This window comes from Strigops habroptila, chromosome 1 (assembly GCF_004027225.2).
Source record: "Strigops habroptila isolate Jane chromosome 1, bStrHab1.2.pri, whole genome shotgun sequence".
In the NCBI taxonomy this organism is placed as follows: domain Eukaryota; kingdom Metazoa; phylum Chordata; class Aves; order Psittaciformes; family Psittacidae; genus Strigops; species Strigops habroptila.
This window is the reverse complement of record NC_044277.2, coordinates 14,385,987-14,458,075: the sequence shown is the minus strand read 5'-3', so window position 1 is coordinate 14,458,075 and position 72,089 is coordinate 14,385,987. Positions and strand designations below refer to the sequence as shown.

General features: G+C 40.2%; 1 protein-coding gene across 3 annotated transcripts; it reads left to right on the top strand.

Moving 5' to 3' along the window:
- Positions 1 to 21,385: 21,385 nt before the first annotated feature.
- SLC30A8 (solute carrier family 30 member 8) lies at positions 21,386 to 54,262 on the top strand. Of its 3 annotated transcripts, none has more exons than XM_030505693.1 (9): positions 21,386 to 21,551; positions 29,800 to 29,996; positions 33,929 to 34,075; positions 37,868 to 38,021; positions 38,542 to 38,731; positions 39,133 to 39,238; positions 41,467 to 41,601; positions 42,613 to 42,766; positions 53,538 to 54,262. In XM_030505693.1, exons 1-8 carry the CDS (start codon positions 21,472 to 21,474, stop codon positions 42,756 to 42,758), a joined length of 1,155 nt encoding a protein of 384 aa, XP_030361553.1. In that variant the 5' UTR covers positions 21,386 to 21,471; the 3' UTR covers positions 42,759 to 42,766; positions 53,538 to 54,262. The 3 variants fall into 3 exon arrangements, with proteins under 3 accessions (XP_030361553.1, XP_030361544.1, XP_030361538.1); XM_030505684.1 differs by lacking the exon at positions 53,538 to 54,262 and adding an exon at positions 46,302 to 47,763 and having other exon boundaries at positions 42,613 to 42,790; XM_030505678.1 differs by lacking the exon at positions 53,538 to 54,262 and having other exon boundaries at positions 42,613 to 47,763.
- The last annotated feature ends 17,827 nt before the right edge of the window (positions 54,263 to 72,089 follow it).

Genomic DNA, 72,089 nt, shown 5'->3' with positions numbered 1-72,089 from the left:
CTCACAAAGCTCGAATAGCTTCACAGGCATTTTAGCTATCATTTAAGGACATGGTCCTATTTCATGGTGAATTAAATTTTAGGCTTTTCTAGCAGAAGGAAAGCAGCAATCATACATGATCTTCCCGCAGCTATTCCAGGCAAGTAATAGCTGAAAGGTGCTTCAAAGCAGAGGTTTTGGTCAAGGCGAGGAGTTTTAAGACACATTACCTAAGTTGCAAGGTTAGTCTACAGACTCCCCAGGTAATCAAGAGAAACAGCATCCTGAGAGCAATTCAGAGCAGGAACCTAAATTGGACTGAATTTAGGATGTCCATCCTTCTTACTCTTCCCTCCTACCGGCAGCCCGATTTTCCAGCCTAACTCCAACTTGACAATCTTGCTGTCAACATTTACTTCTTGAGTGTAACTCACTGCAGTTTTTTCTCATCACTATCCACAACATTGGGTAGATAACAGGGCTTGTGATGCAAATAAATCCTGGGGTTTATTTTGGGTTTCTTTTGTTTGGGTTTTTTGGTTTTGTTGTTTTGGGGTTTTTTTTTCCTTTGTTTGTTTGGGTTTTTGGAGGTTTTTTTCTTCATTTTTGGGTGGTTTTTTTTTGGAGGGATCTGCACTACCCACATCCTGAAGGGAGTCCTGTTGTTTCATTTGTATTGCAGAAATAAAAATCAACACCAAGCATAAAGCTTTTATGTTGGATTTTACCTGTGGCACATCGAACCTGGCCAAGCCAAGTAAAATAAAACAGAACTGCAGGGAAGCATCTGCCATTTCCCCCTTATTCCGATGTGTCCCATAAGCAAATCTGATAAATAGCTTCTGCAAAAGGTTCTTTGAAATAAGACATTTTAATGAAATGCCACAGAAAGTGGTTGAAGTAATTCTTAATGCACAGATCTCTTTTGTTCTATTATGCATTGATGAGGGAATTTGCATGATCATTAGGGGATGACTGAAGTTTGGAATCTTTTTAATGAATATTACATTCCCATCTATTAATGGGAGGAATGACAGTAAATTCTTCTTGTAGCAAATTTCTGCCATCTGTGTAACTTTTCCCCAGAGCATTACTAGGAACTAAGTCAAAGAAGGTACCTAAATAGTGCAAAGGAAGGAATTTCAGCTGAGTATAAAGTAAAACCTAACCAGGTTTCCCTGTAACTGGTACCTTCTCTTGTTGGAAGTTTTGTTTTTATTTTCTTTCTCTTTTTTCTTCTTCATTCTGCGAATTGACCTATACTCCATAAAGTTCAACTGACTTGTCTTCACACTTTTTTTTGAGTGAAGTTTCTGAAATATCATCAAATATATAAACTTCTTTTATTATATTCACTGGAACATATTTGACAGAAAAGTTGATATGGATAAGTAGACTAAAAAATCCAATCATTTCTGCAACAGTTTTCTACTTCTTAGGCTCTAGCATTTCCCAATATTTCTACAGTTTAATTCAGAGAAAGCCAGATGGACTACTTGCCTAGTTTTCAAGAGCATGGTTATAGTTTCGAGCAGAATTTCATGGATATGAAAGAAACAGAAGTATGTTTCTTAACTGAAGTATGTATTTTAAAAAGATAAAAGGTCTTGGTTAGGAAGGGTCTGAGCAACAGGTGCTTAATCATAGCATGTACTTACTAAAACTGTTTAGAGAATGTTTCCCTCCTCTTTAATTGTTTTAAGTCCTGAAATCAGTCTAATTTATTCTCAGAATTCTTCTGAGAGCAACTCCAAACACAGGAGGTGTGATTTGCCTAAACTCACCATAATCAAATCTGCTTAATTTACATTTCTTGTTAGACTTGTCTCTCCCTTTTTGTTGAGAAACTATATACTTCATTAAAGCTTTTTTCAAAGGAGGTTAATGAGAGGTGTAATCTTTGTAACAACAGGGCAACATGCTAATAAGTTGAACCACAAAGGCATTGACAAGTATATTTGTATTGAAAATTAATCTTTGGCTGAAAATGGGGTATTTGGAGTATCAGGTGATTTTTTATAGAAAACGTTAATATTTCCACATGGAAAACCTTTTGTTTGCAAAGTAATTTATTTAGAAAACAAATAGAATTGCTCTATTTTCATGTATTTTAACTGGCAGTTTAATTAATTCTTCATTTTATTTTCAAACTTGAGCCTCCAGCCATTCGATATTGTTATTAAGGAATGACCTGATGTTTCTTTAGAAATTTTGCTATTATCTGATATCTTTCTCTTATAGATACTTTTAACCATTCTGCAATATTCTTTGACTTTCAAAGGCTAAGTAAGTTCACCTCCTTTGGTTTTCTCTCTTCAGGTCACAAATCTTTCCTACAGTTTCCATCTGAATTCTTTTTAACTTCCAGAATTCCTTATGGACTGTTTTCTATGAGAGTTCTTCAAAACTTGTCTTTGCCTTTCAAGCATACTTCTAACACACTCTTTCTTCTGATGTTATTGTGCAGGTTCAAGAAGACAGGAATACATCTGACTGCTTACTTTAAATGGCTCACTACTCCCTCACATGCCAAAACCAAGTCTCCTCTTAAGGTCTGATGTCAAAACTGCACTGAGGCTGTCTGTCCCTTGGGCCTCTGAAAATGACTGACGTTTCAAATCCTTGCTATTGAAAGGATCAGAGCTAAGCACAACTATGATACAGGTTCACCAGGTCCCGTTCAATATGTATGGTGGAGGGCAGATAGTGGTCCTCAGACAACAAAAGAGCTCTACAATGTGGGTGCATGCCGCTCACATCAGTCATGCCATGGCCAACAGGCCTGTGAACATTGCCTGAAAATGTGCTGCAGACTCCTTCACAATATGTTTTTCATCTCTTTGGCTACTCTTCATATTCTGGAGATGGAAGAGAAGGCAGTGAGCTTTGCATGACCTTGCATTTCCTGATTCATGGAGCAACCATGGCATGGAGATTTGCTACTTACCAAACCCAGAGTGCTTGAAGCAAACATTGCCTAAATGCACATATTGGCTCACCACTATATTAAGGAGAAAGATGCTTGCACAGAAGGCTCAGAGGAGAGAGACCTTCTTCTGGGAATTCATACAGACACACTGAGACAGATAACTGCTGAGATACTGGTTTTGATGCTCCTACTACAAAAGCCTCTTGGGAAGAAAGGGTAAAGAGACTTTTCCTTCAGCTGTTCTTCCCGCATTAAGTGTGGGAGAATTGGTCACCATGACCTCTTCAACAGGCTGTGTCTGTTCTTTTGCTGATAGAGAAAGCTGAACCCACTAGTACGATTTTTGACTTGGGGCAAGACAACGTCAATAACCCATGCTGATGGAGAGCTGGTTGACTGCAATTTCTCAGCTCTGGTGCAGAAAACAGCCTGGGTGAAGTCTGTAACCACTACCAGGATGAAACTGGAGACTCCACTTTCTCTGGGAACTTACCAAGATTTACAACAGAGCTCAGAAGAATGGTATAACCATTCAACAAATCCAGTGCATTTCCTCGTCTATCTGAGCCATGACCCAGCAGAGGTTAAATACTGAATTGTACTGCCAAAATATTTATCAATCAAAGTAATTATCTATCTTGCCTCTTCCAGGAATCCCAGACATGTCTTTCTTCTATTTCCATTGCAGTCTTTTATGGAAACCACTAAAGATAACAAAATATTCAATTTTGCTGAAGTGAAGTACCTGAATTATATGTAGCCATCAAAATCAATGCACTAATTTTCAGAGATGCTAATTATCTCTCAGTTCCTAGGCAAAACGGAACCCATGGTTGTTTGGAATTTGAATAGACATTTCCTATTTTTATCCATCTTGCTCCAATAAACCTTTATTCACTAACAATATGTGGGTTGTTAATTGTTAATTATTATGCTAACAGTATTCTGCTAAAGGTGGTCTGGAAACCTGTTTTCCCACTTATTGACTGATTTAATTTTAAAATAAAATATATTAAGGCTGTTTAAAATAGTTGTGACATTGATATTTTATCTAATTCATTGTTTAACAGAAACTGTCTATATCGTCTCTTTGCATGAGCAGATGAAACTGTATGTTGCCACTCTAATTCTCCACTTCTGCGATTAGATTTCTTTAACCACTTAAGCTTAACATAAGGCTTTCCACATGGAAGGATTTAGTATCTGTAAAGATCCCTGCCATAATCTGGTGCTACAGGGGGAGTCCCTACCACCCTCCAAGGAACATGAGATTCTTGCAGACTTCTTCAGTGATTAAAGGTAACTCAGATTCAAAAATCCGTTGTATGCAGTACAGGCATTCAGCTCAAGGCTGAGACACTTAAATTAAGGTGTCTAAGTGTAAGGGCTTGATTCAGGTGCCTAAACATAGGTGCCTAGCACTTTTCAAGATGCCCTTGTGAATTGAGATGCTCATTTGACCTTCAAGCTGCAAGTCCAGAAGAGTACAGATCTGTACATCCTGTGCTGTATCTGCGAGCTCTGTACAGATATCTTAGGACATCTCAAATGGCACTGGACACCTATGTTTACTAATTGAATAGAACTCGAATTACTATTAGATCGAGGGACAGAGAGAGATCCAGTAGGGACATTCATCACTCAGCAAGTTGGCACTGGATCGCCCCAGCCTCCACTGAGGGTACTGGCTGTAGCAGTGCCTTAGGCAACAAGCTCACATATGGACATTTACTTGCAAACACCTGATTTTAGATGTCTTCTTTATCCCAAACTGAGATTGACCCAGGAAGTCTTTCTATAACAAAGGTTGAATTCAGAAATGGATGGCAGAACATATGAAAAGGGAGCAACCTCTATGTGTATATCTTCATCAGGAACTCAGTAATGAGTGCAAATACTAGCCAGTAATAGTTCCCCTCTGAATGTTTCAGTGGATGCTATGCCTCTAACAAAGGTGACTATGAATGGGCAACTTTCTCTTTTTACCTTCCACTGTTTGAGATTAAACAGTGCCTCTCCTATGGAAGACTTAAGGCAGTGAGCAGCTGTAGCCCAGAAGTGAGTACAGCTTTTTTCAGAGATGTCCTGTTCTTTTATTAACACAATTGGCTTAAGCACCCATCACTTCATTAAAAATGATCTGAACTTGATTGTGCCCTTCTGTTTCAGTCAGGAATATCTACCATATGCTTGATAGAAAGGGACAATATTGAATAGTAAAATATTTGAAATGCTTCCAAAATTCACCTTCCAGTTTCTTACCCTATTAAAAACAATTGTCTCCTGCTGCTCAATGCAATTTACACGAGGTGCTTAGAAGAAAACAACCTTGAATTTTCTTATGACACTAAAGTCCATTGTGATAAATCTCAAGGTGAGAGCAAACAGGAAGATATGAGCCTCCCTTACAGCCTTGTTTCTGAATGACATTATGGTAAGAGATGTTCTTTATAGTCTTTGCTGCACAAAAGACACAGAATTTTATTGACGGCATCTCTCTGACAGATGCCATTACTGTCCTTGTTTAAACCAGCATTAAGACATGAAACATAATTTGAAAAAACAACTGTTGTCAGAATTTGTATTCAGTGGAACACAAAAGAAAAAAAAAGAAATTGGAGTTTGCTAGAAGAAAAATTCTGCATTAAAGGTGTGTTCTATGGGATGCTGAATTGCAGAGACTAATCCAAATAGGTGTAAAATTGAATAGTTTACAAAATTGACAAAAAAAGTACTAACTCTGCACACCAAAACCGCACTTTCTTTCTTAACCACTCACTGAGTTTAACTTGTTTAATGTGTACTTTTACCAGTGTTCTTTATAAGCACAAATAACTGTTTAGAAACAGTTTTCCGAGCCAGTGCCATACCAGTAACATGAAGTATCATCTCCTAAAATAGCTCCTTTTCAAGGATTACAGTGCTGAAACAGAAACATACTCTTCCTTTTAAGAGCAGAAAATTGTGCCCTATCTGACCTGTCATCTTTGCATTTATTAAGATAATTATCACAGATTATTCTGCAGTCTAGAAGAAGAACACAAAATGTTCTTTGGTACATGTAGCCAGCCAGGTATTAGTCCTATTGCCTCAGTTTCTTGCATTATTTTCTGCATTCACTCCTCCTATGATAGCCTAAGCGGAAATTTCTGTAGAGCTACAGACCTGAGGAACTCACTTCTGTGAAAGATAACGGTCTTCTAGAAATCACCAGGTCAGTGACCCGAATAGGAATGGCTTTGGATATCACAGACACAGTTCTTGCCTTGTCTGATCTGGTGGAGGATTCTGTAAAATCAGTGGAGCTTTGAGCCATGTATGGTCATGAAATTGGGTCCCATTTTATGCTTGTCTCATTCGTAATGCTGTTATCAGCATTGAATCCCAACAGTGAACAGTATAACCATAGAGTGGTATATTTACTTGTGTAACGTGTTCTTAGCACATTCAGTACTGACATGCTTGCTCATTATGAGCACAAACACACTAAGGGAATGGACCTGCCTGGTCATTCAGGAAAAAGTGTTTCAGAGTCTTTCTATTGTTACTTTACAGAATATGAAAACTATCTGAAATATCAGCTTTTGCAGGATGGTAAAACTGCTGCACAAATCCAATGACTATGATTCTGAAACATCTTTTTTAAAAAATTGTCCTTATTTTGCTATATTTTGGGACAGTAATTCCTATTTTATGTTATTCATACATTTAAGCATTAGAATGAAAATCCTACAATGAACATGTATCTTATTTGTGCACTGACACTTTTTATTTTCATTTGCTATCTATTTCACAGATCACCGTCACTGATTTCAGCTTAGCTTAGACGCCTGGGCATTTTTTACTCTCATTAGTCAGCTATGTACATTTTCAGGTGCTTCCAAATCTTTACAATCTTGTCCTTAGTAATTCTAAGTATTCTGAACTCCACCATCTTCTGAGGTATTCAATAGATCTGTACTGAAGAAGACTAAAGAATGTTATACTAGAGCCTAGCTCTTACCAAGAAATATTTCTCCTGATACTGCATTAAAGATGCATAAACACCTCTAAGGCAGTAAGAGACGGAAAGCAGCTGTTTCCATCAATAAGGCTTTAGCAGCCATTAGGACAAAATAAAATTGTAATCTGGCTATTTCAGATTATGATAGAAGAGAAGCATAATTGTAAAAACTACAAGAATGTAAAAGAGATATTGGAAATCCATACTCAGTGAACTAATGCAAGCAGCATGAGCACCAGCTATAAAAGTCACTAAAACTTGACAAGCCTTTTTGAGCAACGCAGTCCTGAAAGTAGAGTAAATGAATATGAGGTGTGAAATAGTGTATAAGTTAATAGCTGATAGACTGCCCAGTCTTTTCCCAAGTTCCTTTATAAGCTCTAGTCAGCAGTGAAGTGCGTATAAACACATCTGGTTTCCTCTTGCACGAGTGTAACTGCACTGATGTCAAGTGAGTAGCATTGTGTTAGTAAGAGTGAAATTTGGTCTACAAGAAGAAAGCAAGGCACAGAGGAAACACCATTTAACAAAATACAGGAAAACAAGTGACAGAGAGTGGTGTTGATACAGCTCACAAATGAAAGCAGGTGGGAACTGCTGGAGATGGGATAGACTACCTACACTAGCATAATGTAGTTGAAATAAACTCTGCACTCAATTTGGGTCCCTTCCTACCAGGAATCATTTGCAATAATTCAGACTGATTTAGACAGCCCGCTGTGAGTGCATGGATCTCCAACATGTATTCCTCATGCATGAAGTGGCCAAAATCCTCCTTAAAACTGGAAATTGGTTGCTATCCATGGGGGTTCACTTCCTGTCTGATAGCTGGAGAAAATAAGTTTTTTTCCTGCTGTGTAAATATCAACACTGGTATTTTACACTTATAAAAATCTAGCATTTTTAGATGTGCAGAAAAGATGCTTGGTTTTTAAACCTGGCATCCAAAATACTCTGAAAATCCATAAAACTGACTGCTAATGAGTATAGTTTAAAAAGTCTAACATTTCAGTTTCTGAGTCTATTTAGCACCAAGTCCTTCTGCTGTGACCACCCCGATGGGTTGAAAAGCAGATGCCCATATGGGTGGAGGAACATTATTACCTTCAAGTGCTTTCTTGCAGGTCATTAAGCCGTTCTCTGGCCATCCTTACTGGAACTATAAGCATCTATCAGCCACACATTGTGACCATAGTGCTACACAAGTCCTACACAGGGAATTTTTTTAGAGCATCATGTGAGGCCTGGAGCACTGTAGACTCAACGTGAGGGTCAAACAGTCATGTAGCAAAAGAGGGATCTGCTTCAGCTTAAACAGCCTGTGCCCCTCTCGTCTGATTTGGAGACCACTGAAGTAGCTGGAATGAGTATAGTCATTTCCAGTGGGCTTTGAAGCTCTCTTTGGGTTGTGCCTGTGAAGTCCTGAGTATGCAGTAGAGTAGTGTTTGTGTGGCTTTTTGTGTTTCTGACTATAAACATAATCCTTCATTCAGATGCTGTGATGCTGAAAGCTGTAGAAATCCCCTAGGCTCATATAAAGAGTAAAGCTGTTCGGTAAAAAGGAGATTTTTTTTTCTTAAAATTCTTCAAAAACACAGTATTTCCATTTATTTAAAAACAGCTTCTCAGCAGTCAGTGGATATTTATGTTGACAGATTAGCCACTTGAGTATGGCAACTTCATGATTCCCAATTGTTTTTTTCTCCTACAATGCTATTATGTTCCTTTTATCTCAAAACGTTTTCCAGAGAAGACCAGTGCCATTATTCTGCTTTTTAGCTAAAGAAACTGAAATTCTCAGAACTTCATCCCCATGGGCTATCCCTGGCCCTGCTATATTTCAGTTTGAAAAGGTCTTAGCAGTACACCCTTTTCTCACCGCACTTCCCAGTGGATGCATGTGAAATGAATTCCTTCAGGTATTTTATCTCTTCAGAATAGCTGTCATTGATATCCTAGGTGATGTGATAACTGGCCTCAAACTCTTAATAGGTTCACACTGTTGTGGAGAGGAGTTGTATCATTATTTATAAGTGAAAAATTAATTCCAGAAAAGTTATTGTCGCTATTTAGCTTGCTGTCTAAAAGAAAAAGGAATTTTTCTCTAGGAATAAACAATGAAGAAATTAGCTATGGCTTATTTTAAGTCCAAAGCAGAGCATTACCTGATCTTCAATTCTTTGAATTTTCGTCAGTGTGGATCTCTTTTCTTCATTCGGAGCTTCCACTGTATGACTAGACTAGAACTGGAAGAAGAGGGTGATCACAGACCCAAAAATCTATCATTAGCTCCTTGGGGTAGACATTTCTATATTTACTTATATAATAAGCACATTTCTTTTCTTCCCCACCTTGATATATCTTTTTGATTTTTCTTTTTGGTTTCCCATCAAAACCTCCAAAATACAATGTGGCCATTTATTTTGAAACTACCAGTCACAAAGTGTAACCATTTAATGTGCAGGCAAATGAATTCATTTAACTTCATTTTACAGGTAATGCTTCTAGCTGGTGGAGTTGCAAAGCGGGAGCTGCAATGTTCTGAAGTGAATTTTGTATCATTATTGTGTTCTCTACTCTAAATAGGTAGGAAAAGTCATCGGGAAAGAACCTTCAAGGCTGTAGTAAAATGTACAGTTCCTCAGTCTGGGAAATGCAAATCAGGATGAAATACAAGCAGGGATTATTGCAGGCAGCCATTATTGTTGGGTCAGGAAGTGTTTGCATACAGGAGATGAAAAATCTTATCTGCTGACCCTGAAACAGTCATTTAAACTACAACATCTCTGTTACTGCCTGATGCAGGCAGGCCATTATTAATTTGTTATCTTATCAGGCTTATGTGCTTCTAAATTTGTCCAGCAAGCAAAATTTTAACAAAATGCTTCAGTTCTTGTCTATGATGACAAGTAGTGAACACATAGAGGATGCATTCTTTTGGGAAATAGTGAAAGCACTGCCATGGAAACTGATAAGGTGATAACTGGCGCAGAGGATTCTCAGCTGACACAGGGCTCTGCTCTGGAGTTCAGCATGTACCCTTTGCTCTGTAAATGTGTGTGGGGCAAAAGCCATGGAATTCCTGCCAAAAGTGAGATCTAAGGTTGAAATTGAAGTTGTCCTACAGCTGCTACTTATGTGTTAGATGCGTTGATTAACATGGCTCAGAACCTGGCCAAAAACCTGGCCATCCAAGGGACTTACCGGGGCAGTTCCTGCTACAGAACTGAGCAGGCTGCACATAGGTGAGATACTTGCATACGGTGGAAACTGTTCCAGCATCATGCATGTCCTGGAATGTTCGTGCAGGACCATGGCCCAGCTGGATCATAACAAGTGAGCAGAAGTGTGCAGAGTCTCACCAGGTCCAGCTGAAGATGCTGCTGCAAGGATCCGCACAACAAAGCCTCCCATCACCATCTGGACAATAACCAACCATGCTGTCTGAGGGATTAGAACATTACCCTGTGTTAAAGAAAACTTAAATCTATTTATTTTTAACAAATGCCTTGTTTGTGAATGTCTGTGCAACAGTGTACTAGTGGTGCAATGCTCCTGGAAAGAACTTGTACAGCATCATTCCCGGCACACTCAACACCGAGAAAAAAGAAACATGATTTCACCTCTGTGGGAGCAGCCCTCCTTTGGTGTAGAAAGCAAATAGAGCCTGTATCTTACCTTTGAAATGCCTGTTTTGAACTTCAGCCTTTGTGCTAATGCATGTTTTATTATTTTAATGAAATTTGGATGTCTTTAACCGAGATCTGCTGCCATCTTACTGGTATCATGTGATGATTAGACAGTCTCCTGTCCAGGAGAATCGAATCAAATCATTTCATGGATACCTAAACATGGGTCTTTCATACCCCAGGAGTTAATTGTAACTGTGAAGAAGACTTCCTGCAATCTCCTCTGCCATCTTGCTTGGGACTCCCCTTACTACGGGGAGTCTACTTAAGAGCTACAAACTCATGGCTTTCTTTATAAGGCACATTTTGAAGGAGCAATTCATATCTGTTTTAAGCATTTCTCAAAATCTTTAGTGGTAGAGGTTTTATTCTCTTGGTTACTTGTTCCACTGATTGTTCTTCTAACCAGACAATTTTCTTGCCCAGCTTTCTCTTCAGTTGCAAATTATCCTAATCCGCTGCTTGCCCTTCTTGTCCTCCATCCCTCTGCGCAACCTCTGCAGTATCACCTTTCTGCCGCCTTCCCATGAGTCTGCTGAGCTAAGACAAACCCATTTTATTTAAGTCATCCCCTAAAAAAAGTGTTTTCGAAGTATCACTTTTCTTAATATCATGCAGAGTGTCTTCATCTCTGTGGGTATGTAACATCTAAACCAGGACATGACACTCCTTGTCAAGCTTCAGAAGTGCTGATGAGCAGAGAACTACTGTCCATTTTCCAAGATAGAAGCTGTCTTCCTGTCAAGAGCATGACATCAGTCATGTTTAGACGATGATTTCCTACAATCATCTTCTCTGCGGTGCTGCTGCCCAGTTCTTTTTCCTTTTTAGATTTGTTCCCCTTCCCAAGTGTAGCACTTTTTGCACTTTTCTGTGCTGTGTTTCGTCTTCCCAACTTCAGATCATTTCTCCAATATATTGTTTTAAATTCTAGTCCTCTCAAGTGCTTTCAGTCCCCTTTACTCATTATTTTCACATTTGAGGACGCCCGTGTTTTTCTGTTACCCAGGTCTTTAATGGGGATATCAGACAGTATATCTAATTTTGCAGGACACAGGCTGTTCTGAGTTATTGAAAACTGAGTGCAATCTTACAGCAATTTGTGCATTCACCTTTATAGCATTTTAATCCATGCAATTCATGCTTATTTCATAAACTTCATTAAAAGGACCAGAGCTATGCAGGCTAGGCAGTTAAAACCAAACTGTGGTTGTGAGGACCTGGATGCCCAAAGTACCCATTTAGTCATGTTTTCAACAATAAAAAGTTAATCAAGCTTTTTCTAGAAATCTCCCCAAGTCTTTTGCAAAACCTCAAGTTTCAGTGGTGGAAAATCTATAGGATTATAGGACTGACCTCTTTATATTTTCCTTACAGCACTTATGCCCAAAAAGCCATTACTCAGTATCACTGCTAAGGCTATGTTTTGAGCTCTCCTGAATGTCTTTTGCTTTTTATTTATTTTCATAAGATATACTACAAATGAACATCTTTCTGGACATCCGTGTGATAGAAAAAGCTGTTATCCACATACTTGCATGAAGAGTTCAAGAAAGTTTGGCTCAGTAAAATGTGGGACCCTGGCTACTGTTAAAGTTATTGCTGGCTCAGGTTACTACATTTTTTAACTCCTTGATAAGTCATTCGAAACATAAGCTTTCCAGACTGTTTCAGTTTATTACTCTTTTTAAGTGAACTGATCTAAATTAGAATCTCCTGAGATCAATAGCTCATTTTTATCACAGAACACTTGAATTGTACCATATAGACCAGATAAATCACCTTTCACTGCATTCGAAAGTTTTAAACTGCAAATCTGTGGTGTAAAACTACCATAGACTTGGTGCTAGGAGAATGATGCATTATGACTGTTTCTACCCACCTATGTCGCTTTCTGAACAAATGTCATGTTCCAGCACAGTAATTATTTTAATTGCAGATGTTTCCTCAGTCTGCATGCCATATTTCTCTCTCTTGAAGCATTCTTCTACATTACAACCAGTGTGTCCTCACTGGGTGACATACGTGCTGTTCAGCTACTTACACTGTGAGAAACACTAAATAATGTATGTGACTACATGCGTGATCCAGAGCTAAAGGCATAAGTAGATTCAAAGTGGAAGTTAAAATCTGCTATAGCCTGCCCTGATCAGTGTACAAATCACGGGATCATGGAAAATTCATGCTGGAAGGGACCTCAGCAGGTCTCTAGCCCAGCCTCCTGCTCAAAGCAGGGTTGACTCTGAGGTCAGATTGGTTTGTTCAGGGCTGTATGCAGTTAGGGCTTGAAACGCTTCCAGGATGGAAATGGTCTGACCTTGCAGGGCAACCTGCTCCAGTGCCTGCCTGTCCTCGTGGGGAAAAAGGTTGTCCTTATATCCAGCCTGAATATCTGTTTTTCAGTTTATGCTCATTGTCTCTCATCTTCCCACCAGGCACAGCTGTGAAGAGCCTGACTCCATCCCCTCAATGACCTCCTTGTGGGCACTGGGGACTGCTGTTAGGCCCATCCCAAAGCCATCCCTTCTCCAGGCTGAACCAGCCCAGATCCCTCAGCCCCTCCTCACAGGGCAAGTGCTCCCACCTGGAGCATCTCAGTGGCCCTGAGGTGAACTCATTCCCATTGATTGATGCCTTCCTTAGGACATTTTGCCTTCCAAAGATGATTGCTTTTTGATTTTGATACTGCTTCAGTTCATGTATTAAGCCATTATATGCTGTCGGCTGATCAAGAACTGCCACAGCAAAGGTCATTACAGGGATTTCAGAGACAGATGACATGACATTACACAGAACTACTTGAAATCTTTTTCTGAAACATTTTTTTTTCCCAAGGAAAAAACCTCACAAGCAAAAGAGTGGTTTTATAACAAATTCTCATGTGTTTCTTTTTTCTTTTCTCTTTCACTTCTTTCAACAGTAAAAGTTCTTAAATGTGTAGGAGGGATTTTTTTCCCCTTCATTTTTCTTAATTCATTATGTGTAAAAATAAAGAATGGATTTTTAATGTCAGTTCAAAGTATAATTCTTTTATTCTTTTGAAACAAATAAAACTCACTGCAGGCCTGTAGAAAAGGTGAAGGATCCTGTGAGCTTCAGGGCAGAAGGAAACTGTTGTAAACGGGGACCCTGTAGAGCCACATGAGCAGGACCATGCATCACTACTGGGCTGGTTACTGGTGCAGAGCTGCAGCCACTGAATGCCCACAGTTAATCCACCATCAAGGCCTTGACCTTAGCCTTTCCATGTGGCAAATGTGAAGGGGAGGTTTCACAAATATATCAGGTACAGACCAACATTTCCCTATGTTCTTGGGCTGTTAAAGAAAATCCTGAGGACTTTTACTAGGACACCATCTATTATCCTGGTCAGAGCATGGTTCCAGAAAGTATGCATACTCCCAGTAGAAAATAAGGATAACTTCCAAAGTTTTTCACTGTGCTATCATTGTTTCTGCCAGACTTGCAGCTGCGTATTACCATATTGTGGCATCGCCACAGCGATCACAGGAAAAGCAGGCAGGTATCCATGACTGTGAGTTCAATGCTGAATCAATTGCAATTTGTGTACTTTAATGCACTTTGATTCATCAAGACAGGGTTTCATTGTGGTCTGTCCTTCATCAACATTATTCAGTATTTTCATTATTGCTATGGACGGAGGCATAGAGATTATGTTTATTAATTTTTCAGATGACCCCAATCTGGAAAAGGTTACCTGGAGGACTGAAAAATAGGATTAGAATTCAGAATACTTTTAACAAATTGAATAAATGATTAAAACAAAAAAAAAAAAAGATGCAATTCAATCAGACCAAATGAAAGGTGCTTATGGGCAGGTACTGACAATCATCTCCTCAAATATGCAATAGTCAAAGTGGGGTAAACACCAGTACAACAGAAGATTTGCCTGGGGGGAAAGACACTTAGTAAATCACAAAGTGAACCGAAGTCAGTAACATTATACTGTTTCCGAAAAAAGTATCAATTGCCATGAGATATATAAACAGGATTTTGTCGATGTGACACATAGTGGAAATCTTTCTTCTTTCAGCCCTGTCATGGCCCCAGCTGGAGCATGTGCCCAGCCACCACGGCTCAGGAGAGATGCAGCCGCTGGTGAGCGTCCAGGGAGAATGGTCCAAAACCACAGCCCAAAGGAACTGGAGCTGTTTGCTGAAGGAAAAGAACAGAGAGGCACGACTGTGGCTTCTAAGACATAAAAGATAGCTGTAGAGAGGGAAGGAATTAATTCTCCATTATGAAATAATGGCTTAAATTACCATGAGGTTTAAGTTAGGCATTAGGAAAAGCTTTCTAATAGCAAGAGTAATTAAGCACAGAAATAGACTGCATGAGGAATATTCATCATTGGAGGCTTTTAAGAGGAAGCTAGAAGAGAGTGTGTAAGCTGAGCAGGAATCGGCAGTCCAGCCATGGGGCTGAAAATGGGGAAAAGCTATTCTGATTTTGGTGCTAGCGAGTGGAGAAGATTTACATTTTCTAAATGCAAACCTCACAGCTGTGATACTCTGCTGCAGCACTAGCACAAAGACGACCTGGAACAAGTATTTCATTTACTGATGTGTGCAAACCCCAATAGAAGGCCTGTTTTTACTAGGTTGCACCTCAAGATGCTAGGAACACATAGAACAGGGCATCAAAGCAAACACTCTGATTCACCCCCTGGTATGAGCTTAGCCCAGACGCTCTGCAGGAATTGGTGTCCAACTGATGCTGCAGTGGGCTAGTATTTATATGCAGGAAAAGCCTAGCAGGAGGGTGGGCCCAACCTTTGTGATAATCAGCATGCTTTTAGATGCTTTCCGGCCAGATTTTCTTAGATCAATTTTAAATTGGTGTTTGAAAACTCTGGACAGTGGGGAAGTGTGCAGGGAGGCTGGTGAAGAAGTTTTTTCATACTAGGAACTCTAAGTAGTATTTTACCAAATCAACTCATATGTCGGTGTCCTAAAGATATTGACAAAACCCAGATACTTTTAAGAGAGGAAACTAGATCCAAATTTATCAGCAAGCTTTTAATATTAGAAAAAGCAAGAGCCAGACTCTTTAAATGTCATATTAAATGCAAACTTATCAGTGTTTACCAGCTTCAGAGTACTCCTGGTATCATCAGGTAGCTCAGGGATTTGATTACAGTCATCACAACAATGCTATAATAAAAGATTATGAATAGCTTGTTGCTGACTTGGGAGCAATCTGGAAATCTCATATCATAAAACCAGCATTCAGTCTCTTTAACTTTATTATATTTAAAAAGTTATAAAAAAACTCACTGTGTAATTTTTACTGTGCTCTGTACACAAGAGAGCCATTATTTAACTCTTCATTTAATTTCCAGATGCTGTATATGCACCATATAAAAGGTATTCAGAGAACCCAGGCAGGAAACAGGCTTATGGTAGGCAGCTCAGAGGTATGCATGTGTGGAAAATGCCATTAAAATTATGGCTTATCTAGTGTGTTTTGCTTCCTTAAACTAGAAGCCTTTCAACTATTTCCATACACTGAGCTTCAGGCTTCATGGTTGATGTCCCTTCATCCCAGCTGGGAGCCCAGGTGAGTGCTGTGTGGGGATCACATATGTGCTGCAGTTCTGAGAGGCTGGATCCAGGATCCTGTGGCATTGTCTGCCTTGAAAGACAGCTAGTGTGACCCATTTGGATCCCTTACACTGGTACATTGCCGCATGCCATAGTACAATGCGAGAGTTGCAGTGTTTGAAGTCCCAGCCCAGGACTTATACTGGACGTTCCAGTTTATGAGAAAAGAGAGACAAAACACATGGCTCCAGAGAAAATCTTACCAAAGTAACAATTTGCAGGATTTCACCAAGAAGTTTTAGGCATGTTTCCCCTGTTCAAGTATGCTGATGTGCCTGGGGAGCCCTGGGTTCACCCATCTCTAGTGCCTGTTGTACATACTTGGAGACTAGAAAGGGAATCAACAAAAACAGCTCACTTTTTCAAAGTCTCATGTTCTTGAATTGTGAGCCCCAGTTTCCTACCTACCTCCCAGTAATATTACACATTATTGTAAAGAAAGGTTTAGAAGTCCTGCAGGAAAGGAAATGTGCTTGAGCGATAGCCAGTGCCTGCATGGCACAGGCAAGAAGGACTGTTTAAACACCAACTGCAATTTGACAGGCTTGAGAAATCCTGGTTGCTGGGAAGCCTTTACGCAGGATGTCCCTGAAAATGCTTTTACCAGGTTGTTTTGTTCTTTTCCTAACTAAAACTGCAATTACAGGGATGATAAAATGGAAAATACATATATATGCAGCAGCAGAGAAAAAACAATTAGCTTTGCACCGGTGAGAAATCATGCAGAACTCCTTGCGTCTTTAACAAACTGGCTCTCAATATATGTTGTAATGTATCTTCATGACCCAAATATACTTAGGAAGAGCATGACAATGAAATGTATGTTGGAAGTGTAATAAAGGAACTAATGCAGTAAAGTTACTATATTTTATTAGTAGAAGAAAACAATTAAAATTATATCCAGGTAGTAATTTAGGACCCAAATGTCATAGCTGTCTCTTCTGCTGCCAAAATATGTGTACTCTCTTCCTAACGGTCTCTTTCCCCAAGGAAAATTAAATGCATCTAAGAAATACTTGTTAGCAATGCAATTACAGGCTTAATTCCCCAGCCAACTTCAGACATCATAAAAACAAAAACAAGCTGAAGCCCTTTGCAACAGTAATGGAAAGAAGATAGAAAAACACAAAGTGTTCAGAAAAAGATAATAATATATTTTTATAACAAAAGCTGACACAGTCTTTGACAATAACATTTCAGAAGACATTAGCATTTGCTTTTCAACTGTATTGTCTTTTTCTTTTAAGCTACAGCCTAGAATGAAATCTTCTTCTAAGAGTACACTCTGTGCTACTCCTGAACAGGACTTTTGGGATAGTCAGACACCAAAGAGGCTTGCCAGACTCTCAGAAAAGCAAAGCAGCTCTATCCAAATAATATTTCTTGGCATTACTGGCTTCTGAAGCTCTGGTCCCTCCAAGGAACTAAATGAGAGCTGGGTCATTTGGACAATGTGAATTCAATTGTGAGAGCTGAGACGCTGGAAAGCTGATTCAGAGTACTTCCGAAACGTTGGCTCTAAGGAAATGAGGTTAAAAAAGAGTTTGAATAAATAAGATAAAAAAGGACAAAAAGTGCTAAACCTTACTTTTTCTGTGACCAAGCTGATTAGATCCCTATTATCCGCACCTTGGAGAAGCGAAACCTTCAAAAGGCCATATGAAGTTTGTAGCTGTGCGAGGCTTGTGTCCGTGTTGTTCTTCAAGACCTCCATGCTGTGTTCTAGATTCATCCCACATCTCCTCGTGTGTTTGCTGGTGTGCTCCCTGACCAGCCTGGCCACGCTGGGCTCTCCCGCTATCCATAGCAAGGTCTTGAGCTCCTCCAGAGATGTCTGTCTTGGGAAGGGCTGCCTCAGACCATTGGCTTCACTGAGAGCAACTCTGAGTGAGCTTGGACACTTCTCTGCATACAGAGCAGGTGTCTGACACTCCTGACTTAAGGATCCAGACTCTGTAGAAGAATTCTCACTTGATTCAGTAGCAGCATAGACTTACTGTTGGAGGCAGTGCTGTGCACCACAAAATGGTACCATGCTATGTTCCTGCTAAATCCCTATGCCCAGTGCAAACTCTAAATTCTTTGACAAGGGCCTGAAAAGTAAAGTCTTTTTCTCCTCAGCTACTTTGTGTAGTTTGAACTTCTACTGCTCAGTAGAGACATAATCAGTGGCTATCGAAAGTCTCAATTTTTCTGAAATACTGGCGTCAAAACCAAGACAAAAATATTGATGTTTAAAAATTCAGTATTTTAAAATATTCAACGTTAACATCCTTGTAATGATTTTTAAATTGGCTCTAAATCAGGGTAGATATTTTCCTTTGACAGTCACTTGTAAAAGGTTACTGCATTACTAGTTTCACAAGAAGAAGGAAGTGCTTTTTCTCTCAATTTGTCTTGCCTCCAGCCTTGGATCCCAAGATGACAGATGGCTGGAGAGGTTCCAGTTGCAGATACTGGAGCTTCATTGGGTGAAAAAGCATATCCTCAGTAAAATGCAAAAACTGTAATCTTCAAGCCCCAGGAATCACAAATGTCTGGATCCCTAGGCTAGAGGCAATGCAGTACAGAGCTGCTCAAGTCGATGCCAGAGAAAGGTGGAGAAGAACTTTGCAGATGATCTCTAAGATATGTCATACCTGGTAAAATTGACTGACTTCACTGGCATTTTCAATTAATAGATGCACCGGATTTCCCTCTGTACATTTAAGCTGTCAGTATCTACTCCGATAATGACAAGATGAGAAGGTTTTTGTGGGTTTGTTTCTTTTTTTTTCACATTGAAAGTGTGGTTGATTAAGGTTGAAATGGGATCAAGGATACACTTTTTTTACTAATGGAGATTTTGGATAATAGTGACGAGGAGCTTTTATTTGCGAAGTGTGACGCCTCACGTGTCTGTGTTGGATGCAAATCTTGAGAAATGTCCTTGACAAGGGTTATTAGAACTGGTGAGATTGGATATGTGACATGTTTAATGTAGACTCAGAAACAAGCTTCATTATTATTGAAAGCTGAAGATGAATTTATTGAGATGGTCTGCAGCAGAAATTCCACAGACAGCAGCTGTCTCTCTCTTAATGAGTTTCAGAGCATGTATAAAGAGGAAACCCAAGTTTTTGTGGAAAGCTCTGAAGAGATTTCTTTCTACCCTGCCTCACAGCCTGTCTCCTGAGAGGTACAACCATCAGCACTGACAACAATAAACACAAAACAAAGGTCTAGATTAAATGCTGGGAATGATCTATGGCTTTGTTTTGCTGGTATGCACCTGAGGCTCAAGACCCTTTTGCAAAATGAGGGAAACTCATCTATCTCTCTAAAAAAAGTTACATGCTTCCAGTGATTTGAAACAGAAGCAGGCTTTATCTGTAATCTTCTGAGCTGGATTTTAAATTTCCCTTAAATTGAGGGTGCTTAGACCTGATACTTTTGCTTAGCACCTTAAGAAGACCTAGATCCATCCTAAATCAGGTCCCAGGTCAGGTTTATTTTTCAGGCATCCCTTGTCTGTGACAGGATGTTGGTGCTTGCTAACCAACAAGATGAGTTAGGAAGCACACAGGAACACTGCAATAGCAGTGGTAATCATGGGATGGGGAGCCAGCAGAAGCCCTTGTTGGGTATGAATTATAAACCTGTGTTTGGTTCCAGGGCGCACAGCTGGAAAGGCTGTCTTCCTTGTCCTTCTTTCCTCCCTCTTGGCAGCAGATTAAAATTGCTACTTAATGGTATTTCTGGGATGATAAGTAGTGTGGTACTTCTGTCTTGGAAAATTTCTGCAAATGCCCTGGATCCTTACTATTCATCCTTGGACCTGAATCTCTTCTCAAACCAGCCTTGCCAGTCATCCACATTTTCAGGTCCAGTAAGTGGCTGCAACTTAAAAAAAACGTTAAAGAGCAAGTATGTGATATCCAGACAAAGTTAGGAAGTCTCAGGAACGAGTCAGAAAACTGATCTCTCCCACCAAAGGGTCTTATAAAGGTGCATAGTTGAGTATAAGCACCTGGGAAAAGACTCTTGAGAAAATGACATTAGAGAGGCAGAGGTGTCAGCACATTGTGGAAAAAACACGTATTTCTGCCACTTGTCAGCAGCTGTTCAGAAAGGTGTTTGAGACACCATCAGCTCCTTGGCTCACAGCTTCCAGGGAAGTGCTTGCACAGCTGACATGTGAGAGGCAACGTGTGGACCTCTAATGGCAGAAACCCATTATTTTTGCATTCATACCATGTACAAATGTGCACCCCTACTCCCATAAATCTCAGAGCATGTATAGTGCAAGCTGAGGGAAGGGAGGGGAGATCCCAGCTCATCATATATGTATTAGGCCACGCGTGGTAAAAAAAGGCTGCAGAATTTAAATGCAGCACCCAGTGTTTGCTCACTGCCTATTTCTAATCTCCCCTGCAAAGGCAGGGCACGGGTAGGGATCTGAATCACAGTCTGCTTCTGTCATGAATACAATAAAAGACAGGCAGCACCAGTGCAAAATTTCCCATTAGAGCTGAAGAACATGTCTGGGGGCAGGCTGTGGGAGAGGTGAGGCTGAAGGTCTTCTCCTCCCCTCTGGGGACCACGGCTGCCCACAGAACTAACAAAGAGAATAAAGCAAAAGTAAAAACCGCAGTCCTGCTGAAATGGAGATTTCAATAACCTGTGTCACAAATGGCAATAATAAGCAGTCTCTTCTGTTTTGAACCATTAGGAGCAAACATGCCAGGGGTAGAAATAAATCTACAGAGAGATTGCTTAGATTAAAAGGCTTGCACCAAGCCAGGCGAGAGAGGTGTACTTTCCTCTCAAGCCGAGGAAGCAGAAAGGCAAATAGTGGTTTGAATGTTCCCAGGCAAATTGGGCTGTTTTAATTACCTTACCTTCCCTCTCCCTTGACCCCAAGCCAGCTACTGGGAAAGCACGCACCCCCGCATGACCAGATTGCATATCACAGCATCAAACATGGATGGGAAAAAAAGGAAAACAGGGAGGGAGGACTGAAGCGTCCAATCTGACATGCTCAACAGGTTGCTGGTTGGCATGTTAGTGACGCCATCAGCACTAGGAAAGCAGATTTCTCTCACAGTGGGTTTATTGAGAAGATTATTAAAACCTTTTCATTTAAAAATATTTGGCAGAGACTTCTGCGTAAGTCGGGAGGACATTTTTTGCCCACATCAGCTTCCAACAGAGAAAAGAGAGTAGAAGGGGGGGAAAAAAACAAGCAAAACCCCACCGACTTTCCTCATGGCTGCCAAAAAGGGTCTTGAAAGAGCTTGCCTTGTGAGTAAGACGGACACCAAGAAGTACTCCTTGGCCCTAGACAGGTAACACAACTCTATTTCCTTCACTGCCATTGTTTTGTCTTTGAGAGGAATATGAAATCGCCAATATACCAATGGACTGCAGAAGTCAAAGTATGGGGTGTTTCACAGTGCATACTGGGAACATCTTTCAGTACTTTCAGAATGTTTTGTTTGATTTTTTCCTTCCCAGACTTTCTTACTAGATGTGTGATACATTTACTAGACAGCAGCCTGATGTGTCTGCATCTGTGATGGATTGAAGCAATCTACCATTGACAAGTGTCTCCTGCTATGTATTTTATAAGCTTAGTAGATTTATTGTAAGATGCAAAACCTCATGGATTATGCTGCAGTTTTAGACTGAATTATAATAGTACTGTTGACATCATGTTTGATTCAAGACTCCTTCATGCTCGAATGTCTAAATTATCTATTTGGTCCGAAAGAAATGTGATGTTGCTAAGGACTTGATCCTGCAAAACTTTGTTCATCTGGATAGGTCTACCAGACTTGGAGCTGGTGTACTTCTTGTTTGCTGGAGAGGTCTTGTGAGTAAATGCTCACTTGAGTGAGGAAGGACCCCCTGAAAACATATGATATGCTGTAGCTTGGGTTAAAAAGTTAGTATAAATGTCTATCACAAACTAGTTTTGCAGTTGAACTTCTTTCCATTCTTCCTCTTGACTCAGACCAATTTTTAAAAGAAAATAGATGCTCAGTTGCAGCTTAGCACCTCTTGACATTTCCATTATCTCATTGGTTTTCAGGTTATTTATTGCTTGGCTCTATTAAAATGCGTGGGACAGAAACCTGGCATAAACACTGTCAGTTCAAATGGAAATCTGTCTCTCCATTTTCTTATACTGGGGTCACTGCCATCATATTTTAGTCATTTGAGTGTCTGGGTTGCTATTTAAATATTATTACATGGCTCCATAAATATACATGGCACTGTCCAAAATGACTTCTGTGGTAATATTTATATTTTAAAAAGATGCCATATGATTCTGCAATTCATTTTGGTTAGTGAAGACTCTCAGAGCTTTTTAGATAGTTTGCAATTTTGTGGGCACAGCTTTAGTGCTTGAGGTCCTTTGGCCCCCTGCCACTCCTGGATGCAAGGACATGTCTGGACAAACCCTTTACATGGTGCGGGGAAGGGTGTCCCTTGATAGGGATAGTTGTTAGGCTGCCTCGCAGGGATGCTCTCATTTCCCTGGATCACCAAGAACAGGGAATATCCCCAGTGAGAAGAGAGGTAGGATGCACTCTGGGGACAAGAATCCCTAGCAGCTGATCCTCCCATCTGAGAGCTGACTCACTTTCTGGAGGAGTCGATTTCTTTCTGATAATTATATCTTAATTTAGGATTGAAGTTAGTTGGGGTGAATAGTTGCAGCAATTACAATTGTTGGGTTGGTTGCTGCAGATACATCCAACAGCCCCTGAGCTTGAGGGCTAGTCCTAGGAGGGCTCCATAGCAGAGGTCCTGAGATGGCTGAGTTACTGCAGTGGTAACACAGCTCTCCAGGAGGAGGAGGACTTGTTGTCCAGGCATGTGGCTTTTGTGCTGCACCTCCTCGGCTTTTCTTACCAGATGGAATTTGATTAACTGCACAGTCTCATTAGTCCATCCCAGCAATAACCAGAAACAGAGGCTGAGAACTGAGGTGTTCCTCCTGTTCAAAGAGCTGGCAGCTCAGAGGAAGCCCTCGCCCTGCTGCCCCTCACAGCCCAGTGACCCAGCATGCCAGCCTGGGGGCTGGAGTGTGGCAGGGGGGATGCAGCCTGCTGGGCTACAGCCTGCACAGACTGGCTGTGTGCACAGCTTCAGGTGTCTTAAGCCGATCAGTAGAAATAAGCTCATCTTAGCCTTTGGTATAAATTACCACATTTTTCCATTCCCTCTGTGTAGGCTTAATGAACAGCTCTAATGCTTTCAACAGAATTTATTTTGCACACAGATTGCCAATTTCTTTGCCATCCCCCAGCCTCCTTCTTTTTAATAAATGCCATTATTACAATACACAGGGAACAAAATTGTTTTTATCTTAACCATGTGAGTAGGGAGTCTGTGTCCCTGCAGACAAGGCTGTGTGGAGGACAATGTTCTGTACATGCCAGACCTGACTGTATTCACTAGTGAGCTTGAGAGCATTGAGGTTTCCCATGTCAAACTTGAAATGCTTACAAGAGTGTGGGCTATAACTGAGCTCCCTGAAGAATCAGCTCAGCTGTAGGCTTGCAGGGTCATTCACATTGTAAAGGATCTCGGGAGGTTTCTGGTCTAACTTCCTGCTCAAAGTAGGATCAGCCAAGAGATCGAACAAGGTTGCTCAGGGCTTTATGTGGTTCTAGGTCTCAGGATGGAGACTGCACAACATTTCTGGACAATCTGCTCCAATATTGAATTATCCTTGCAGTCAATTTTTTTACTTATATTCAGTCTGAACCTCTCTTGTTTCAATTTATGACCACTGTGTTCGTCCTTCCTCCATGCACAGCAATAAGGCTCCATCTTCTCAATAGCCCTCTCAAAAATACTGGCAGGCTGCTTCTAATTGCTTGTGAACCCACTTTTTTGCCAGGCTGGACAAGCCCAGTTCCCACAGAAGTGCTCCATCCCTGGTCACACTCTGAACAACCTGTGCCAGCTTATTGATCTTTCCTGTACTGGGGACTCCAAAACTGGGCACAATATTCCAGATGTGGTCTCAAAAATCTGTCTCAGGTGCAGGACTTTGCATTCTTTCCTGTCAAATCTCAGAAGGCTCCTGCTGATCCCTTTCTCCAGCTTCCTTATGGCAGCATTTCCTTCCAGTGTATCAGCTGCAGCCCTGGGTAGGCATCATCTGCCAACTTGATCAGAGTGCATTCCACCTCCTCCTCGAGGTAACAAACAAAGATATTACACAGGACTGGTCCCAGGATAGGACATCACTTCTCACCAGCCTCCAGGAAGGGTATGAGCCACAATGGCATCAGGGTCTGAAGCTGAGCGCTCAGAACCTCCTGCTTCATGTAAAACGTGTTGTCTGTAAGTCATGTCAGGAAAGATTCATACAACATCTCTTTAAATTAGGTCTGAATAAGGTGTCTAAGATAGTTTCCTATGGTCTTTTTACAGTTAATGGTGATGGTGGGAGAGCATAAATTCTTCAGATGATTTACAATTTGTTATGTTATTTTGAATTTGTTATCTATCTAGTGATCTAGATATCCACTTATCAAAGTCTAGGGAATGTTTTAACCAAATTCCTGAAGTTTCCATGAATGAAGACAGGCCAGATGATTTTATTTCTTTCTGATCAGTGTAATTTTGGCCAGAAATATTCAATATTCCACTTCATAAATCAGTGGGTTTGTATCTGATTGTACCAACTACACTGTGAACTAGATTTTTGGCTTGATCTGGCATGGGTTTCTGGATCTCTGATTATGTTCTTTATATATCACTATATTGAGATTTGAATACCATCACACAAGAGAAGCTCAAGGCTTCTGGTTTCAAGGTCTTTATTTTTATTTTGTCTCCCAAACAAGAGACAAGAAAACAAAAAAAAAAGAGAGCAATGCTGAAAGCAGGAAATATGTGTAAAAGCCTCGGGGCTTGTCTTCATGTCAAAGTTTTTAATAGAGGACATTAATGTGACTTGTAGTTATTCCTATCTATCAGTGAAGCCTTAGGCTTGTAATTGATTCTTGTCTCCCAGGTTCATTCCAGTAGGCAAAAAGTTTAAAGTGAGTCTGAGGGATGATTTCTTCAGGTGAAAATTGATTTTCTATAACAAGCACATAGGGGATATTTTCTTCTTTTTCTGCCTTCCTGCAGGCAATATGAAAACTCTTACGAGATCAAGAGTCCTCATCAAATAAAGACTTTTCCACCACTCCTTGTGCTTTGCAGAAGTCAATGCTCAGGAAAACTTTAGGTGTTTCTTGTGACTTTTGAAGGGTTTTAGCTGCGGGCCCTGTGGTTATTTTCCTTTGTACTGGCTTGCCATGTGGTCCTAGGAGCATACAGTGTCTTAGGGGACTCAGCAAAGCCCATCCTATTGCTTTTGTCCTTAGGTGACATTAGGACCCTGTAGAAAGGACTGTGAGTGCCCAATACTGGCCATACATCATCTCCATTATGCCCACTTCAGTTACACACACTTCATCTCAGAAAAAAGAACTAAGATAGTAAGAAGTATGAAACAGAAATTAAATAACTAGGACACCAGGGGTAGAACAATGATGCACAGCATCATGAATGATGTAATGAAGGTAAACAGGGAATAGCTATTCATTATTTCTAATAGTACCAGAACTAATTAAAAGAGCAGGCAGACAGCTTACGAGTAACAAAGGATGCATTACTTTTACACAAATCATAATTAAACTGTGGAACTCAACACCTTCAAGTCAGCCAGGTTTGTGGAAGAAAGATGTGTGAAAGGCTATTAGACACAAGCTCTGGTTCAGCCACCTCCCCGCCTCCAGATTTGAGCAACCAGGGAGCAGTACTGCTCTGGACATGTTCCTTTTTGGTACTTTTTCCTTACATATTCCCTCATGATCAGGACGGAGTTCAGATACTTGGCTACACGCACTTTGGTCTAACTCCACGTAGCTATTGTTCTACTGTTATGTAAAAGGACATTTATTGACAATACATTTATGCATACGTAGCCAGGCTCTCAAAATGCAACTAAATAAAATAACTATAGGACAAATTCCCATCTACTAGTCATCTAAATGTATGAAAATACATAAATGTTTGCCTTTGTTTTGTGCCCACAATAAGAGAAAATCTGGACAGCCAGGCTACAAACAAGCTCTTTAATGACTTGGAAATATTTAAGATTGGTACATCAGTTGGAATCAGAGTGGTGCCAGCATAAGGGAGGTGACTATGGCTTTGATAAATTTTCCTCTGAAGGCAGTTTCATTATCCTTTCAGGCATCAAAAAAATTACTATTTCCCCTTGTGAAGGAGATGGTCTCCTGTGGGAAGTGCAGTGATTTCACATTTTGCTCTTTTGACTAGGGATCTCATAATGGTCTAGGAGGACAGCAATTATTCCCATCAGCCTGCAGATCAAGGCACCCAACTGATCAAGTGAAAACAAACAAAAGGAAGTTGTAATCAAAAGCTCTTGCTAATGATTTGTGTGGAATCTGCAATAGGTATTAATATTTCCTACTTCCCCCCTTCCAGGCATGACTCAGTGGGAGCCCTTCTGTGACATTCCCCTGACTATCTTTGTTACAAAGGAAAGAGAATTTGAGATGGAGGAAAATTATTTTTTAATCTGGGACTCTGCTTGCAGTGTGCTTGTGCAGAGATCTGACACTCAAAGGCTACATGTTGCTCTAACACACTCAGAAGGGGTTTATGGTTTGGCAGAGCTGATCTCTGCACCTTGAGCTTTTGATTCACACATTTATAAAACTGCCTCTTCGATTCTTTTAATTAGTGGCAGGCTGCTCTTGGAAGAGAAAAATAATGGTTACGCATGGGAGCTGGCAGGAGTCTTCCCAGCTTATCGGGCCAGATGCTGCTCTGTGAGTTCAAAGGGAGCAGCAAATGCTCACCACCTCTGACAACGCAGCCACTTCTGTTTAGGTACCCTTTAGACAGAAAAACATGACATTTGTGGGTTTATGCTGTCTCTGTTTGCTTTTGCGCCTGCTCAACACGATCTGTGGACAGCGCTTTCCTACCCCTTACTGGTACTCTGAGGTTTTGTTAGTTGATGGAGGGACTTGAAGATTAAAACAGGGAGGGGATCACAAAGCGACCTATTTTGTTAACAGCAAGGAAAGGATTTGGTGGCTCAGATATACGCAGGGGTAATTTTGGCATCTCTGCCCTGACAGGCTGTTGAGCTGATCATGACTCACGTTGTTAAGACAATTTTAACGTTCAATGCCAGCTGATGAAAATCGAGCTAAAGGGAAATTAATCTTACATTCAAACTAAAGAAAAGTTAACTCCAGAGAGGGATCACAAGAAAGAAAAACTTGCATGCCCTGATCTCCAGGGGAGAGAGTGAGAGAACTACAGTATTTTATTCACCCATCTCAAAGGAATCAATTTGTGGTACCTTCTGAGTCTTATTCCTCAGAATAATATTGTGACACAGTGCACATGAGGAGCCTGAGGAATGAAAAACTAAAGGACTGGAGAAGGACTGGCTAGTGGGGACCGCAGCTGCCAGATGGGCAGCCTGTTCCCCAGATGGCCCAGCTCTGTTTATTTGTTGTTATGGGGAAAATAAAGGAAAACACAGACAAAAGAGCTAAGAAAACTCACTGTCTCCAGGCATCGGGCATTAAATCTGACCAGTTGTTCTTCCATGCAAGCTCCTCCTGTATGTACAGAGGGAACTAGTCACCTCTGCTGAGCAAACAGAGACCACATGCTACCCTGGCTGGGAAATGGACTGACTCAGGGGAACATGCTGCATCCTTGGAACATCTCAATAATATTTACGAAGCTAAATCCATGCTGATTATCCACACTTGCAGGGCTTGGCTGCCAAGGTGGGTCAGCTCTTCTCCTTTTGCCAGTACCTCTGTGGTGCTGATGAGCACAAGGGGATGAGGCATCTGCAGCTCTGCAGCTGCCTTTGCCTGTTGCCTGTCACTGGGGTGTGGGCTGCAGATCCCTGGTGGGACTTTGGACCTGCTGAGCAGCTGCAGCCCACTCAAGCTGCCCCAAAAGGCAGCTGGAAAAAGCCTGTGATTTCAGTGCAATTTTTGTCTTGACATGAAGTACTGCAGATTGGCAGCCACTGGCATGATTTCTTTCCAGTGAGATTTTAGGCATCTTGACACTTCCATAAACAGTGCAGAAATGCTACAGAAAGTTGCCAATATCCATGCACTTCCCGGAGCACAGGTCTCCTTTACATGCCTGAGGAAACAATTCTTACTGGTCTCAAAGGAAAGTCCTTAGTCAAAATGGGGAAAAGAGGCTGTCATTACTAGGGCAGCTAAGCCCAGCCCCATATCATGTCCCCAGGCTAATTGCAGACTTGGAAACAGCAGTGGAGTTCGCTGCATTCCTGGGTAAGCTTGTGGACTATGTCCCTGCACACGCAGACCTCAAATAGCTGTAAGAGGTGGATATATGGATGTTATGTATGTGCATCTGGGCAGAATTCACCTTTTGATGCCACAGTGCATCCCACAAGCCTCGGTACACGGCAGTACATATTTTACCAGTGGAGCTATCACATTAGAAGCAGGTGTGGCAACAAATGTTCTATCTGGAGAGACATAATGGTTTTCAGTTGAGCATCGTGGGACGGGGTTTAGGGTTTCATTTTGTTTCTTCGTTTGTTTTTTCCATTTGAGGTCTTCTCAGTTGAGAGATGAGGAGGAGGGAATGTCCTGGCTTACCAAACCACCTTGGGGGGGCCTCTGGGCTGCTCTAGTGAAAGCATCACATCATGGTCATTCAAGAGCTCCTGCAGTTTCAATGCAATGTGCTCTGTCCTGGACTTCTCTATATCAATCCTGCATGTCCTACATGGGAGCCCTGATAAGGACAGCGCTGAGGTTTTGTGGCAGAGCACATCTGGGTGGGAAATCACCTTGTGATAGAGCAATGCTCCAAGAGCCACTCCTGTTGAACTTCTTGCCTTTTTATGGTGTCAGTGGCACAAAGAGGTCAGCATACTATGAAGAATTTATTTCTTTGATTTTTTTAAGTGTATTTGAAACTTTTTGGCTAATATTTTCTATGCTCAGGCTCTGCTGGGAGATTGATAGTTTTTATACATATGTGTAAATTTGAGATAAACTAGTTCTGCATGCAAATAAAGGAAAGAAGTATCTTTAGTCAGTTATATTTGGGAAAAATAAAATATTTCTTTTTTTTTAATTATCTTCCTGACAAAGCTCTTGGGAATAAAAAAATTATTTTTTTCTGTAGAATTGTCTTCATGCTATGCTGAATCTTATTACTATTTGCATGAGGTATGACTTATCGAAAATCATAGAGTGTGCATAAAATACGCAGCCTAAGAAAGTAACCCTGTGCTTCATAAACTGCTAAAGGATGTAGGAAAGCCTGAAGAGCTGGGAAGTATAGCCAGAGCAGTCATTTCATGAGCATCTCCCTCCTGCAGAGCCCTGCCTGTGCAAGCAAGCCTCTTCCCAATGCGGCTTTTATCTCTTGAAAGCATTAATTACATAGTTTCTGGGGCTGCAGGTCTAGATGCCCAAATCACCAGGGTTTTTCCGTTTTAACCTTCTCTTTCTTTCAATCCCAAAGGATGAGCTGGCATCAGAAGAATTTAAATGAAGAGAGGCAGCAGCAGGAAGCAGAAGTTACTGAAGCTAATCCAGCATATCACTGTCACGGCTACCCACAGGCCTATGAGAACAGAAAAAGGGAGCAGCATCAAGCCAGGAGGAAGCTCTGTGTAGCATCAGTAATTTGCATCTTCTTCATGATTGCTGAGATTACAGGGGAGTATGTTTGCCCAAAGAGAGCTCAGTTTGGTGCCCAGCACAGCTATATTCATGCCCTTTTGTATGCACTCTGACTGCAGGGACCCATGGTGCACAGAGGTCAACCCATCTGGGATAAAATAACTCCTTTCTCCCCAGTTTAAAAAAAACGAACCTTTTTTTTTTTTAATGTGAAATTATCAAAACATTTTCATATATTCATTTAATGATCGCATCTGGGTAGGAATACAAAGATCACTAATAGTCTGAACTGTTCTCCCAGGTCTTTAAGCTGGGTTGAAAGTGGCTCACATGTCTTAGCATCATGTCAGAAAAGGTTTCTCATAAATTGGGTTACATTTTTTTGGAAGAGATTAAAAGATTTTACGTATTTATCCAGGCCAATGAGACCTCAGCAGTGATGAAGGCTGCTAGCAGCAGGGTCTGATATTAAATGCAACAGTCTTTACAAAATCCATGGAAATTCGGGGCCAGATTCACCATCTGTTTTTCTTCACTTAAGTCAATGTGTTTATACCAGGGCACGTTTATCTTTTAAATTGGCCTGCTGGTGTGTCTCTGGATCAATGGAAGATTATTCCCCTGTCTAATTAGTTTTCACTTCTGGACCCATCCTACAATATCCAATATAAGTATTTGGCTTATTCATAGAGCATTAGCTTTCATTTTGTCCCACCAATCTGCTCTCTGCATGGCTTCTGAGATACTTATACCCACCCGATAGTTCCTGGCTCTTTAATTTGCCCTTCTCTGCAGTGAGGCAAGACAGGGAAAGGCATGAGGAATCCCACAGACTTTTTGCCATGTGTGCCCCAGGGGATGTAACAAAAATCAGGCAGGAAGGCCTCTGAAACCCATGTTTTCCCAGCTTCAACAGCTCTGGAGCCCCATGAAAATGAAATAGAAAGGCTTTCTCTTCCCCACAGGTGAGAAGTGGAGACTGAAAGCGCAACTGCATTTCTGCCTCCTCTTCTGGCTGCCAAACCCAGCAGGGGCTTCTCCAACTCCTCCCTCCCAGGCGCTTTCTCTGCATGAAGCGCTGCTGTTTGTAGGTCATCTGCATTTCCCCCATGAAAACTGGTGCATACCATTAATATCCATGCAGTCATTTCCAGTGCCAGAAGTGATGCATTATTAACAAAACCATATAATCAGTAGGCTTAAGTTTGGTGAATGCGGCAATGCTAGAGGATAATTGGAAGGACAGATGATACGTTAACTAAATGTTTCATTTTGCTTAATGAATCATACAGCTTTTTTGCAGTGACAGCTTAAGTAACAGGCTTGAAGACCATTTTGCTTCAGACCATTAAACTTTGACAAACCAGTTATTAACTGCAGTTACAGACAGTAGTCTATGGAGATTTTTGTAATTATGAACCATACATTTAATTTTTTTAATTGTTAGGCTAGACTGGCTGTGCCTGATGATTGACCATTGAGTGACTGACAATTTTTGCTGCTTTGTGGTACACAAAGCTATAAACATCCACTGTAGGCAATAGTATGTCAGAAAAGGCACTTGTTGGGATCATTGATACACAGCAATAAAAGCCTGTAACTGTTAGACAGCCTTAACTCTTGAAAATGAAGAATATGTTCCCCTTTCTTCTCCTCTTCAGGGCAAACAGCTTCTGTGGGCTTTATTATGCTAAACAGAAGAAACAAAGCTACATCATTCGCAAAGAGGTTGAACAGTTGTACTTCCTTGAATCCCTAGATATTTCCATGATGTTTTTTCCTCAAACCATCTGTGCTGGTCTTGCTGCTCTCCCAAAAGGTGCACTGTTGGCTGAGCCTGATACACCAACTGTTGCTGAAAGACTATTATCTTCTGTTCTTCTAATGCAGATCCATCACAATCTCCATAGATTTGGAGATATTAGTCAAATCGATTACACCCTATGTACAACCCTGACTTGAAAGTGCTTTCCAAGGATTTTTAGTGGCTAAGGACCAAATATGGATTTCAAAGTACTTTATTTCCATTTGGGCACTAGAAAGAGAGATAAACCCTACATGTGCCCTCATGTCTAAAAGGAATATAAAGACTTGCCCATATTGCTAAGATAAGCAGACTGAGATCCCAGAAACTCAACCAAGGCATTCATTATGCCAGCAACACATAAAACAATAGTTCTGTAACATTTTTCAAAGATGGCAGGCTGGAAGCAAGCTTTTGTAATGCTGTCCCACAGAACATGGAAACAGTGTCTAAAATGCAATAGGGTTTTGCAGGCAACTTGTGCTCTACATATTTGTTTGCTCAAAGATAGCTGATGCCTTGGTTGTTAACATCTGTGCACTGTCAGATAAGCCTGCTTCCTTCTGCTATGCAAAATTGCTTCCCACTTGAGAAACAGCTACCCTGCAAACAGTGAAAGTCAAAGAGCTGTGTTATGACCAAAAAATACATGTGCATTCACACCCGCATGCTCTGGGAAATCTCTATTCTGTTGAATTTTTAATTTCACTGCAAGAAATGAGATGCCCCCAAATTCTGCAGTTGTGCTTACTCCCTTTTGGAAAGTAACTTTCAGGCAGCTGTAAATGGGATGAATAGGAAGGCAACAGAGAAAAATAATATATGCCCTGTATGTGCAATATACATTCTCCTGTGGTGACAAATCATAAAGTGTTAGGTATTCTAATCTCAAATCTGTATATGGGAGGAAATTAAACAGATAGTCCATCCTGCTGGCATGAGGACTTTCAATCTATAAGGAAATGAGAGATGTGTAATGTCCCTTTGGCAGTGGTATCTTGTTAATGGTTCGAATGAGGCATTTTATGATGTTTTTCAGGATTCATTGATTCTCATATGGGTTGTAGTCAGGAGAAACAGGTGAGCTGAAATTAATTATATGACTGAAGGATGGAACTGTATTGCCAAAGCAGAAATTAGATATTTTGGCTCTAATATTTCACATTTCCCTTTTTCTACATTGCTACTCTGATGAAAAGATTCCCTTGCTATAACAAGTTCACAGGACAACTTCCTGCCTGTGATCCTTGTCATGTCCTGCAGCCATCAGCAGCTGGAGTACTTTAGAGCAATCTTTTAGTTCCTTTGGATTTGCCTTTAGCCCTGAGACATGGTTAGAAAAATTTGGTAGAATAATGATATTTGGCTTACTGGGTAAAATAAATGTGGTTTCAGATAGCCTAAAATATTGATGGGTTTTTGTATTTTTTTTTTCCCCAGAATTCACACGAAACCAGAACGCCCCAAAGTAAAATGACATTCAGCCACATTTTTTTGAGCTCTAGCAGGAAAATTCAATCATGCATTACAGATGCAAAATGATAGATTAGTCCTATGAACAGAACATTTTTCTCTATTCCTTCACCAAAATGGCTGGTTGTTTATCACAGCTTTTCTCTTTTTTTCCCCTGTTTATCACAGGGACCTTTCCTTTTATTCCAGTTTTAGTGTTGCCTGTGACAAATAAACAGTTGGGCATCCATCCATCCAAAACTCAGGAAGAACATGCATATTTTCCTATGACAAATAGGAAATTAATCCCATTAGCTAAGTCTCTTGAGGTTTTGTACATAAATAAAAATATCAGTGATCTGTGAAAAGATAGTGGGAGGATACTGGAAATGTGATCCCTAATACTTTAATGAAGAAACCTGATATTAAACCAGACACATTAAAACAATCCAATAGTAATATTACTGCAGCATTAACATATCACAACTCTTATTGTCCTTCTTGGACAAAGGAGTTTAGCTTATTTCTTTCTACGAATTCATACCTATCACTGCATGAGCAAGGTACAAAATGAAACTATCATTGAAGAGTTTTGAGTTGTGCATTGAAAATGGAAAGTTCCCTTTGATTCACAGGAAAGCAGGTCTTGAGTTTGATTTGGTCAACTCAAACTTCTGACCAGAGCCATGATACGGATGTGTGTTTCACACAGGTGGGCAGATTGCGGGGAGCCTGGCAGTGATCACTGATGCGGCACACATCCTGGTGGACCTGACAAGCTTCCTCATCAGCCTCTTCTCACTGTGGCTTGCCTCCAGACCTCCAACCAAACAGCTGACTTTCGGGTGGCACAGAGCAGGTAGAAAATGTGTCACAGTATGAACATATGGAATGGGAAAGGGAAGTCATCATAGTCAGGGACTGGAAAACGTGCCGATGTCCCACAGGTCTGCAGATAGAGATAGTGCACTACTGCGCTCAAAGCCTTCAGGACACATGGAAAAGAGACCAAGCCAGTAAGCTTCAAAGAAGTGAAGAGCACAGTCTTGTCTTACCTACAGAAGTGTCTTTCAGTTCATTAATATAGTTTTGGACTGGTGCTAGCTTTGGCAGAGACAATAGCAACTTCCCTCAGTGACTTCAATGTGAGGAGGACCAAGTCCTCAACCTACTATGAAACACAAGTTTCTATAGAAGTAGCAATACCCATTAACATGAGGGTCTACTCTATTTACAGAATGATAATTAAATAATATTATTATTACAGTATTTTTAAAAGACAACAATGTTATACTTGTAGAAAAGTGAGATCCTTTAACGTTTGCCATTTCTAAATCCTCTCCCTGTATCACTGCTCTTTTTTAGTAGATGGAAGCACTGGTAGGTTTTTAAAGTTCTCTGTCCTCAATGAAAATCAATATATTTACAGGTGACACCTAATAACAAAAGCCTTACAACCAAACACAAGTTCTTTTACAAGAGATAAGACACCAGCAGAATATTAAATATGAAAAAAACTTTCTGGGTGCACAATTCTGTTCAAGATTTAGAAACCTAAATATCAATGTCTACAGATACATGAGAACATATAAGCACAGGTTTCTGAGAAGTTCAGCAGAAATCTAGACTATGTTCGGCTGCATAAACATAGAAGTCTAGTGCTACAGCCCTAAGGTGCCTGAGACACATCGGAATGGTAGCTGTCACACAAGATCCACAGGACACTGCACAGGATGCCAAGCACAAGAACAGGGCATCTCAAATGCCACTAGACACTCACAGTTAAGAAACTAGGATGTGTTCCTGGTCTGTCAATGGAGCAGGGAGCTATCTGAATCACCATGAATTTGATGCCCATTGTCCACAAAGTGAGCTTAGGCACTTAGCTCACACATACATATAGACATACTAATTTAGTTGTCTGTATCTGGAAATTAATCCTATGTTGGGTGTCTTAGGACTCAATTTAGTTGCTCATATGTAAGTGATTAGTGCTGTTAGAAAAGCCTTAATGTTTTCCACAAAGTCTCCAGCTGCCATTCTGGAAGTCTATGTATCATCTATACATTTGAGTCAAGCCACACATGAAGGTGTTAGTGTATCTCAAGTGGCTCTAGACACCTATGCACCTGAACTGAGGACTCAGATGATAAACGCTTCAAGGCTGTTCAATATGAAGGTCCAGAAGCAGCTTCTGATGCAGGATGTCTGTAGGCTAAGGTTGCTTGTAGCTGCAGAATGTACCAGGGACGACATACACCATACGCATCCTGTCTTTATATTTCTACCTAAGTATATTCTATCAACTTTGCTGGAAACAAGCTGCTGGGTGAGGCAGAGGCTTAGTATGACTGAAGCATGGCTAGCATTATATAAACAACACAGAGCTGAATTTTGCAGCCTTAGCAAACTACTATTTACCATCAGTTGACCCAGAATTACTTTTTGTGTTTATGTTCTCTTAGCCTGCGAAGAAAGAAAAGTGAAAGACAAACTTCTCTCTTGCTGACCTTCATGAGGTTCATGATGTTCCTGAAGTTACCTGAGGTTCAGTCACCTCATGTAGCTTCACCCTCAGTCTATGTTAGATTTTTTAGGTTTTTGCCATTGCAATGCAGAACTTCAAAACCAAACTTTTATTGTCTTTTTATCCTGGCAGCAAAGAAAGCCTTGCATCAAATGTTAGTGGCTATTTAATTGCATTCCATGATAGTTATCCTGTTTCTTGCTTATTTTCCCAGCTGTATTTCCAGTTTAATATGCAGGTGCATACCTTAATAGAGTAGCAGAGGGCAGCCAGGGGGCTGGCTGTGCAATGACTACCAAGGCCTTGCAGCTGCAGTCCTCCGTGACACTGGGAGCTGTTTTTTCACTTCTTTTCTCAGACTGATAGATAGGGTTTGTCAAGCGGAGACTGTGTATGACAGGGCTCAGGTTTAGCAGAAACCACCTGAATGCCTGCTATCCTCTAAGCCAGAGCCAGGCAGCAGAACCAGTCAAGACAGCAATTCAGTGAAATCCTTCGGGTGTGTACATACTTTCAGAAACATGGCTAGAAGCACAATATTGAATGAGACTGATAGTGTGAGCCAGACCTACCTCCAGGTAGGAAAGCTCTCTTCAAGCTCAATTTCTTTATTTCTGGTATGATTCAGAGATTCCCAAATAATCCCACACTATTGTTTGCTGTGCTCTGCTAGTGCCAGTAGTTCTGAATAAATGCAACTGAGAACACGTTGAGTAAAGCAATTAGTATTACTGAACTGGTCTGTAAGCTTAGCTAAACATTTGCTAAGATACTACATTGAAAAGTAGTACATATTTTCACCTATATAATGCAGATGACCTCTAGCACATTCTGTTGTGGAGTATATGCACACATGCACACAGATTCACTTGGGTGTTCCCAAAAGCTGTTGATGCCTTTCATGCCAATGATAGCATAACCATCAACACCTTCAGCTGGGCCAAGTTTGCAGGGTTTCAACCTGTAACTTGCAGAAAATATAAATACCAGCTATGCTTTATGTTAGCCTTCCTCTATTTACCTTTAAGCAAAACTAGATTTCCCTGCCAGTGCACTTTCATTTGTTATTTGTCAATTTTAGACAAAATAGTTATTTTGATAAACATCTGAAGCATAGACTGCAAGTTTGTGCAAGTGCTTTGCTCTTCGTGGCTATCTACTGCCTTTCACTTTACTGTGAGCTTTCATTTACCTCAGTATTGTCTCAGTTGTGCTCATAAAGTGACACATTTACCCATTCAAGTCACATGGCAATTACTAGTCCCACATTCTATTAAAAACATGCTGCACATTCATATGAACATCCTTGGACCTCTCTGGCAGTTCAATAAAAGGTGGCTTTGGGGACCGGATTTATTTGAGCCCAACTCAGAGCCAATAGAGGAAAAATTAAATTTCATTGCCCCAGGGAAAAAAAATAAATTCTTTAGTCCTTTCATGCTGGTGGCACAAAAGTGGTTTTGTGGCATCTGCAGGATGAGTCCCAGGAGAGAGGAAGGAGAGGTTTTGCTGGCAGGACCTCGCTGGGGGCTGTCACTGACTTTCTGAGGTGTTAAGTGACAAGAGGCGTGCAGAAACAATGGAGGCAATTGGAGAGGGCTCATGTCTGACAGTGAGTTTGGGTGAGCCAAGCCTCTCTTTCCCTCCAACCTCTTCCCCCATGACCAAGATAATCTTGTTTGAGAAGGAAGGCTGGTTTCTGGGGTCTTCACACCATACTAGCAGGGCCAGGCAACTACATCAGATGTAAAAGAATTGCTCTTTTATCCTTCCTTCCTATTACAGCTCCTTTTGCTCATCCCAAAACTCTACAAATGAAATTTTTCATCTCTCCTATTTCTCCAAACGCCACAGGAAATCAACACTGGAAAGAGGACAAAAGTAGGAGCAGATAGAACAGGGTTAGGCCACCACATGCATAGGGCTGCCCTTGGCAGCCACTGGATTTCCTATGACCAGAAAGGGTTTTGGCCCATTCCTTCTGAGCATCAAGGCTGCAAACACACAAGAAGTAACTCTCCTGGCTATAAAGCTCACAAACTTGGAACCATTACCATCAGGCTCTTATACTTTCTTGCATTTCTGTTATGATTCCTGTTAATATCAGATTGTTTCAATTCCTAGAAATTCTGGGAGCTTTGCTGTCTATGATAATCATTTGGATGGTGACTGGTGTGTTGATATATTTGGCTAGCTTGAGGCTGCTACACCCTGATTACGATATTGATGCTACTGTGATGCTCATTACCTCTGCTTGTGCCGTGATCGCCAACATCCTGTAAGTTACTGTTTTCCTCTCCACTATAACTTTTGAACCTTGAAACTGTTGCTGTATTTCAATAAAAAATGACAGAGAGATATTAATCTCAAAAATATTAAATGTTTATGAGCTTCATGAAGACATGTAAGGGGGTAGAGAAGAGAGATCCTGCTCCTCATTGAAGGTTGAAGTTGCTCTCCTCCTTTCTGTTAGCTGCGACACTGGGAAGGGAAATTATGAATGCACAAGCTCCAGGAAAAGACTAATCTCCATCTCAGTTTTTATTAGATGTCAGAACATTCAAGAACTTTATAGAAAATGAGGCCTCATTAATTACTCCATTCACAGACTTTCTTGTTTGCATGCAAAACACTGAAACACCTAGGAGTTATCTGCTTAGCCACTCTGCATTTTTACTTAATGTGTCAGATTTTACTGTTCAGTATTCAGAAGTGAGAGGGGTGATGATGCGTGTGACATCACTGCTTTCAGAGATGCAGTAACCCCACTGATATTTGCAGCTTTACATCTCTTGCAGACTAAGCCTGATTCTGCACCAGGCTGGCCACAGACACAGCCATGGGGCACAAGCCAGGGGACATGTGTCAGCCCCTCTGGAAAAGCCAGCTCTGAGCAATGCCAGCCTGCGGGCAGCCTTTGTGCATGCCATCGGAGATCTATTCCAGAGTCTTAGTGTGCTAATTAGTGCACTTATTGTCTTCTTTAAGGTTAGTTTTATTAGTTCACTTGCCTTCTTTGCTATTACTGATAACAGTTATTTTCATAGAATTGTGACACTGGGTACTATATAAATATTTTCTTCTGTTTAAAGATATGCATTGTAATTTAGTCAAAGACAATCATTCTTGGTAATTGAAATAGCTGTTGATAGTATAACACTTGCTTCTTGGTGTTTCAACTGCAAGGAGGATACTTTGATGTCTCCCTCTTTCTTCATCTGTAGTGCCTTCATTCTCTGTAGTGCTGAGGCTCCCTAATTGGCAAAGAATGTCAACACTCATTCTGTACTAGATGAATGGAATATATTATTCTTTGAGATTAACTAATTTAAAATGGCAACAACCAACAGTAATGAAATTAACAAAATGATGTGTTTGTATTTTTTTAGCCAGAATTCAAAATAGCTGATCCAATCTGCACATTTGTGTTTTCCATCTTTGTTTTGGCAACGACCATCACCATTTTAAGGGATATTTTGATTGTGTTAATGGAAGGTAGGACCTCGTTCCAGGGTCAATACAGTTATATTTTGGGATCTTTTTTCTCTCTCTTTCTGCATAATGCTTATACTCACTGACAAAAGTATAATAGCACACTTCTGTATTGGTTTCCAATATTCTTGTAATTCTGATAATACTTTGAACCTAATTACAATTTTAATCATCAAAGCTGTTTTCTACAGTTACACCAGAAGATTTATGCATCTGGCAATTTCCATAAAAATCTGTGTACTGGTGTTTTGTTAACGAACTCCCAGTGTGTTCCTAAAGCTGAGTTGGTTTTGTTTGTAATATGTGTAACATCATCATTGTTTTTTACCACCTCTCATATTTTCGGAATATGAGAGGTCTAGTCTCTTTGTTCATTGTGTAATAATTCCTTTACCCAGGCTGTGCTTTGAACTGTGTCTGTGAAATAGGCTGAGTGCAAGAGACTGAAGTTTAACAGATGTTTAGTTATGCTAGTCCAGAAAAGCAAGCCAGTGGAGCTTTCCAGTTGTGTACAGGTACAAGGGAATAGACAATTCTCAGCACATCACAGCAAGAAGAACTGTGCTTAGCAATATTTAATTCTACCAGATATGGGCCTGAACATTTGTTTTGCAAGGCTAGATGACTTGAGCACTCATGGATGCATATTTTTGCTTTCCTTACAGTGAATAACATAATGCAACTTCTTTCTCAGCCAGGAAGACATAAGGATTAAAGGGAAAAGTAGTTGCAATAGAGTAGGCTTAGAATGCACATGAGTTACTCAGAGTGACTATCTGCCTGGTTTTTTACTCCTTTCTTTCACTTTGTATCTACTTTTGTTTCAAGACAGAAAATTTCCACTATTGTTTTTTTATTCTAGGCTTGGCTTGCTTTCGGTGATTGTGAGGTAGAGGTACATTTGTGTAGCAGTGTACCCAGACAGAGTGCAGCAAACACCTGTATCTTGGCTGCCAAAACAATCAGAGGATCCCTTGATTACTGTAAAAATAAAAAATCAAAGTTCCATTGACCCTCAGGGGTCTCTTTCTCAAAGCAGTGATTCCCAGCAGTGCTGATGTGCCAAGACTGGCAATGGTCAGTTCCCCTCTGCAGCAAGCTCTTACATGCTGTGCTTCTGTGGAGGACCCTGAAGCCAGTCTCCTACCTCCTAAGTAGCATGTTCTGCCCAGAATTTTCTAAAGATGAACTGGATGTTGGAGCTGGTATTGGAGGTGGCTCTTGCCCCAGGCATCCAGTCTGTCCTGGGGTTTCAGCCACATAGCCCCTGCCACTGACTGTGTCACGCAGGCACTGACTGCCTGTGGTTTTCTCCAAAAAGCATGTAGCATGTGCATGTCAGCATCGAATTCGTCTAAGTCAGTACTCCACATAGCATATAATTTTTGTAATAAATTGATAGGATAAAGCATAAAATACTGAAGTCATTAACAATTATGGCATGAAAGAAGAAGTTAAGCAATACTGTGCTTATCATTAGTACATTTCATAACTGGTGGCATTAAAAATGTTTTTCAGTTTGCTGAGCCAAGTGAAACATGATGAGCATAACTGTTCATGGGGGCATAGAGGTGCATTTCCCAACTGCCAGCTTGCACTCCAGGCAAGATCTGTAGTTAAATTCCTTGGTCAAATTTGGATTTAGATTAAATTTGGAATTTCATGTTGCAATTCACTCTCTCACAATTGTCCTTACTCTGAATGAGGGTCATCACCATCATCACCTTTTGTAAGAAGGCTCATCTAGGAAAACAATCACTGAGCTACTGAATAACTAGATCTGGTATCTAATCTCATCTAAAATTCCCCAGTCAAACCATTTTAATCTTTATGTTTGTCTTTCCCTCTCTGCTGAGCAGATGCTTCTCTATTGTGTAAATGTATTGAGGGTAGAATCCCCCAGACGTGCTCAGGTGATGCCATAAAATCTGTATTCACAAAAGATGTTGGTGCAAAACTAAGACAGTATTGGGCTAAAGAGCTCACTTCCCTATGTAAACCGAACTCTCAGAGTATCATCTCCTAAGACATGCATGAGTCTCATTCTTCCATGGGGAAGTATAAAACAAGAGCTATGATCAAATTTCACAGTGAACTCTGAAATGAAAAAGCATTGAATATTTTTATTAAAATTATGCATCTAAGTGAATAAAGGTTCATGCTGCATTTTAGTCTAATGATCATTATTATTATGTCATTTATTTTTTTTCACCACCGATTTCTCCTTTAAGGAACATCAAAAGGATTTGCTTATGATGCAGTGAAGGCAAGAATTTTGGCAGTTGAGAAAGTGGAGTCTATTCACAACCTTCATCTTTGGTCTTTGACAATGAACCAAACTATTCTATCTGCTCATGTTGCCACAGGTCAGTAAATTTCTGTGAACAGGGAGTAAGTATTCAGCTGCTGCCTAGTAAAGGTCAGTCTCTCCTGCTTCAGATACAACTGACTGTATATCTGTTGCTTTTTAAAACAAATGTCATCATTTTGTTGGCAAAATAACAACAAGAAGAAAAGCTCTCAAATCCTTCTCCCAGAAATCTTGCCAAAACAACAGGGATAGCTACTTAGCCCAGAACTTGAAAACTGCAGAGATTGTGGAGCAAGGAAGAAAGCTACAAGATATTTTAAATAAATAAGAAGAATTAGACCTAGGCTGGACTTTTCTCACAACATCAAATAGGGTTGGTAGTAGATTTGTCAAACTTGAAAACTGTTGATCCCTGTAAGCAGAACTTACAGGGCAAATCTGCATTCCTGATTCACCTCTAACTGTAAAAAGATCTTTAAAAGTAGCTTGGAGTGTAGCTGTAACTCCAGGGGAACAGTTCATCTTTAAATGTATTTTTTTTAAATGTAGTCCTTATCCCTGTTGATGAATTCTCCACTATCTGGATCAATTTTCTTGTTTATTTGTTTGCTTGTTAAGGTTTATTTAAGAAAAATATTCCATCTGTGTTTGGCCAAGAACGGGTTCAGAAACGAAATCCTTAACGGAGTCCCCACTTCCCCAGAAGACTGGGTCTATCAGCCACTTGTATCTGTGTGTATCACTTGGCAGTGTTGCTACTCTCTGACTAGATGAACTAATTTTTATGAAGTATTCCTGCTTTCCTCCAATCTTCTGCCAAAGTGATTGTTTTTGGTGATTACTCTTAGCTCAGCTCTTGCCAAAATTGCGTATTCTGACCACATTTGGATGAACAAACTTCTGCTGACATGCAGGTTCCTGAAAGGAGGATAAAAAGGGCAAAAAAACACTTCTTAAAACAAACTTCTTGTTAGAAGTTTGCTGATAGTTTCTGTCAGTAAACACTTCGCTTCTTTAAAATATTATATTATATGCATTTTGATTATTTTCTCCTTGCTATCTGTAGCAGACACGGTGGACAGCCAGAAGATTTTGAGAGCTATTACCCAAGCACTGTTTGAGCACTACAGCTTCCACTCCATTACCATTCAGATTGAATCAGGAGAGGATCAGAAACATGACTGCATCTTCTGCCAAGAGCCCAGGGATTAAAGGGAGTGGTATGCTATGCATCCCTCTTACAGGTCAATGGAGACTACGTATGCTGGTTATACATAATTGATTAACAACAAATGGTAATTAACTGAACTAAAAAGCCCTGCCCCTGCAAACAGCGGATGGACCTTTATTTGTTGGCACCACCTAACAGCAGAGAACATGTATTAGATCCATCCATCAGCTAGATTACCTGTCCGTCAGCGGTTACTTTCAGTTACAAGAGAAAGTATCTAAATTATTCTTGACTAGAGCAGCAGATTGGAACTAAAGCAATATTTAAGCGTGCCTGTTTGTAATCACAGGTAACAAAAAACTAATTAACCTTCAAATTACCTGCAGACCAATTAGCACAAAACGTAATGAAACGTAAGTTTGGTGTCACCAAAGATCAACACTTAGGATAAAAGAGAAAATTTAAATTATCAGGAGGGATGAAGAGATCTGGGAAAGAAAAAGATGGTGGCATGTGCTTTCTCTGCCTTTTGGCGGACACTCCTCCTGCACACTAAGATGAGTATCAGATGTGCACCATACTCTTCAGCATAGATCACAAAAGAATTCACTCCATTCACGTTTGGCAAATATCTCTTTAGTTTTTAGCTACCCCTATCTATTTTTCAAGCATGGGCAGTATTGTCTACTATCAAGACAACCCATAACTTGTATCACACTGCATCATGATAAGTTGTGATGGAATAGAAGTGATAAATGCTCCATCCCTGGCAGTGTTCAAGGCCAGGTTGGACAGAGTCTTGGGTGACATGGTCTAATGTGCTGTGTCCCTGCCCATGGCAGGTGGGTTGGAACTAGATGATCTTAAGGCCCTTTCCAACCCTAACTATTCTATGATTCTATGATTTTGGGGTGTCTGTGTCACGAAGTACCTCTGGGTCATGACAATAAAATATACCAGAAAAAAGAAAAAATAATTAGGACAAGGAAAAACTAGGGACAATTGTGAACATCATGTCTAGTGTCCTTCATAGTATGGCCTGTGGGGTGTTACCCAGTAATGCTACACCCCTGAAGTTATATCAGATAATTAAAAAAACCTTCAGTGTATCACACAGCTATTCACTGTAGCATGCTCCTTCAGGCAGCTGATACCTACATTTCCTAACAGGATGTGTTAAGTCTTTCTCTTCAGCATACCTGATAATGGTTACTGCAGAACTGTGAGCAAAGAGTCACATCTTCCTGCAGTGCCTCTATTTGTGTCCAACTAACTGAATTAAACTCTTACCTGTTATCAAAAACAAGTGTTGCACTACAAAATGCATGCTTAAGTGCTTCTTCACAAAACAACTTCAATTCCGCCCTTGACCATAATAGTGCAGCTTCACTTTCCATGCAGAACTAGCTGTAATATTTTCCTGCTCCACAATCCTCATTCCTACAGCTGAAGGGCTCATTTTAACTAGCAGGTTTGTTTGTTAGAACAGAATAAGATATGTGGTACTGAGTGGTACTGAGTTTCTAGGCTGACAGCTGGAAAAAGCATTGTGTTATTAAGGTATAAAGAGGCCTTGCTTTTCAGGAAACTCAGTTTTATTTGCAATAGTTTCACATTGGTTTTCTACTTTATCATCCTAAGGAGATTAGAATTTATTATTAGGGCTTTTGGCTATGGATAATACGTAACTATGTGATGATAGATTGATGTATTAAGCCGGCATTTGTTACCTGGTAGGGAAACAAGAAATTATTCTGCTTTGTGGAGGCATCCCAGAAGATTGTAGTCAGATAAACCTCCCGCTGAAAACAGATAAAGGTATTAAAACACAACACCCGCTAAGAATTTCATGAGTATCTCACTATTTACTGTCTTGAAAGAACTGAGACCATAGCAATGGTATTCTGTACAGTGATAAAGACAATTCTTGCCCTTTACAGCTGAAACTCCAAATGATAAGACACAGATAAATCAAAGCACAGCAAGAAACATTAAATGAAGAAATTAACTTATATTTTGGGCAGTTTCTCTGCTGGTATATTTTAGCATAGTTGCCTCCTACCAAAGGCAACTCAGCTGTGCTTGTTAAGTAACCTGAGCATCCTTTTCTCTGGTTCAGGAGGACAAGTTAAAAGTGTGGCCTTTGTACGGAATAAAAAAGTATTTCAAAATGTTTTGAATAAGATGAGGGCACAGAATCAGATGTAATAGGGAATTCTGGGGAACAGATTTATGGTCAAGGATAATGTAAAAAATAATGAGTAGGTGACAGAACCATCCATATAGGACACAGATTCGGATCTGAGATTTAGGCTGAGGGGAAGATTAAGACCAGGAGTTTAAGAGCAAGTCTTGATTTTGGAAAAAAATTAAACAGACAAATGACATGGTCTACCAAGAAAGCTGTGCTGAGCAACAGAGCTGTGGAAAAGCTGGATGGAAGCAACACAAGAGGTGCTGGAAAAAAGATTTATGAGCCATGACAAGAACTGATGGAGCTGTTGTCCAAGTGAATTGAAAGGACGGGGAAGTCTTTCATTATGTTTTGGGAAAAGGAGCACAGAAATATAGAGGCATGAGGGAAGAAGGAGTTAATCCAAAATAATGGTCCTTAATTACAGGGGGTGTGGGAACGTTGTAAAATAGAAAGTTTAAGGAGGAAGTGGGGTAGCAACTGCCATCCACAGTTGCTATGTGGACCAGTGATCCACCAGACTCTCAGAATGGTAGCCTGAGTATACGAGTAGTAAAGGGCAAGGCGGGAATGGGGAGGAAGAGGAGAAGTCTGTGTTCGTTAGCAGCAGTAGACCCTGTATTTCAGGAAAAAGAATTCAACCGTTCAACCATGTATTTTTAGCAAAAGCTAGAGACAGTGCAATTGCCTTTACTTTCTGATGTGGAATTTGCTCTAGCAGACCACTGTAGCAAAAGTAATGCAATGGCTTATGAAAACCTAGGGGAATTTTACCTAAATACTAGGATAGATTGAAGAAGAATTTAGAGCAAATATTTACCTGTAGTTATGAATATTGCTACAAGGAGCTGAATCTTTAATGCTCCCACTATGTATATGAGTGTAAAATGCATATTTGTTCTTCATCCCCGTTTAGTCTGATCTGCAGGGATTTTATCCTGTGGATAAGGTACAAGGTTGCAGAATACTGTCTGGCTGGCTGGGAAGGATTTCTGCAGAAATGCTACTGCCATATTCAGAGGTCAAGGCTGAGAAATTCAGAGGCAATTTCTAGACTTCTCTGCTTTTATTAACTTTACATCCTTTTGATTGTCTGCAAAATAACTGTAAGAAAATTGGCAAAATTTGCTATCTCTAAATCATTCTTGGAACTAGTGTGAAACAGAAGAGTATTTGTCATGTAAGTGGTCTGTTTTCTATGTCTGACTTTTTTCGGTGGAGTTCAGTTCATATGGGCAAGTACATGGCTTTACTGGATAGCACTGAAATTTTAGGTAGTATATATAATAATTTTGTGCTGATTTTTAAAGTAGTCATTTTGCAGCTTGTAAATTTTATAGTTCTTCTTTCCCTCTGAAATTACTTTCTCTTTCGCACTTACAACAACCAGAATCTAGCACACTGAGCAGAGCCTGAGGCTGTGGACTTTGTGGAAGCTCAAGACTTTTCAGAGCAGAAACCATGAAATGGGCAAACGCAAAGCTAAACTTTCCTCATCCAGCACTGACAAAGGGCTGAAGTGCCAATATTATCCTGAGATCACCAGGTAGCCTGGAAAAGGATGAAAGGAGTATTTGTAATTATTCATTATAATTACTCATAATTATTCAAACTGGAAACAGTTAAGGCACAAATCTGTCATCAGCATCAATGGAACAGTTCCTTACTGTAACTATAGTTGTAGACTTCATTCTGTGTTATCCTGTCTGAAATGTGATGTGAACTTATGAGAATTGGGTATGAAATTGATGATTATATTGCCCACTTAGTGTGAGACATCAGAACAGTAATACATCATGTCCAGAGGAAGGCCAAACAAGATGTCCCAGTGCTGCCCATGGCAGCAAATGGTGGCCTAAGCAATGAAGACTGTGTAGGTCTGCAATATCATTCTTGCCAATGTCAAGGGGTTATATCAAACAATTTTGGCTCTGTTGTAAAAGCTAGCATGTTCCAACATGCTTTCCTCAGTGCCTTCCCCTCAGCCATAGCAATGTTCCCCTTCCTTTTTCATCCCCTTTGACTCTTGTACCCTTCTAATCTCTGCTCTTCTACTTTTCCCCATTTGTCTTTTATCAGCAATGCCTCAACTGGCTGCCTATTCAAATTTCAATGCCAGCATGACATTTATTACATATCCTTTCTGCTTACAGCCCTTCTTATTCCCCTTCAACCTGTGTGGTTAGATAAAAGCTCCTCAGAAAGAAACCCTTTTGCTCTGTGTTTGTTGAAAACATGATATAACGGACCATCTTTTTTCATTTGAATCTATTGTAAGCACAGTAATAACAGGGACTTAAAACCAAAGAACAACATCACATATTGGCCCATGTCAAGCACCACTGTCTATTTACTTTGTATTAAAGTTATTTAGAAATTTCACAGCCAAAAAATTATCTGAGCTGCCTCCAGCTTAAGGTACTCTTTCATGTTTTCAAGCCTGCTGATAATCTCTTTCAGCTAAGAAAAGTAAAATCCTTTCCCAGCTGAGTACACACAGTTTAAGCAAGAAAGAATTAGAGACATCCAGTTGCTTAGCTGCCTCCTTTGACTTCTCTCTGCTCGGACTTTGTGCTGGTCGATGTCTTCTAGCAAGAATGCACTGCTGCAGAGGAAGTTTTGGAGAGCGGCCCAGTGAGAACAGTGGCTGGAATGGAAGCACAACAGAGTTGTTTCACATGGTTACTAGTGCACATTCAGAATTTTCCATCCCAGGTGCTATGATGATGAGAAATCTTCTGCTTTTCACTACAGTCCTGGAACTAAAACAAACAAACAAACAAACAATTAAAAGAAATGAATGAACAGAAGATAGCATGTTGCGAAACATTCCTGGTGGCATCAGAGGCATTTTACCCCATGGCTTGCACTCTTTCCTAACAGTAGGGCTCTGTAGCTTTGTCTCCCAAACTGCACTGCTGCATGCTCTGCCATCATGTGCTGTGTCTCCTTACCACACACCATAGAAACTGCCATGGGATGCAATGAAAGGTGTCCTGCTGTGACACATGCCATATGACTCCTTGCATGATATAGCTATGAGCTTCTCAGCTATCCAGGTTCCTCCTGAATTGTATGTACAGAACAATCACCCAGACTTTGGTGAAACACTGATTTCTTTTTACCTGCTGTGTAGTTATAGTCTGTACTAATTTTCCTCTTGGAGACTGAAGCTGACTGGAACAGTTCATGTAGCTTCTGTCTAAATGACAAAGAGCAGGAATTCATTAATCATCGCCCAACCTGCTAATCCACAAAGAGGCGCAAGGCACTCCAGGCTAGCTCCTAGTGTCTAGGCAGTAATTCTGAGTTCAAAACACTTGGAACAGGTGAGCTTCCCAGCAGTAGTGTGCAACCTGGATCTTGAAATTCTGGATCCTTCCCTGCTTTCTCCTTTGCTGACAGCCAAGTATTAGCAGTGCTTTGAAGGATATGTTGTGCTTTGAATGATGTGGTGCACTTTGAAGGAGCAGCAGAAACTGCTGGTGAGCTTATGAGGATGTCGTGTCCATCCCTCCTCTGCCCTAGAGTTGCTTTTTTGCAAAAGCAGATCCTTTTTAGGATACAAGAAAAAATGACAAGGGGATAAATGGGAAATCCTGTGGGCTTCAATGCTATCACAGCACCAAACGTCTGGGAAATGGCTGGGAATGACCTGCAGCACCGTACTGCAAAGGGGTGCATTCCCTCTCAATATGCATGAGCAGCAGTAACAGTTCCACAGGAGTGCCAACAACACAAGAGTGTGAATGTGAAATGAAATTTAACAACTCCCTCTGCCTTTAAACTACACTTACAGAATTAAATGCAGAATTGGGGATCATTAAAAAAATGTTCTCTTAAAAAGAATAGGGTCTCGACTTTCCCTGAGTACTTTCTTCACTGTGAGTGTTTTTAAGAATCGATCAGGCACATTCATTTCTGTAGTGTATTAGCAGAAAATAGTTGGTCATCCATTAGCCCCCTGCTGATTTTCAATGCAAATATATGTCTGAAAGCTGGTATTAACTGTGACAGAGAGGCTTAAGAACCATATAGGCTTCAGTATTGTATAAAAGACGTGAGTCAATAGGGCTTTTCAATAGTAGTTTAATGTCATTAATTTGTATTCTCCTAGCTTGTAGAGTTTGTGGCAGGCATAGCTCAGGTTCCTGTGGAAAGAGATGGTCTTGAGCCCCAGAAGGTTCTGCCCTACCAGGACTGGACGGACCAAGGACAGGGGAGAGAACACAATGGGGAAAATCAGTGTGATTTTTCTGAGGCCGTGGTAATGGCTGTTCTACAAACCAGATTTTTCTGTATGCTTTATTGCCCTGCCTGGGAACAAACACACAATCGAATATACATATACCTGTTAGCACTTAACTGTATGGATGGGGTTGCATTGAACAGCTACTTTAACGTTAATTATGGGAAAGAAGAAAGGAAAATCAGAAAGAACCCATGCTTAAAAAAAAACGCCTAACATAAGACACAAGGAGGAAAAGAGCAAACCAAAAGTTTCTTGTAGAGCTGCTACTGGTGCGTATCGGAACACATTACCTTAATTTTCTTTAAACTGTATTGTTTATATTTTAGTGATGTTGAGCAGGTTGACCTAGAGGACAACCAAAAGGTGTGCCATTTTGCCTTGGGAGAGAAGGCAGTCTTACAGGAGAAGAGATTTGCTTCCCATGAGCCTTGTGTTATGTCTCCCATACAACATGCAAGCAAAGGAGTGAGCCTGCACAGTTAGTCAAGGAGATAGACAGCAATGAACAAAATACTTGTCTTCACCCAAAAATTACAAAAACCATTTTATATATTTCACAGATATGTCCCTTCCATTATTTACCAAAAAGAAGTATTGCAGACCTACCCAGATAGGCACATTACTGAGCCTGAGCTGCAAGCAGGAGTCACTTTTTTTTAACTAGAAATAAGAAAAATGAAGTTTTCTTTTTATGATACACTAAATGGTGAGAGGAGACACCCTGTCGTGGAACAATAAATTCCAGCTTAAATCCTGGGGCTGGACAAAAATATTTTATCTTTCCTTGTGTAATTCTTCAAGCAACTTCTAAATTTCCCCAGAGTATTTTAAGCCTCAGCTAACACAGTGTTATTCCACACAGTATTTGCCTGTAGAATAGTATATTTTATTTCATCTTTTCACTCCTGTAGTTCCAATTCTTCTGTAACATAGAAATACCTTTTAATCAGGCCTGGGTTATTGTAATGGAGGTGACCCCCTACTGAACACCTTATCATAAAACCTCCTGCAAGGGAGAGCTGCATGAAAAAGAAATATTGCCACCATTTTAGGGCAAATGCAGGGAGGAAATCACTGTTGGCTTTTCCAGGCACTGTCTGAGCACACCTTACACATGGACAGGTCTCGCTTCTCCAGTGCCCCTGCGTCCCTGAAGAGCTCATCTGTATGTGGTCATCAGTGGAGGGTGCTCAGACTGTCTTAAGTATGAGCCCCAAATCTCTGGAGGTTTTGGGTTTCCCTGTTGGTAATTTATAGTCAGGAAGTCCCAAGACTGAGACAGCTTTCATAACTCGTTGTCACCTCCTCCTTTTGTGGTGACCCTGATTGGAAATAACTTGGGCATCAGTCATGGAACAAGATTTCAGCTTGTTGGAAAGCCACCACTGAGACATGGTAAGGATTTCCTCTCAAGCAGCTGTCATTTACGGTGAACCCCAGGGGTCAAATATGTTCTGCATAGCCACTGCACCACATCTCATTTACAGCTTTCCCTTTTCCAAAGCACTGACCTGGGTTGAGTGAGCAAGGAAACACTGAAGAAAACATTTTTTTTAGAAAAAATCAGTGGAATTTTTATTAACTAGTAAAAAGCAACAAAACACTAAGAAGCTGCTTTGACTATTTTTCAATTTATGCAACAAACATTATTGAGAGGAAAGAATATAATCAATACTGAGTAGCATTAAAGCTAGCTGTGCAGCAATTTAATGCTAGAAATGGATTAAGGTGACAGGAAAAGTCAATGCAGTCTTCAATTAAAGGTGAGGAAAGTCAATGAAAAGTCAAAGCTGGTTAGGAGTCCGTCAAGTAATAGAGGCTAGAGCACTGGTTAAGTACAAAGTGCCTCAGTAACCTTACCTTATCACTGTAGCTCCGTGTCTTACACGTTCGTTCAAAAGAGTGACCGGTTGTATGTTTGTTCTCAGTTTGAACCACTAAACTATTTGAATTCTTTGAGTTGTTTAAAAAAGACTTTGAAAATGGGGAGAAATCTGGGATTTTACCTTTCTTGTTTAGGGAATAAAAAGCTGGATTTTTCCCTCTGGTTTTATTTTTACTTTAGGAAAGTCTTTTTCCCTGAAAGAATCTGCAAACTAAACTCAATGGAGAATAAAAAGGATTATAACATTACTAATACCAGAAGAGGCACCTTTGGGTGGAGAGATATTTTTTACTTGCAGTTTTAACTTATATTGTGTCTTTGCTTTGTTGTATTAAAGGATAAGGGTAAAAGTCTGCTGCATTCCAGCACCACCTCTGCCTTTAATTCTCTGGGGTTTAGAAAGCCTCTGATGAGAAAGCACAACCTAACTTTGTTCTTATTTCTTAAACAAAAAATAACGTGTCTCTCTGAATTCTGTCATACTACTCAAAACTGTGGGTATTCAACAACACCGGTGTGCTCTTGAAAGGCTCTGCTGATGAATCCTTGAATTCTCTCTCATACTCATTTGGTGTTGCCAGTGTTCAATTCCAGTTTGCAACAATCTCTGCACCACAATAGCAGGAGATAGAAAGACTTATACAGCTCTAACCTTTCACTGTAATCTTGCCAACTTTTTTGACTCCTGTGATTGGTGTGGTTGGAAGTACAACTGCAAATGATGTTAGCTTTTATTCCAACAGCCAAAGAGCTCATTGCAGTAATGTGTGCCTAGTTCCACAGAAACTTAGGGGAGAAGGTCTGCAGGGAGAAGACTTCAAGTCTCAGTTTGCTTGCTAATTGTTTTTCCATCATTCTGTAGATCATTAACAAGAGTACACACAGGAAAGGCAATGGGCCACCATCAGGTCATAAGCACTTATTTACTCACTTTTCTTGTCGTGGAATATGTGAAAGACGTTTGAAGACCATTTCAGTGGTCGTGTTGCTCTCTAATAGAGAAATGCATACTCCTATCTAGAGGTAAATACCTAGAAGAACATAACTTACATATCAACAGCCAACAGACTGGATTCATTGATGCTGGCTTTGTGAAAGGGTCTTTTTAAAGTGACCTATCCATACCTACTTCTTTCTATATTGAAATCAAACCCATACTTTCCTCTAAGTATAGTCAGTTCATCAGCAGACTTGTAGGAAATTTAGGTTTAGGAGACCACCCCAGTTGACTTGTTTCTAAGTCTGAAAATGCAATGAAATACAGAGTGGCAGCCTCAGTGATTACACTCATGTCTTATAGACATAACATTTGGATGAGAAATATGTTTCACCCAGTCGTACATACACCATTCACAGCCGATCCAAGTAGTCTTTCAATGCTCAGGATGCCCTTGGTTTGGGGATGCCTGTGGGTAACAAATCTTACATCAGAAATGGGACATGAGGCCTTTCATGCCTGGCTTGTTTTCCTCACTGCTCCAAAGGCAGAAAGAGGACCCAGGGGCTCAAGGACATTTTCAGTGAGTTTCAGACTCACTGCTACTCCATAGCCTCTTCTACCAGACTATGATTTTGCCACATTCAGACTAGACAGCAGAGCATGGGGCACTCCTGGGGATGTTTCAGTGTGTCTCTGTGGCAATGATATCACCAACACCAAGTTGGCACATCAGTGAGAGTTTTGTCTTGTTCTCTCTAGTCTGCCAAGAAGTACACATGAATCTGAGAGTACTCGTAAGATCATCCAGAAGATTTGGCTTTGAGAAAAATAAACGGGGCTAGGAACACTGATTACCAAAGTGTTTAGCAATTTTAGTTGCTTATGGAAGAAATAGAAACTAGACAGGAAGGACGTGCCAATTCTAATGGGATGTTGCACAAAACACAGTTTTGTAGAGATTTTAAAGTTCATGTTTTTTGAAGCGTCAGGCCTATAATTCTGCTAATATTGCTCACATTTAACCTTGCTTTGGTAATCAAACTAAAATTGAGTGAGTTCTCAGTCCACAAATCCATCACATACACATGCTGTTCTAATCTGACTCACACACCATGGGAATTTGTTTCTCTCACTAAATCCCTAACACAACATTACACAGATAACTTGACAGCTTATGTAACAAACAGAATTTGGACTGGCAAATGTGTATGGGGAGTGTGGAGAAAAGGAATAAAATAAGAAGTAGGTTCATATAGGAGGGAAAAGAGTGCTGTGAATTATTCTGCTATATAAATATTTCCTTGAGCTGCAAGCATACTAGTGTGGAATGAAATGAAGCACTGAGATTAACTGAAAAACAGGGTAGAGCTTAGTTCTTAAAGGAAAACCCAGGTGAAATGCTCTTAGGCTTTATCTACTCCCATTTACCTCACTTAATATATTTCCCTCAGACTTCAGAAGTAGGCTTGGTCGCAGCAGACTTTTATAATTTTGCATTTTATTATGGTTGTGCCAAATGGCCTTAATCAGTTTCTCTGCTTCTCCTAAGGGACTGAACCAGCAGCTGTGGCTGAAACACACAGCATTTTACAGGACCACCAAAGACCTCATCCTTTCACTTCAAAAAAACACCTTAAGGAACACAGCACAGAAACAAAGCTTTTGTGCTCCAAATGATGAATTCAGCTATCACCAATGGTGCCGTCAGTCAGTCCATTCCTTTTGCCTTAATGTGGTCTGGGTATTGCTTAGAACTATGAAGATCCAAGTGGATGACGCTGGTACCCACTGTAGCAGAAGCTGGGAGCAAGGCTTGCTTTTCCCCCTCCGATTTCCTTTCTGCTGACACTTCAGAAAGATAGCATCTTAAATTGTGGAAACCACAAGCCATTGAATCAACCAATGAAAATATCTTGTTGACCTGACTCATAAACTTACAGAATAATTTAGGTTGGATGGAACTAGTGGATGTCACCTAGTCCAGCCTACTGCTCAATGCAGGACTAATTAGAATAGGCTGCTCAACTCGCGCTGAGTTTTAGATCTTTCTAAGGATGGATATTCCACAACCTCTCCATGCAACTTATTCCAATTTGATCACGGTTACAATAAAAGTTTTCCCTACATCAAAGAGGAGTTTCCCAAATTTCATATTGGGTATACTGCCTCTCATCCTGTTCCTGCACACCTCTGAGAAAAGCCTGTCTCTGCCTTCTCTATACCATCCCATTAGGCAGCTGCGGATAGCAGTAAGATCTCCCTGAGCTGTCTCTTCTCCAGGCTGAGTAAACCCAGCCCTTGGCCTCTTTTTCTACACCATGTGTTCAAAACCCTGACCATCAGGATGGCCTGTCCATTGACTCGCTCCAGTCCATAAATACCTTTCTTGTACTGGGGAGTCTGAAATCATAATTGCAAACAAGACCCTGACCAAAGGAATCAGCCATTAACAAATAATGAAATCTCAGCAGGAACTCTGGGACTCTGTATCAAAATTTTCTTTAGTCTTATATCTTATACCTTAGCACAAAGATCTTAACAGGTTAAAAAGAGTATTTGTCATTTTGGAGTACACACTTTCAAGAAACATGAATTCTCACTGGAAGCTGAAATTAGGGACTTAATATAAATTTAATATAAAGATGAATGTAACCCACATCAGTTCACTGAAGTTGTTTCTTTAATCCTCTTATGTTCATCAGCCCTTCTCCCTCAGGGGACACAACATGCACACAGTGCTTCATTATCTCTATTCTTCCAAGCTTAAATGAAGTAACCTATTCACAGATGAGGGCAGAGTCTTTTCCAGGCACAAATTTGCTGAAGGGCCTAGAGGGGGCCTAATTTAGCATGCATGCTGTGCCTACTTTTGTAAGGCAAAGGTTGATTTTGAAGGGTACTTGTTCAGAAGATGCTGTTTTGACTTTTCTCAGTAATATCATTAGCAATTTCATCAATGTACATCTTACATGCAAGTAGCAAGGTCACTGTTGCATGTTAAATCTTAAAAATCAAAGAATAATTTAGGATGGAAAAGACCTTTAAGATCATCGAGTCCAAACATTAACCCAGCCCTGCCAAGTCCACCACTAAACTATGTCACTAACCACCACGTCAACCTGTCTTTTAAATAGCTGCAGGGATGGTGACTCCACCACTTCCCTGGGCAGCCTGTTCCAATGCTAGACAACCCTCTCAGGGAAGAAATTTTTCCTAATACCCAATCTAGACCTCCCCTGGTGTAACTTGAGGCTGTTTCGTCCTATCACTTGTTACCTGGGAGAAGACACCAACCTCCACCTCTCTCCATCTTCCTTTCAGGTAGTTGCAGAGAGAAATAAGGTCTCTCTTGATCCTTCTTTTCTCCAGACTAAACACCCCCAGTTCTCTCAGCCATTCCTAATCACACTTGTGCTCCAGGCCCTTCACCAGCTCCGTTGCCCTTCTCTGAACCCACTCCAACACCTCAACGTCTTTCTTTCAGTGGGGGACCCAGAACTGAACACAGGATTCAAGATGTGGCCTCACCAGTGCCCAATACAGGGGGATGATCACTGCCAGCACTTCCACCAGCTCCCTCAGTAACCTTGGATGGATCCCATCCAGCTCCATAGACTTGTGTGTGTCTAAGTGGTGTAGCACTGACTCTTTCTCCTTGGCTTATGGGGGGTTCATTCTGCTCTCTTTCCCTGTCTTCCAGCTCAGGGGACTGGGTACCTGGAGAACAACTGGTTTTACTATTAAAGACTGAGGCAAAGAAGGCATTAAGTACCTCAGCCTTTTCCATATCCTTTGCCACTGTGCTTCCCCCTGCATTAAATAAAGCATGGAGATTCTCCTTAGCCCTCCTTTTGTTGCTTTTTAAACACAAAAAGATGTAGGGATTGCCTCTTTAAATCCTGACACAGATTGGAGCTGACCAAACATCTAGTTCATTCTTGGTAAACTGTGCTTCATAGGTCATATTTGGTTTTCATGACCTGTTCTTTTACACTGCATTCTGTAAATCTGAACAGTTTCAACATGCCCTTTGTCCCTTTCACTGTAAAAAACTCTCTCCACAGAAATATTTTGCTCTTTAATTATAAGGGCACTTTTAATGACTTCCCGTGAGGCACTCTAGACCACAGCAGTGCCTCAGGACAGCTCTAAGCTCTCTGTTTCCTTTTATGAATCCAACAAAATGGGGTTTTGATTTTAATTTAAAAACTTAAACTGCCAGTAACAAACAATTATCTACCATAGTTCCCATTTCAGGATGAAGTACGCTTGACACAGCTTAAAAGAACGGTGCCCATTTCTTGCCCGATATATCTTTTTTATCTTTGTTTTCATTTTAAGATTGTTTCTCCAATAGAAAAGATGGCTTCATCTGGGATAACACAGACAGAAGTGGTTCCTACTTTTCTTTTCTATAGTTTGCCAGCCATATTCAGTAATTCCAGTGCTGCTCTCTGCACTGATCCCATGTCTACTGGGCATTTTCTGTGTACTTGTATTCAAAGGCTGGCTGGCAGAGTCAGTATGACTTCTGCTTTTTTTTCCTTTCTTTTTCTTTTTCCTGACATTAAGCGAAAGACAACTTCACTTCAGATTGCAACACACTTCAGAGTGTGGTGATTTTAATTGCTAGCACCTCAGGTAGCATGAGGGCTGACCCAATGGGTAACCAGAGTGGTTTGGCATTTGTGATGGAGAGCAGAAGGCAATTACTTTGTTCACAGGATCAGAGCAGGATGTTTCCTGCTGTCCTGGATGCTTTCTGGGATTTTAAATGCAGAACACTTAATACTATTTGCTTTATCACTGTACCTAACCATCACTGATAGGCTACAGCACATGGCAAATCTGGGGTTGTGCTGTGGCTTCTCCCATGTAGCCATCATGTGGTGGGGGTTTAAGACCCTGGCACTGATTTTACCCAAATGTCTCTTGGAACATGTCCATTAGGGAGGGAAAAAAGAAGCAATCTGTATGAGCCATTTGTCAAGTACAGGGGGAAAAAAGGGGATAAGGGGACAGCTATGACCTTCCTAGGTCTCTTCCATGCCCTGTGGCGTACTGACACTAAACAAGTCCTCTGCCAGTTTCCTAAGATCATGAAGATGACCTTGTCAGATGAGCCTGCAACAGCTGTAAATGGCAAACCACACTGTAGCACTAAATGCATCCTAGCGATTATGCATGGCACATCACAATTATACAGAGGCCTTTAGACAGCCTTTTCAACAGCAAACTTGGGCATCTAGAATTTTCTGGAAGATGATTAAATCTTCATTGTTGACAACACATAACTGAGTTGTCACGTATTTGCTGGCTACCTTGGCTAACTGCTGTGTAGATAAGCAGATACTCATGCCCCCCTAGCATGCTGTAGACCAGAACTGAATTGTGTAAATCTTTATCAATATATAATTTACATCAAAATAAAATCAATAAATTCTTTATCCAGGATCTTCTTTCCCTTCCAAGTGTGCCTTGTTACATTGATGAAATGAAGTCCTGCTACTGGCTATATGGCAATGTTGGATACCCAGAAAGCCTTGAGCTTCTGAAATGAGTTAGATCAGGGCAGAATCTGGCTTAATGTTTCAGAAAGAAGGGACTCCACACCAAAGACATGGCGAACAAAAGTCTTCAAATCTACCAGGGTACAGACTGACCATCTTGGGAAGAGTCTCAGCCCAGTCACCCTCTATGACTGTGTCTAAACTTTGAAAGACTAAGAAATTCACTTTGGAACAAACTGTTGGTGAAATACAAATTTTATCAACTCCATCTTAGCTCAAGGCAGAGGTAGGATGCTGAGCTGAATAACACTATGAGTGCCACACAAACACCAACATACTCATTCTCACCTTTAAGGAGTTATTATCCCTGCTTCAGCTTGCAGAGAAGTGAAAGACAGGAAGAATAAGAAATTTGTCCAAGGTCACAGTCAAAATCTATGGCATGGATAGGATCTAAAACCTGATATATTAAAACCAAGTTCTGCATTTCAACTGCAAGATGACTCTTTCTTCTTTTTATAGACAGGTAGATAGAGGACTTACCAATGTGAAAATAGTTTAATAATCCCTGCAAAAATGCCACAAATCCATATTTGTTGTATATAAATACCTCTCAGATATCACTGCATATCCCAATTCTGTCTTCCGTTCCTTTTGCTGACTCACCAAGGTGTCACTTAAAATTAGACTGAGAAGTTAACACCTTAAGCATTTATTGATCTCAATAAGTTACAGTCAAATATGACCAGTGTCTTAATGAAGAGAAATAAAAGGTCATCTACAATGCTCACACAGTAACTGCGATGTAGTACAAAATATTAGTTATCTATTAGAATGAATAAAAAAAGTATGAAAGTCTTTAACTCTTACAATACCAAAGAACTAAGGTCAAGATCCCAGACTACCCTAACATTGTCTGATCTACTTGTAAGACATCCCAAATAACTAGTATGTGTTCTGTTATCACTGTAAAAATCCTTGCCTGAAGTCACTTTCTTCTAAAAAAAGTTATTTCGTTCTAAACTAGCAACATCAAACAGACAGTAGTCACTGCTCTGCCCTTTTCTTGGAGAGGGTATCAAATACCAGATTAAATTAGCTTTATAAAATGAAGCTTTTTTTTTTTTTAATGGAAAGCCTTTCTTCACTTTGGTTCCCCAGGAAGCCTGCCCTTGCCCTCTCTGCACACATTAGCAGAGAAGAGAAGTCTCAAACTCTGCAGGTGAATTCTTTACTTTCCTCAAGGTGATGGCAAAATATTGATCAACTTAAAGATGTAGTTTCACTCCTGGTACTTAGTGAGAAGCAAGAGAAAAACAGCCCATAATGAAGATCTCTTTGTTATAAGTCCCACTCTGACGTCTGCATTTGGATGGCCATCTACTGAAGCTACATGTTTTTGCCAGCTGCTTTGTGTGACTGAGAGCAAGAAGCATCTCTTGCCAAAGACAAGGAAAGTCCTATTAGTTCTTAGATGTCCTTGCTCTGATCTAGTAAAAACTTTGGAGCTAGGAGTCATGCAGTACTTACTGACTTGCAAATACTTGAAGAGAGAAAGTCCGGGTGTAAGGCAGGACAATTCCTCTTTAGCCCCTGAGCCTTAACAGAAAGGCAGATTAATTTCTCTTTTCTAAACACCCAATTTAGTCCAGGGGAGACATGGTCTAAAGGGCATCCCGATGACACTCAGTTTTATATTTCTGCCTCAGAAAGCTTGATGGATATGTTCGAGCACCTCCGGAAACCTCTTGGTGAGGAGCTGGATGAGAATGAGGTAACATGAGGATAACAAAGAATTTGGGGAAGCATAAAAAGGACATGAAAAAAAGGATGTTGTTTTATGCTGTCACAGTTGCACTCAGTCTTTTACAAGTTCTCCTAGCACTGAGAATTCAGGTCTTGATCCTCCACAGCCACAAGCTTCAGTGAGAATTAGGGACCTGCTTGCCTCTTGAAAGAGCTCGTTCTCTCCTGGCAGGTCCAAAATGGATTGTTGCTTGGAGGCCCTCACCACATGCCGCAAAGTCCCCCTAACAAGGGCACCTTGGGGACATCAGTAGTGAAGACGTCCTTTAATTTTTCTCGTGGCAGCCTAGCCCTGCCTTTTCGTTAGCATACACCATAACACCATCAAACCTTATGGCTCTTGACTGGAAGCCCCACATAAACCCTTCCAGATTTCCATTTCCCTCAGCCCTAGAGAAAGCAGGTGAATGATGAACACTTGGTCATTGCTGCTGTCAGAACTAATTAAAGATATCTTCACAGTAACCTAGTCATTTAACTTTAATAAACCTTTTGTCTCAGCCCTGCCCTTTGACTGACTGCATCCACAGGCAGAGGGGAGCTCAGCTAGTGTTACTGCTGAATGCAAGTGGACTTTGGCATCTCATGGGGCTCTGCCATGCAGAGCTTCTGCTCCGGTGAATCTGCTGCTGCCTCGCATCAGCAGGACTCTGTGAGGGCTGCAGTCATGCTGAAAAGATACCTAAAGAATAAAACAAAGACATTTAAAATAAGAGATTAATAGGTGACTAGGAAGTGAGTTGAAATACCTTCCTTCACACCAGTGCATCACTGCATTCCACTTCAGCAAAACTGTTTCTGGCTCAGACCACCATCACTGAAAACAGGTCTTGACCCATACCTGGCAAATAATGGGGATGGAAAAAGATATTACTCTGTCAGGGCAGCCTTCTGTCCTAGAGGCTGTGAAATGTCATTATTATTGGATCACTAGATACCAAATTAAGTCTAAACTGATAAGTCTATGGTAGCATTTATGTTAAACAAAACATCTTCCTCCGTAAGATAACTTCCAAAGACACAGAGAAACTTTTAGACAGCAAAAATTCCTCAGCAAAAAACACCTGGCAAGAAAAACTTGCTGATAAAGGAGAATATTCTTCTTCAAACTACCCTAAAAATCCTATAACAAATAGAAAAGTTTAAGACAGGCATTTGGAAATGCAGCCAGCTGGGTAGTGGGAGGGAGCCATAGGGAAATGAGAACATGAATCTGAGAAAAGCCCTTCTTGCCCCCAGTCCTGCTTGCTTTGAAATTGGACTTTGTATTATTTATTTCTGCAAAGCTAATGTCAGATTACTGCCACTTTTTAGTATAGCTGGTGCTGACAGCTGCCTGTATGTCATTGATTCTTGCAATGCTTTATCTCTGGAAATTTACCTCTGGAAAAAAGTGACTCAGTGCCAATCTCAGCTTCTTTTGTTAAAGGAAAAAAAAGGCAGCCACAAAGTCCAACCCTAACGGTCACTGGGAAATTTGGAAATGAAACACAAATGCCTCCTTACTACTGGGGTCTGGAGTCATGTAGTAAATACAATAAATCTAACCTTTCATTCAATCTTGAGAGTTTCATGCCAGCCTCATATTATTTGGAGCTTCAGCATGACCTTTGAATGCTTGGGGATGGGCAATAATATAGTCTTCCTGTTTGCTTTGACAAAAGGTGGTGCCCTTTTTTCCTTTTGGTTCTTCTGAGGACAATTTCTCTTCCAAGCTGGCAGCTTATCCTTGGCCCATGAGACATTTAATGGAGCAATTGTACTAAAAAACACCAGGAAAGTCCAGGCAATTGGGAAATACCCATTTTCCTTCTGATTTAATTCCTTCTCTCTTCTTGTAGTTTTCTTATTCTGGTAGTCATGCAGCTCTACTTATGCACAAAGCCAGACCAGGTTAAGTGGTAGGTTCTGCTGCGGTGGGGGGGTTGTCCTCATTTCATTACTTCAGTCCCTGCTCCCCTCTTTTCTATCTGTGTAGATGTGCTCCACCCTGCTCCAGGGTGCTGTAATACTTTCTTATTGGGAGTGTTTTGAATACCCCTAAAGCAGATCCAAACTATTTTGGGAATCTTCTCATAAAACAATGGATATTTAGCCAATATCGGACACACCAGCTTAAAATTAGCATTGGGAGAGACTGACATTTATCTTTACTGAAAACTGACAGCTATGATTCTGGATATTCATGTTTAAATTGATTTCTGCTTATATTTTTTTGTCAATTTCCTATGTTTGAATGACACGTATTTGCCAAAATTGGAATTTAGCTGACCAAGAAATGGCAGAGTTACTCATAAACTTTCCAAGAGGAACTGATGAATTCCTGACATGAGTGGACACCATGAGCACAGGCAGACCACTTACTGGCAGTTCATTAATTGATTGCCTTCAGGAAATTATGCTTGCTCATTGTTCCAGTAATGAAGTGCAGTTTTCCCTTTATTTTCTGGTGCAATTTCTCCTATGGAGATATTAAATGTAATTTTCTTTTCTGATAGTTGCATCAAATTGTAACCATTAGCACTCTATATAATTAAGTGTCTTTCAGCATTTGGATTGAAGATCCTATCCAAAATACTTTTTCTCCAGTTCTGGAGACATTTTCATCTTTATGCTGTGTCAAATGCTGTCTTCAAGATTATATAGAAGCTCCTTATCAGTTTCTTTAATACTCTCTGTTACTAGGAGGTCTTTGCCTTCCTATCTGCAGCTGTACCTGGAAAACTATAAACTGAGCAAATATTTGGTCTACTAGTGATGATGCTGTCCATTAACCATAACTGGGGAAAGTGACTGCTGCTGATTTCTTATGAAAAATACAATGATTTTTGATAATAGAAAGTAGAAAGTAAAGCCATATCCCAGTATAACTTTTATTTTTATCATCTCTGAGCAGATGTTCTCTTGCCAAAGCGAACAGCTTTGACTCAGACGGGTTCCGCAGCAGAGCAGGGGAACAAGGTGTACAGAGGGGTTCTCTGAGCCAGAGAAACCCCGGGGGAGTCCTGAGACCTGCCATGAGCTGGGGCTACCATGGGATAAAGCCCTGGAGGGAAGAGGGGCTCCGTGAAGCTGAATAATATTCAAAGATTACCTCCTCCAAGCTGTGGCTGCCCCATCCTTTGCAGTGCTCAAGGCCAGGTTGGACGGGGCTTTGACCAACCTGGTCTAGTGTGTCACTGCTCATGGCAGGGAGTTGGAACTGGATGACCTTTAAGGTCCCTTCCAACTCAAACCATTCTATGATTCTATGATGTTCAAGCTTCCTTGCTTTTTACATGTGTTAGCTGATTCCTCTGGAGTAAAAATATGGTAAGTCTCCTCCTTATTGTGTATACATCATGCTGACTACAATCAGGAAAATCTTCACTGCAGTTGGAAATAAACAAATCCTTTGTTGCAACATCATTCCCCAAAGATTGAAACAAGAACTATTTGTTGCCTTAGCAGTCTTGGACTACATCAATAAGAAACACAACGAATATGCAACAAGGGAAGATGCTCTTGAAACAGATCTTTTGCAAGATCCTAAGCTCTGGGCTGTTTTATTCCCATGCTGTGGGACTGACCAATTAGGCAATTTAATAGTACAGGGCTCTGTACAAGAAAAAGCTGTTCAAGGGAAGACTTTCAAGAGAAAAAGTATGCACTGGAGAGAAGAAAAGGACACATTTTACACAAAAATATAACTTTAAATAATTCTCAGTGTTTGTTTGGTGGTTGTTTGGGGTTTTTTTTTCCCCATTAAAGAATGTAATGAAAGACATAAGTGTAGTAATTGACTATGACTGATTAAAATGGAAACCCTCTGAGCCTGTTTGTATGTCCCTTGCTGTATAGACATCTTAGAAAGATGGTGTTCATGGCATTCCCCAACTGAGGAATTCCCAGCTATGCAAAGACACACAGCCACTTCAAAAGCTAAACCATGCCACTGGATATAGCATGGTTACCCCTGCATCAGGTTCATTCATGCTTTTAGTCTGACTTGCTTTATCCTGCTTTATAACTTGACAGTTTTATACATACAGGTTAGTGGGTGTGTGTTTGGGGGGGTTACACATATGGGAAAGATGAAAGCAAACATACTGTTTCCCAGTTTAAAACATACTGTTTAAAACTGATCTTACACAAACTAAAGCAAACTCAGGGGAGCTAACATTCACACCACCATTTTGCTGGTTTTTACTGAGAAATCAGACCTAATATAAATGGCACAATGTATTCCCACTAACTGTGGTTGACCAAAGTAAATAAAATCATGTTCACTTCTTTCAAAAGCTATTCCTTGGTAAAAGATTGTGTCGAAGCAGCATCATGAGCATAGGAGAGAAATCAGAATGGTGAAAAAGACAAATCAGAACAGACAATAAAAAAATAAAAAAGGTAAAACCAGGAAAGATAAGGTTTTTTTCATCTGCATGCTCATCAGCTCCAGAGAACAACCTGTCCCCTTGGCACTTGAACTCCTAGAAATCCCTGTTGCAGTGGCAAGGTTATTCCACATACAGGATGTCAGGCTGACAGTGTGGTCTTGATGCAGGGGCTCTGGCAATCATCAAAGCAACAGTGATGGATGGATTGTTGACTACAGATGACAGCAAGAAAATAACAAGAAGATACGGCAGAAAGCAGCAATCTAGGTTTACGATGACAGAAGCTGCGGAAGTGAAGATGTCTCATTCCCATGTGTCATGAATCAACAGGAATGAGGCTGGTAATTCTATGGGACATGTTATTATTGAGTGTTTATGCAGTGTCTTAAACCTATGTATGTGAACTTCATGTAAATATATGCCAGCATAAATCAGATGAACTTTGGATTTCTGGATTAAAGGAGTTTGAGTATGGCTTTCATTTCCTGACAAAAAACAGGCTTTGAGGGAAAGCAGATGTTTTCCACAAAAGTTTCTGTTGTAAGATATTTTTGTTAAAAAAGGAGAAATGTCTGGAAGAACCTTCTCAAGACTCTTACAGAAAATAGGGAAGAGAAAAAGATTATCCCACAGATACAGTTTTCGTAGTGTAAAAAGAAACAGCTTGATGAAAACATACATATTTGCATAGAAAAGAGATGCAACAGAAGCAAAATAAGTTCACATCTGTATTCAATATTTTTTCTTTTTCCAAGATTTCCAATTATTTCACACGTATTACTACCTGTGTCACTGGAATAAGAACATCTCTGTAAGTGTTGTGTTTGATTGTAGCCCTGGAGTTTTATTAGAACTGTTGTGCAGGTTTTTCAAAACTTCGAGTGAAAGGAACGGTGAAGCCAGACAAATTTTACTTACACCAGCACATTATACTTTTTCCTCCCCTGCATTGCAGTATAACAACTGCTTTGGTTGGCAGTGTGACATTTCATTACCTAGACATATGGGAATTGAGGTAAAAGATAGCTAAAGAATGAAAGTACCCAATTAATAGTAATAGTTGAACATTAATTCCCAGTGACTGAAATTTTTTTACTAAATAATGTAAGTATGAACTGCATATAAATCCATAACGACTATCTGCCTGCAGTACTTACATGAAGGAGTTTCTAACCTACTCTTTTTGGTTACTAACTCAGGATTTAGACTTTTTGTTCTCCTTCTAAATAGAAAATGTCATTTCTTGTCATGCTGCAACATCCCTGTGGTAAATGCAGAAGCAGCACAGGTCTCTTGAGAACCAGATTGCAGGAGTTTCCTCTTTTCTGTGTAAAATTTTGAGAAGGCAGACTCTATCTCAGCAAATTCTTTTAAAAGGAGCTGGGGGAACAGCATTTCAGGTGTTTTGAAGGGTAGCTAAGAGGAAAGACCTAAAAGCAAATCCTTTCACTCTTTTCATATGTATCTAGGGGGCTGGGAAAAGAAAGGTAATGTTTTAAAGAAAATAGGTCATTTGTATAAGCATTGTCTAGGAGGACAAGGATTGGATAAAAATATAAACAACAGAAAAATAATTTTCTGCACATCTGCCACGAATTTGCATAATGCTATCTTACTAGTGTTCAAATCAAAGCCAGTTCAAGTAAACAGAAAAGTCCCTGATTGAATTAAGTACAAGTTTCAGAGACAAAACAGGCTAAGCAGCAAGTATTTGCAGGTTTACTTTGCAAGCATATTGTAGCTTAAACCACAGCACAGTGAAAAATATTCTATTCATACACAGTTGTGTTATCATAATTGCCAAAATGGTTCAGTATCATTTTAGTTATTAAGGCACTAATGAACCTTTAAACACATGCCAAGCCCCAGTGATGTTATGGATTTACTTGCAGGATAAGGAGTGAAAACCTTTTGTATGTTTGCTTTTCCCAAAGTAGAAATGTTAATACTTTAAGGAAGAAGTTACATAATTTGACTTTATCTAAAATTAAGGTGTCTAGTCCAAGCTAGTCACATAAAATCAATGGGAACAGATGGAAATTCCAGAGATAATTCTTAAGTAAATGAAAATCTAAGAACAGGAAGAGGCAAACAGACCACCTAGTCCTGCACTGTGTCTCCAGAAGTGGTCAGCATATGATGACAAGTGGAAAGTACAAGAACAGCTCAAGGAAGTGGTCAGACTTCCCCACAATACTCCCCAAATGCTGCAGCCAGCAGGCTGTAAGGCTCCCAAGGCCAGGAGCAGCGTCTCATTCCTCCCCTTGGATAACAGGGATCCAAGAGACAGGGCACAGCTCAGCCTCCTCCAGCACTTCTCTCTTGCCACTGGCCATGGGAAGAACATAGCTGCCTAAATGATGCAGTCAGTTGTGATTACATTTGTCCATGCCCAGCAGCTTCCCACCAGGCAGTGTCCACACAGCTAAGGATCTGCTTTTACAAAGTCACAATGGTTATTAATTCACCTAGCACAAACTACAACAACACTACAAGCCCTTCCACTGCATTGCCTGCAGGGTAGTCACCATACCCACCATCGATCCTGCAGCAAACCAACACAAGAAGTCATCTCAAAGGCCATCAATCCCTGAGCTCAGCACGGCAGGGGTTCTTTAATGCACAAGAAGCACAAGAAGTTGCTGCAAGATCTTTACTGCAGCTGTAGTAAGTCCAGTGGTAAGATCCACAGCACATGATCACTCAATTGGCATATTATTTATCAATCCTTGACCAACAATACAATCTTTTATTGTAGGATGATCAGAGTAACTTGTTATTTTTCTCTTGTACCTCTTGCGCAAATGAATGTCAATCTGCAGAAACAGTATCTATGATGTTGTATGTCCATATGCATGCAAAAAATCAGATGCAGGGGAATCAATAAGGAAGGTGCTAGATTCCACTAGATTTATTCAGACACCTGAGTCTACTAGTGGAATGTCAGTCTTCCACCCACGAATGGCTGTTGTGAACTGACTCTATATATAACTTTATAATTGATTCTGCTTTATTCTAACAGAAAGCTGAAGTTTTTAGCAAATCATTCCTGGTAAATAACAAGCAGACCAGGTTTTTGGTTATTAAAGTATAAATAAAAATAGCCTTCCTTCAAATTATAGTTATTTGTAAAGGTATTTCCTAATATGGCTGTCTGCTGTATGAATCATGACCTGATGCTGGTAACCTGGCAACTGCATTAGTTATTTCGTATCTGGCAGGTCACACTGCTTGAAGAGATTTAACAGATTTTCTTTTCTATAACCAATCTCATTTTCTAGTGTTGTTCTAATTGCCACACATGTGGAGCCTATAGCTCCCGTTACTGAAGGGAACTTAGTAATGCCAAGGACTTTATACATTCCTTGTTGCTCAAGTTGTGAATTTAGGAAAACTACCATGAAACAAGTATTTGTTCTGTTAAGAAGCACATCCATGAACTATTCAAGGCACTGCAAGACAGGAGGATGAGTAAGGCCAGTAAGGCCCCCCAGTTTGTGATTTAGGTGAAAGTTTAAAGAGAGCAATTTAACAAAAGGAAGAAAAAAGAAATAAAACAGGTGTTCTTTCCTCAGTCCCAGGCAAAGCACTGCCTTTGTCTCCAAATCACTCTCAAAACACTTTTCAGGCTATCACTGGGAGAAAGAATTATTTGTCAAATAAAGATCAGAAGAATTTCAGATCCACTCCTTTCTCTGTTCAATGGTGAAGGCAGTAGAATGGAGATTAACTGCCCGTAGCTAAGAATCAGGCTGGAGGGCAAAGAAGCAGCAAAAAAAAATATAGGAAAAGCTTAATGTTCTAGGAAACATGCAAGGTTAAATATCCTATTAACTGTCATGAGCGAATGGCAGTCCTGCAATTAGCATTTAATCAAATCTGAGGAAGGACCTCAAATGTATTGACTTTATGATCTCCTTTACTAATTAGTTGGTTCTATCTATGAAGCAGAAATATTTTCTTATTAAAATCAAAGTTATATCTACTATCATTGGATCTGATCTAATATTAGAGGAAATCTAATTATTATCTAAATAACATCTACATAATCTCCTGGAAGAATGTAAGAAGATTAAACACTGTTATACCCACTCTGGAGATAACATAACTGAAGCAGAAATTGAGAAGAAAAGAAAAAAAGAGAAAACCCATCTAGGCACAATACATCTGGACACAGTGCAGTGCATGTCTTTCCCCTTCTCTGACTCTAGCTGCTGAGATATGTTGTATTTTTTCAAAGAATGAAGTCTGCATTGGCTATGTCTATACTGCGAAATTTAACTGTACCAAACGTCTTGGGAATGAGAACTCACTCATTTACAAAAGTAAACTCTTAGAACAAACTCTGTCATGATTTTGCCCTAAGCCAGTTAGTTCTCTCCTAAATATTTCCCAGGCAAAGTTCAAAAGTTGGCATGGCCAAGCAGTCATTCCCCTGGGCAGTCTGCACATGGCTAATCTGTTCTGGGACTAATGGATGCAGGTTATAGCATATCAGTTGGCCTCAGTGCTGGAGAACAGTCCTGGACATATTTAATTTACCTGTATGGTCACAAACTCCTCAGAGAAAAATGGGTTTCTCTAGAAATAATACAAACTGTAATTTCTGTTGATAGCAATAAGCAATTTTAGGATCTCCTCACTCATTGCAGAAGCTACAAACAGACACATTAGGCTGACAGAAAAGATTGAATTGTACAGAATCCTGATTTTAGATCTTATTGAAAGTGAATGCCCGTATTTTCTCCAAGTGCCTTTCTTTGTAATGCTGCTGTTTTATACAGCTATTTACATTTGCAGCACAGAAACTGCTAATAAAGAGCTAGTGTTTTTTTTTCTCCCATCCAGAATCCTTGCTTCTTTCTGCCTAACAGCCTTTGAATCAGACAGTAAAAACAGATATTTTTCTGTTGCCAAATACAATCAATTCTAAGTCTAGACTTGAATTTATTTTATGACATGGAGAAAATTTATTAATTTTCCCTTTATCTCTGCTTCTGAAAATGTATCTTTTCTTATATTAAAGTGTCTAAAATTTGCTAGTACCACTTAATTTATTCCTCTGGAAAGAGAAGGGCCACCCTGATGCATTTTTAGATCTGACCAGCAATGGAAGTGTTCAGTGCATAAAAAAAACCTGTTCAGGATGTGTAGAGAAAAGCAATAGGAATTTTGTGACTGGTGTGAATGAGGAATGAATGGAAAGGTTTGACCATGTTTTGAAGATGCCTAGAGATTAGCAGCTCATCACAATCCTGGCATGCAGTGAAATGCAGCTTCTCAGGACAGCCGGGTCAGAGACAAAGGACAGTGAGTAAATTCTGGCAACTCACTGTGGTGGGATAAGGCTAATCACCATCAGGTCCAAAACAGTACAGAAAGGCACATGGAGAAATCAGCGCATGGATCCCAAACAAGGAGACAAGACAAGGACTCAGTAGATGGTGTCCTGTCCTCTAACAGGAACTGTGGACAGACCACCTGAATTCAGGCATCTTTGGTGCTGGACAGACTGCTTGTGTTGTATGCATCCTGGTGCTTGTTTGTGGGAGTGTGAGACCACATGACTGAAATCAGTATTATTTTAAAGTAAATCACTTTCCAGTCCCATTTTCAGGGATCAGTAAGAGCAGGACAGTTCCATGAGGGAAGATGAGCTGGGAACTGAAGGTGACCACACACAGGCAGCAAAAGACCAGACTAGCCACGCTATGGGCTGTGGAATATGTATATTGGTCTTAGTTGAGCATATCTAAATAAGAATGCTATGTTTTGATGCAGATGATAGCTTGGCTATCAAAGATACTACCTGTAACATGAAATATTTGGTAGCACATAAGAGACAAACATCTGCATGCTTCTGTTTGAAACGTTGAGCACGACCGCTGCCATTCAATGGACACTTCACTGTGTGATAAATCCAGAAAATCTACTCATTGTAAGCAAGACATCTTCTCTGGACACCTCATATTCACTTAGAAAAAGTGTAAGAACATTGAGTTTAGGTGCCTAAAAGGATCCCCAGAATGTCTAGCAAGCTAAGCCTTGAACAAAGACCATCAGTTCTAAGATGAAAACTTCTTGCTAAAAATGACAACAAAAAAAGGCCAATATCCCACAAAATAAATAAGGTGGAGACTAAACAGCAAGCTATTATTACAGAAAAAGTAGAAGCAAAATACATCCATTTTTTGTTCAGTTCTGTTATCTATTTCAGAGCTTGTATTGCCAATTTAACACATGTAGAAAATAAATTCAGCAATATACAGGAAAATGAATGAAGAAAATAAATCTTAATCAGAACTATAGTAAAAAGAATGGGAAAGGAACTGGAAGCTTTGCAAATAAGTCAAGAGGAAATCATAGATTGAAGTGTGTGAATATATGCTTATATACATCAACAGTCGGAGTGTGGGTGGTGAGTATGCCTGTTGTAAACATGCATGGATAAACAGTATGTAAAGTAAAATAGGTTAAATCAGCAGAAGACATCTTAGCAAAAAAATCTGTCAGCTATTGTAAAGGGCTTCAGTATAAGAATAAATCGTTAAAAATCCTATCCAGAAAGATGGTGGGAGGAAAGAGGAATAAAAAAGTATTCTTGGAAAGAAATACTAGTAGCAATATGCAAGATTTTATCAAATATTAATGCAGCATTTGACACATGAGGAGCTGTTAATATTAACGCATAGTACTGAAATCACTTTTTTCCTTCTGATTTATTTTAGGAAAATATTTTCTTCTCTTTTTTTCTTTTCCCTAGAATTAATTTACAAATCAGATATCACGGCTGTCATTCTTTTGTCCAAATTTTTATACTTACTTAAAATAGGTGATTTGAGTTAGGGCCATAACTAGAATTATTCCTTGCCTAAGGTTTCAATGAGGTAGCAAGATAATTCATCCTGAACTTGAGCTTTGCAGAGCTTATTTCAATTTATTACTCATTTTAAGTGAACTAATCTAAATTAAAATCTCCTTGAATCAATACCTCATTTTTATCATAGAGTATTCTGACTATATCATACAAATAATTCAATTGCTCCCGTGTCTGGAAAAGCTACAATGGCTTTTTGGTGAAGATGGGCTTTCTTCCTACCAGACTTATACACAAATGCCAGATAAGGTAACTGGTTTTAGAGCAAAACTCTCCCCAAGCTGTACGCTTCTCAGAACATTAGCTTTGTATGTTCATCAGCCAGCACGCTCTAATCATTTATCTTCGCATCATTACAGGATTATGCAAGTAAAACAGTAGTAAAATACTAACAAGGTGCAGGAATTTATATCTGACACTGAAAAGAATTAATTTTTTACCCTTTCGACTTCCCATTTTAGTTATCAAAATGAATAGGCAGTTTGTGTTGCTTGTAACTAACACCATCGTATTCAATTTGTGAGTGATTCTAATGCTTTTTGTTGTGAGGATGGAATGAAAGCATTTTCTGAACAGATATTTCTCTAATGTTGCATCTTTATGTGAGCGCAATGGCAGTTAGAAAGCAAGGGATGGGGGTGTTGTGCTGACAAAGGTCATAAAAAACTTTTAGAAGACTTAGTTGTGTCTTGTTCTTTTCATTATTCTTTTATGTTCCTCTTGTATTACATAGTCTACAGTCAATTCACAAAATACAATGAAAAAACCATATTTTATGTGCACACAAATCGGCATGACTGCATAAAATAGGTGCTGCAGATACTTTATGTCTGGAATCCCAAATATCCCTACATATTTCTTTTTCTTTTTTTTTTCTCCTTTTTATTTCTTGGTCTTCTCAGCTATGATTAGGAGTTTTGATGTGCAAGAGATATGAAAAAGTATTTCAGAATGCCCTCATTCAGCAAAACACTTCAGCGTATACCTACCTTTAATCACATGAATGGGTCCCTTGGACTTCTATGCTAAAATATCTTGCTGTTTTCGCTCTCGGTACTAAGGAGAACTGAATACTCTGCAGCAACAGCACTCTTTCAGCACATCCTTAATCTAAGAAAAGAATAGTTCTACTTTAATTCCTAAAACTGAGCACATACTTGGAGAGCCCAGAGGAACCAGTGACTGATGCTACAGCTATGTTACTGCAATGAAGCTTTCTTCCCATGTCTGGGCACGCTTTAGTGAGGTCTTGATGCTCTGGGGAAAAGCCAGCCACATCCTTCCTCCCATCTCATGCACCCCAGGAGGTGTTTTCTGATTGATTAGCAGACAAGAAACCCAGCACACATCAGGAAGTAAACCTGGCTACTGCACTGAGTGCTAATCATGTTGCTGTCACAAAACCTGGAGGTGTTAGAACCAATAAGAGTCTGTCAGACAGGCATGAGATTACAGAGGGACGCACATGGACTGGCTATAAAATGCATGAGCTATTTAGCCCCATAGCTCACAATATGCAAGAGAATTCAAGG

What these genes read in the sequence shown, in the direction of transcription:
- SLC30A8 (XM_030505693.1), top strand. Translation starts at nt 21,472, where the DNA reads ATGGCTGCCAAAAAGGGTCTTGAAAGAGCTTGCCTTGTGAGTAAGACG. An exon ending in GCCGTGATCGCCAACATCCT is followed by an intron (nt 38,022 to 38,541) that starts GTAAGTTACTGT and finishes CATCTCTTGCAG; the next exon opens with ACTAAGCCTGATTCTGCACC. An exon ending in TTTGATTGTGTTAATGGAAG is followed by an intron (nt 39,239 to 41,466) that starts GTAGGACCTCGT and finishes TTCTCCTTTAAG; the next exon opens with GAACATCAAAAGGATTTGCT.